The sequence below is a fragment of the Harpia harpyja genome, chromosome 7 (genome assembly GCF_026419915.1).
Source record: "Harpia harpyja isolate bHarHar1 chromosome 7, bHarHar1 primary haplotype, whole genome shotgun sequence".
In the NCBI taxonomy this organism is placed as follows: domain Eukaryota; kingdom Metazoa; phylum Chordata; class Aves; order Accipitriformes; family Accipitridae; genus Harpia; species Harpia harpyja.
Window position 1 is genome coordinate 9424319 of NC_068946.1, and position 69855 is coordinate 9494173.

A 69855-nucleotide genomic window follows, 5' to 3' on the forward strand; every position below is an offset into this window, starting at 1 on the left:
CCTCTGTCAGGTCCCTGTGCTGGCTGTGAGGTGCGAGAATCAGCTCTTCCCTTTGGGTGCAAGAAGAGGATCCACCCCAGGCTGGGGAGAGCAGGACTGGCCCTTCATTTGTCCCTATTGGTCACGGGAATGGGGAGTCTTCAGTCCAGCTTTGCTCCCAGCCCATGCCACAGCACTGCTGGAGCAGCAAACCCACTGTGTTGGGAAGGAAGGGTAGGCTGGCTTATACTTAGCTGGTTTGAGTTAAGTGGTGGGGATCTCTGGGACGCTTGTTGTCCTCAGAGCCTCCTGTGCCTGTCCCGGCACTTGCCTGCCCATGCTTCCTTGCAGTTTATTGGTCAAAATCCCCCCTAGATCCCACTAAGATGGAGAAGCTCTGTGCTGTTCATGGGGCCTGGCCAGGCTGGGAGCTCTCCTGGGAGGATGACCAAATGCTCACCATCCATCTGGTCCGTTGTCCCCATGCCTGCCCTCCCCTGTAGGATGTCAGTCTCAGGAAGAAATGTCCACAGCTGCCAGATCAGGACAAACAGCAAAAGATCCCTGAACATCTATAGAGAGGAAGACTCTTGGTTCACAGCTCCCTTCCCAAGAGATTGACAAGCATGGGTTTCGGTTGCTTCTGCTAACCCACTATGGTTACCTCTATCTTATCTGTACTATGTCCCAGCCAGGGCAGTCTTATCCACACAAACATTTAAGAAATTGTTGCTACAGAGATGTCCAGCACTGCCTCCTGAGGGATTACATGGCCCTTAGGGTACAGCACCCTGGCAGGACCATGGTAGGCTATGCCTCTAGCTTCAAATGAGAGCCCTCATCTTCAGGGATGGGGAGTTTGGATGGTGTCGTTAATTTTGAAACAACTTATCATGATTGAACAACTTTTTTTTTCTAGAGGTTCCTCATCCCAGGAGATCAGGCTAGATCAAGGTCTCTGGTTTCCACCCAGATGTGTCCACCCAGTGACCCTCCACATACAAGAGCAGTGTCCCAGCCCACCAGAACATGTGCCATTCTTCATCCTTTGCAGCTGCTGTAAAAGACCTCCCAAGGTCGATTCACAGACTTGATTAGAAATGCTATCTATCTCAGTCACATAACCTGCCAACAAACTTTCTGGAGCTTTGCAAGGCCCTGGAAACCTTTTGCCACCCTATTTCTGAGTCTCCCCTTCATTTTCCAGATGGTGCAGATGCCTGGGAGGCACAGATGAGGTGCCGGTGGTGTTTTTCACGGATGGTGACTGTTGCTGGGTACCATGCATTAGAGCAGAGCGTACCATACAGCCGGCACACTGCTGCCCTGAGCCAGCTATGGAGGAGTGGGTGGGTGACCGTGCACAACCTGTCCCTAGTGTGTAGGGAGAGGGCTAAAACACATCCCTTGCTAAGAGCTCTGTGACAGACAGACCTTTTTCCAGGTCTGCCCTGGCCAGAGAGACCCTAAAATAAATCTCCCCAAGGCACCAAGCCCCAGGGGAGAGAGGAGCAGGAGCAGGGAGTGGGACCAGGCTGGTGCACTCAGCCCCGCGCACAGGCCAACCACACAGATCCATGCTGTTGACAGAGCCAAAAATAACTCCAGCATCTCTATTCAATGCTATTTAGAAAAACCTCCCTCTCTGAAATGGTGAGCTTCCCCAAAGACAGGATCAATATTTATAAATGCCACGACTTCCATGACCCAGTGATTTATACGGGAACCGGGTCGGGCAGGGTTGCTGCCGCCCCAGCTGGGTCTGCGTGCATTAATAGTCAGTCATTTTTGCTGTTCCCCAGGGGAGCAGGATGGGCTGGGGCAGCCGGAGGAGGAGGTCTGGGCTGTGCAGGGAGGTTGCTGGGTAGGGGAAGCTCACATGGAGGCTGAATTTTCCTCCCACATGAAAACATAATGAATTTTTGAGGAAGTTCGGTGCCAGAGCTGACCCAGTTGGGTTGAAGTTGCCCAGTAATGTTGGCTGGTGGTAAGCTGCTTTCCCACATCAGAAAGGGCTGGGGTCTCCTCTGTGATAGCAGAGGGAATGGGGGGCATGCCCTGGACACAGAGGACTGTCTCCATCCTCCCATGCCCAGGATTTGGATAAGCTTTCCTCTTCCCAGGAGCCTGTCCTGCCCACATGGAGAAGAGTCTGGAGGTCAGTGCCTCAACTTTCATGGACATGACCAAAGTTTGAGCCAATAAAGAAAACTGCAAAGAAATAACCATTTTGGGTCAATGTGAAATGTGTTTTCTGGATTGCAATTTTCCAGGCCACAAATCAGCTAGCAAACACAGTACTTGCCCAGCCCTGATCAGGATGGCTGTCCTTTCCTACCAGACAGGCTGGCAGTCCCTGCGCCCCCTCTCACCACAGCCGGAGTAACACAGCATGTTTTCTTGGGTGACAAAGATGATTTTAATAATTTCTCCCCTTCCTCTCACGCCTTGCTATCCCCTCCACTGTTCCTATCCAGCTGACTGCGGACTGCTGTAGAAAGCAGATGGGGGTTATATTTAACCCCCAAGTCATCTCCACGACTTGATCTTTAGCACAAACAAATGTCAGCACATGGCAGGGACAACAAGCTGTGGCATGAGGATGGAGAGATGATTACCAGCAACTTCATAAACTGACTTTTCCTGATAAAAAAGCCTCCTCTGCCAACACTGCTTCCCAAAATGTCCTGCCTGGCATTTGGACTGGGATATCTGAGGGACAGCATATGGGCTGCAGGTTGCTCTGCCTGCATCAGCTAGGAATAGGTCCCACCTTGCCAGAAGCCAGCCATCAGGACTTCTTCTACCCGGCCTTCATTGATCCCACCACAGGACAGGTCCCGGTCGATAAGAAAGGACCCTTTTGAAGTTTTTAGGGCACTGCTCCTCTGTGATGGAGGTCTGGAAGCAGGATGCTTCCCAGGCAGGTGCACAGGGCACAGATCTACCTGCGTGGCCGAGTGGTGGAGAACATCGAGCCCTTCTTTGTTCTGCAGCTCAACCCTGCTGCCTGGAAAGGAGCTCGTGATCCAAACCATGGCACTGCCTTGGCACCATCAGGGGACTGCAGGAGTCTCCAACCCCTGCTCCTCCAGCAGAACAAGCAAAGCATGGTAGAGGGAAGGCCAAGCATGCTTTCTGCTCCCAGCCAGCAGCAGGCACTGGCTTGCAGCTGCCTGCGTGCACTGAGGGCCAAAAAGGGGACTGGCAGGAGTCTCTGCCCCAGCAGGAACATGGTCCATGCAGCAACTGGGTTGGGACGTGCAGAGGAACATGTGCCACAGGGGGCAGTTTGGAGGGAGAGCAGCTAAATCAGCAGGCGAGTGCATGGCTGGAGCCCCGCCAGCACCTGCCACCTCTGGAAATAGCTCTTACAGAGAACCAGGTTACAGGCATGGAGTCCCCTTCCCTTGTGTTATTACGCAGCACGTGATACATGAAACATGTTGGCAGCGGTCAGTCTAGGGAGAGTTGCAGCAAGGGAGGGAGTGAGATTAATAGGAAAACAAATCAGCACCTAGAAACGAAGCAAACAGACAACATGGAGGGACCCAGACCACCAGGGATGCTGGATCGCAGACAGACCCATGCACATGTATGGAAGGAAAAACAGGCTGTGAGCAGAGCTGGCCACCAGGAGTAAAGACAGAAAAATGAAAGGAAACCCCTTTATTATCTAAATGGGGATACGATTTCTGGAAGAACAGACTCTTCAGCCCAGGAGTGGTGTTTGAAGCCCTAGAACAGCTGAGAGAGGTGTTGATGGTGCTGTCACCAGAAAAAATGATAGTATGGAGATACTGTTTTTTACCTAAGGCCAAGACATAGGAGAAGAAATAGATACTTGATTCCGGAGCAGGGTACTCTGCATCAGCATGGGCCTGCGGAGGTAGTAAACTGGAACATCTAGGGGAGATGCTAAGAGAAGCAGATCTAACACAGAAGAAATGTCACAAGACTAACAGTTATGAGAAACAATTGATAATGAGTGGTAGCTGCTAGCATTTGAGACACACTGAGAGTGATGTACAGTGGACAGAAGGGAATAGAGTGGGCAGAAAATTGTGTGGGTCTGGGCAGCAGTGGAAGAACTGCTCTGTGCTTAGTGCTGTCTGCAGCTTGCAGATCTAGGAGCAGGGATCCTGCCAAGCCAGAAGCGTGCTGAGAGAGCATCTATGGACAGGAAGGAGATTGCAGACAGAAAAGGAGCTGCTGACTGCATCCTCTGCAAGGGGATGAACCCTCTAGCTCACTGCAGTGCATACACTGTGCTATCCCTGGTCACCATGAAGAAGCCCCTACTGAAGAGCTTTGGAGATCAGCTCTGAGAAAAAAGAGTTCAAGTAAGTTGAACTGCAGATCCATCTGCAGATGTGAGATGGACAGTGCAGTGCAAGGTGAGCAGTGCAGTGCAAGGTGAGCAGGGCTTACCTTGCACTGCACATGCAGATGGATCTGCAGTCTTTTAGCTTGTTGCAGCACTGGCATGGCTGGAAGGAAAGGCTCAAGGGATGTTACAAAGATCCCAACAGAAGTGGGTACTGAGACAGGACAATTATTTGTACAGCAAGGTTAGTGAGATCACAGAAAATCAATGTGACAGAGACCAGCAGCTCCTGCCAGCAGGTGAGAGGTGAATTCTGGGCCACATTTAGGGTGGGATTTTGCTTAGAAGAGGCCAGGCACTAATACCAGGGGACTGAAGAGCTGACATCATGGACAGATGCCTAGGCATGCTGAGTTGAGGATGAAGGCATGCCTGGAGTGGTGCCAGGACTGGATATTGATGCTCAGCTGAAGACAAGTGTTGTGCCCCATTCTGAAAGGAATCTCTGCAGCCTCCTGAAACTCCAACCTGTCTGTGAAAGGACTGGAAGAAACCTGATCACATTTAGTAATGGATCACAGATATGCGATTGCTGCAATAGCAACCACAGAGCCCAGGAACTGGACTTTCTAGAGGCCATTGAAGTCAGTATCTGATGGAGAAGGTGAAGATGCACTGAAGATGCACTTCAGAAAGCCTGATGTTCTCAACACGTTCTGCTCAGACACTGGCCCACCACACTCAGCAACAGAGTGGACACAGTCTGGCATCCTGTGGGAATCTGGACACAAAATATCTTTCCCCACATACCACACAGAAGGGAGCAGGAATGGCAAATGCCAAGGAGATGGTCCCCCTTGTGAATCATTGCAATAAAAAGCAATAAAGTCAAAAGCCAAGGAGGCTGGTGAACCAGAAACTACAAGAGGGCATTTGGAAGTCAGTCTGGGTGCCAGCAGTCCACCTCTTAAGTGAAAATTCAGTGTGGCTGGAGAAACACAGCAGTGAAATACTCCAAACCCATTTACAGTCTCTGCTTCTTAATGTGAATGTCCCCTTCCCCAAAAGACCTCATCAGACTCAGTTTTGAGGGCAATTTAGCTGGAACAACAGGGCAACTTACAGTCTCTGAGTGCAACCCTGGAATGTGCTGGCACAGGCAAGAGGATTGGGCAAAAGTGGGGACAGAGACTCCTCTGCCATGAAACAGCTGCTCCCCTGGGAGGAGGGGGAAGGACTGGGGTGGGAGGAAATCTGGACTTTAGTACATGGAGAGTGCACTTTGCTTGGTAACTCCCAGTGTCTCCTCTGGGACAGCTTGGAGGGGTTGTGCATGGTGTTCCGCTCCATTAGTAATTACTTTATGCCAGCACATGTAAATAATTATTCTGGCACAGCTTCTCAGCAGAGTGCTGTGTGCAGTCCTTCTAAGCCATTGCAGCATTGACCCCGGAGCACAGCCTGCTCTGCTGGCTCCCTTGGAGGCCAATACCAGGATCGAAGAGATTTGTGTTTGCACATGGACAGGCTGCAAGTCCTTGCATCAACAGCACTTTGGAAACTTAAAGTATCTGTGTAGGTGAAGTGTTTTTCCATGTGATCAAACTCACTGCTTCCCCTCAAGAACTGACCACGCATCCCACCCCTTTCCCTGAAATCAGACCCTGAAGAGAGAAGCTTTGGGATTAAAAAATGGGAGAAATGCTTTCAGAAAAAGGAAGATAAAAGAAGTCTCCTTCACTTGATATTTTCTGCGAAAGGTTTTGCCTAAGACAGGGCGTTCCTGCCAAAGTTATAAACCCCTGTGAACAGCTAGGTTTCCAGTGGAAGCCTGAGTCCGTGCAAACTGATGTGCCTCTGCATGGTATGACACGAAACAACTCTTTCACCGCAGAAATCTCCCTCTTTCCAAACTCCAACAGTGCCCTCAAGTGCTCAAAGGAGAAGCCGCAAGCCAGGGATGGAGCTTGCTACCACCCAGGCTGCGGTGCACAGGACAGACTATGAACTAGGAGGGGAAAGATGTGGTTGCATGGCCTTGAGCTTGGCTCACTGCTGTCCCTGCCTGTGCTAAGCCGAAACGGCTGCATCCCCCTGTCTTACTTCTTTTCCCCTGTGTGGGCAGATCTGCGCCATGTGAAAGCCCAGCTGCCACCAAGAGATGCTCCAAGAGCATCCAAAGCAGATCTGTGGTCTGTGTTGCCTGGAAAGGATGTCAAAAGCTTGTGAAAACAGTGTGGTTTGGATATGACCACTGGAGTGATCCCACCCAGCCAGACCTCCTGGACCCATCCCTCCAGAAGATGTGACCTCGTCTGGAGAGGAGAGGACTAAGTCTCAGTGTCCCCGCTTCGAAGGGGAGGTTGTGTTTCACCCCATCCGACTCCCTGCCAAGAGCTTTCCAAGCTGTGTGGAGACAGTTTTGGCACAGCAAGGCAGGGCAGTCCTTGCTCCTTCAGTGGGCTGCGTCTCAGCAAGAGGGATTCTTTCAGGGAACAAGAGATAAGGCCTGTTTGGATCTGTGGGACCTCTGCCTGCTCCCAGTGAGACAGCAGGAGCTGGAGACACTGTACATGCTCATCTGGGAACCTTTGTGTGACACAAGTGATCCCTAGCAGGATGGTGGACTCAAAAACAGCTCACCTTGCTCAGGTCTTCCCCTGTGGGTTCCCTGGAGGGTTACCTGGTGGAGCTTTATCCTACAGTCCTATACTTTAGGGAAACACTCAGATGGTACACCTCCACGCACCAGTACTTGCTGTATGAGAATTAAGATGTTTCCAAGGGACAACAGGGTGTTACTGTGATGGGAATTGACAAAGATATATTGGGACACTGTTCTTGTCCCCTGTTTCCTCACCCGTTTCCTTATTTGGGGAGGCTACTCTTAGCCTGGATCATGGCATTGGTTTGATTTACACTGTGTGGCCTCAAAACCTGTTGAGTTAAGCAGCAGAGGGGACAGAAACAGGCAGACGGGGAAGGGAACTTCTGAATCTGTTTTTCTCCCTGTAGCCAGAGTATCATGGGACTGTCCCCTCTGACTCACTTACTACTACCTACTCCTGACTTTGCAGGAAAGGTTTTGCTGCTCCAGAGAAGCCACCTACTGCAACACACAGCTCCTACTCTGCTGTGGTTCATCACTGCCTCAGACAGCATGAGATGACCCTGCCAGCAAGTGCAGATCTGACAGGGATGAGGATGGTCTTTCTAGTGTAGCAGGCAGCGCTTGCTGTCCTTTGTTACACCGATGCTCCTTGGCAAGTGCCAGCCTCTCCCCCTGGCAGATGGGGAGCAGGTTTTTCATCTGACACAGCCCGGTCATCATCTTCAGGTCAGCTGCTGTCAGCAGCTACAGAGCAACAGACACTAGTGAGTTCTCAGGGCTTCAGCATCAACTTGCTTTGATCATCACCAGCCTGCGGATAAAAATATCCAGATCTGGGTCCAGCACCGTTTCACGGGGAACTTTTCAGCACATAAATAGGAGCACTTATGAGAAAACTGGTGGAGCGGGAACCGACAGCTGTAACAGAGACAACTAGTTGCAGGAGACTGGCAAAGGACCATAGTCTGAGCACGTTCCCCAGCAACCTCTCTCCACACCTCCACAAGAAAATGGCCTGTCCTGCTTTTCTTGCATTCACCAAAAGTGACCTTGAAACCTGCTGCTGTGATGCCATTTCTATTCTAAGGGCCAGAATAGCTGGCTGTGCCACTCACGGCTGAGGATCCCAGCCAAAAGGCATTTCCCTGGCAGAGCGCAGAGGCCCCAGAGCAAAGCAGGTCTCATCATGACGTTGTGGGTTTCTAATTAATACCCATTTGTTTGCAAGCTGATCTGCCTGACCACGTGCCAGCCCCAGAATTTCATGTGCATCCCTGCGGAGAGGGGCTTGACAGTCGCCAGGACCCACAATCCCAGGCCCTGCCTGCCTGCCGCTCTCTGCCAGGTCACACACAGCCTCGTCTCAAAGCTACATAGCCGAGGATATTACTCTCCCCACCTCCATGCACTTGTCCTGAAATTAGCACTTGTCTATGCAAATGAGTCGGCTCATTAGGTCTCCCCCTCTATTCATCAATAGATGGCAGCAAATAGCCCCCTTCCAGGCCTGGGAATACAAATTGCAGTGCCTGAACCTGCTACTCCCTGCACAGTCTGGTGATCTTTAATTTTTCATGCAAAATACGGCCCAAATCTTTCTGCTTCCACAAGGACACGAGTCAGACAAAACTTCCCCAGAGCACTGTCAGAGCTGTGCACAGAGGGACCAGCAGCTTTCAGGTGTGCACGTTGGCCCTGTGCGACCATACAGAAAGCAGAAAACGCCCGCTCCACATTAACACACAGGAGAGGGATCACATCTTTGCCGGCCAGGGCATGATCCGTGCACAGCTGTGATTTAGCGAGGCCTGCAGGGATACTCGGTGGCCTCTGACTGTTCCCTGCACTGGCTGTTTGATGGCAGGGGGCAGTCCCACTTACTGGGGCCATCTGGAAGCTCTCAAAGCCTGCTGAAACGAAATGCACCCAGAGGCCCTCTCTGAGCTAGGGGCTGGGTCAGATTACTGACAGAGAGACAGGGAACATAAACACACCGAGGTCTTGGGGGGGAACAAAGAGCACCCCTGCTATGCCAGCATGTGTCTGTACAGAAATACAAATTGGGGTCTCATCACCTCTGCCTCGAGAGCAGGTTGCTCATGCACGGGCTCAGTGAGGACAGCCTGCTCCCACCCCACATCCTGCCGTACGCAGGCTAATGCGTAACATACGTACACAGGACCTTGAAAAGCACAGTGGCCTTCAGCATCTGGTGGCTCCTTTGCCCCCTGTATTTCCTGGGGCCAGCCATACACCCTGGGGGTCCCTGCTGGGATTGCCTGCAACCCCCCCACCCTGATTCACCTTCTAGGCCTGGTGACCCAAGTGGCCTCTCCAGTGTGTGGTGCAAGGTCACATGAGCTGGGCTGCAGGCTAGCTGGTGAGGCTACCCTCACAGTGGCTAGGGAAGGTGTAGGGGACCACTACAACATTGAGATGGCCGCCAGGAGGGAGCAGGCAGTTGTGCCAGCAGTGTGCTGTGAAGCCAAGGGCTAGCAACTGGGCAAGCTGCTGATGGAGCAGAAGGAAGATTGGGAGCCACTGCCAGGACTGTGTCCCTCTGCCCCACTCCCCTCCCGCGGCCAGCGCCCCCAAAGTATGCCCATAACCTCGGCTCTGAAAAGCCCAGCACAGCCCAAGTCTTCCTTTCCCCTCGCCCAGCCCAAGGGCGGGTGATCCAGAAGCAGTCTGCGCTCCTGCCCGGGGACGCCCCGCCTCAGCCCGGCAGGCCCCTCGCAGCCAGCCGCCCACCACCACCAGGCTGCTCACACACGGCCCGTGCCCTGCCACCACCACCGCTGCCCTCCTCAGGAAACGGGCCCCGGCTCTACCCCGGGAGGATGGTGTTTCATTAGCCGAGGGGGGCTCCGAGGGCGCCTGAGGCAACCGGGCGCGGCGGAGGCCCGGCGGCAGGAGCCGGCCTGGCGCCCATCGGCGCTCGCCCCCTCAGAGCGGCCCGCCAGGGGACGGGGTGTGTGTGTGTGGGGGGGGGGGTGAGGAAGCCGCGCGCGCGGGCAGGGCGCGCGAGAGAACTGCGCATGCCCAGCTGCCGGCGGCAGCTCGCGCGCTCTCTCTCTTTCCCCCATTGTCCCTCCGTCACGTGCCGCGGGAGCCGGCCCTTTGCCGCTTCATAGATGGCGGCGCGCGGGCCAGCGCCGCTGAGGGGGGCGGGGGGAGGGGCGGCTGTTGTTGAAGCTTTATTGTTCCCGCGGCGGCGGCCGCTGCCGCCGTGAGCCGTGTCCGCCGCGCCGCTCCCAATAAAGGTAACCATGGCGACGGTGGCGTCGGCCGGGTTGGGGGCCGCGCCGCGGGGGTGGCCCGGCCCAGCCCGGCCCGGCCCACCTCACCTCGCTCGCCCCCTCCGCTGCGGGCTGCCGCCGTGGGTGTCCTGGAGGGGCTCGGCGGGCAGTTCCCCCCCCCCCCCCCGCCGGGCTGTCCCCATCTCCGGCCTCCCCCGCCGGGACCAGGCCTCTCCTCCCCACCTCGGTGCCAAACCCGCGCGGGTAGGGGGGGAAGGGAGGGCAGCTGGGCCCGCGCTCTGCCGCGCCGGGGATGGGGCGGTTTGCCTCGTCCCGGGGGGGCAGGGGGACGGGAGAGTCTGTCCTCACCCGCAGGGAGGGACCGGCTCCTGGGAAGCCTTCGCAGGCGGCCCAAGGAGGCTGAGGGGAGCCTGGGGGCTGCCCTTGCCTGCAGCCTGGCCGGGAGGTGGATCCCCCACGGGAGTGCTGTGTTAAATCAAGGTGTGCTTGATAGGTGCTCCACGGGTGGCCAAAGAATTGAAGGACTGCAGTCCCTCACATTTAAAACACTACCCGTGTCCCTTCTGCCGAAGTGAGCTGGTTGATTGCATCACTGCCATGGAAAATATGGCCCGAGTCTTTCCTTTTGTAACCTACGCTTACAAGCAAAGATTCTTTCACCAGAATTTCAGCTCTATCTGTGAGCCAAAGCCTGTCAGCTGGATACTACTGACCCCCCTAAGATGGTTCTCATTAGATGCGCTTTAGGGGCTCTTTGAGCTGTGACCCCTGCTTGGGCAGAAGCTGTGAACCTCCCAGAAAGTATTTTAAAGGTAGGCAGGGAAAAGCATTACCTTGCTCTTCCATGCCTTTTGCTACAGATTCCTCTCCTTTGCTTTGGATGGCTAGTCATGCCTGTTCATTGAGATGATGGGTTAGAAGACTGACCCATCAAGAGATAAATAAATAGGTTTTTTGCACTAAGCCAAGAAATCAGCGGTCTGATCTAGTTTTCTTGTGTGGTCACCAGCTTGACAGAGCTGCTGCAGAGGAGCACGGAGAAGGGAGGAGCAAGGCTGCTCCTTTCTGTAGCAGCCTGTCCCCAGGTCAGGTTAGATGTGTTATGGAAATGCCCTGGGGTGGGTCCTGGTCAATAAAATCCATCTCCTTCCCAGAGAGAGACAGGCTCGTAGGTGACTCTCAGGGGTAATTTCTTCTGTGGTGGAAAGGAAAGCTGGCACATCTGATTTATGGGCCCAGATATGACATAAGGCAGCCTGATTCTGCAGGTTTTTGGTTAAGAGATACCAAGTGTCTTGTGTTTGAGGAGGAATTTGGGTTTCAAACCCTGGTGCAAGGACAGGGTGATGCAGGAATAGCCTGTTATAGTACAGACCAGAACGGAGGTCCTTTCCCAGCTGACCACCCCAGCCTCCATGCCCTGCTCATTTGCCCTTGTTTCATCTCTCTTTCCAGTATATTTTGAGTTAACGGCCTCAACATACTGCTTAAAGAAGGTGCTGAAAATGCACCTGTTGTCTCCCAGACCGCAGCTCAGCAGTTACAGAAGTCTTCCAGGAGACGGAGGAAGTGAGTTGGCTTACTGAGGTAAATGCTGTTAGGCTTTTACATTGCTGCATCCTCCTCTCTGTTTTAAAGCACCTGCACTCACGTTTGAAGAGTTGTTGTAGGTCCTTTTGCTTTAATGGAGTTTCAGGGTTGTGGAGGTGCCTCTCTGATGGCCTGAAGCAGGAGGTGACAGTGGTGGAAGTCCAGGTGCTTCCTGACTTGCTGTCTTGATAGATTCAGCTCAAAGTAATTCTGTGTACTTTACTAACAAGTCTGAGGGAATTGCTCCCATTTTGGGCTGACCATGCTCGAGAAGTGTCATTTTAAAGCTTTTTTCCCTGTGTGCTTGAAGAGACCTTTGGATCAAGGCACCATACGGGTACATTGTACCATGTCTGCTCTTGGGTGTAGGAAAAAATGTCTTCTGCACTTCTGCTGACAGCAAAATGGATCGCAAAAGCTGGTCAAAGTAGTGTTTTGTTTTTTTTTTTTTTAAAAAGCCACTAATAAATTGCAACATGCAGTCTTCTCTGATATAAACCTACCTGACAAACAGGAGTTCAGATGTCCAACTTTTGGTTTTTGAGGGAATGTTATGGGAACCTGCAAAATACAATTAGCACTTTCAGTATTCTTGGGCACAGTGAGACATGGTTGAGCAGCCACTGGAGCAAACTTTAGCTCTTGCTTTGTGTTTGTGCTGGTTTTCCACTGCGTGATTTCATTCTCTTGTTGGGGCAACCTTATTCCAGGAGGGATAGGCATCAGCCCTCGCTTTGAAGAGTAATGGAAAACTTGCTGTTAAGAGTTGGAGCATACCTATTCTTTTTTCAATCTATTATATTTCCATTCAGAGCATCAGCGCAGACAGATAGCCAAAGTGTTGCGTGTTTTTTGAGCAGTATATTCTGCTGCCTTTAGAGACTGTGAAGCACTGAATTTAGTCAAAGTGTTGCTTATTTTCCTCTGTTATCTGTCTGCACTGATGCTCTGAACTGAAATAAAATAGATTGAAAAACAAATTGGTGTGCCCTGGCTTCCTCGTACTGGATTTTACATTATCCTCTGGGAGAGCTGCTTGCTCTGGCCCTTTGGAGCACCCCAGAGAAAGGTAATGACCCCTTAGCCTCTTTCAACACTCCAAAGACTGAATTACTTTTGGTGGGAGAGGTAAGAAAATTGAATTGCAGTACATGATTTTCTGGCTTTCCAATAACCCTCTTTGTAAGGTCATCATCTCAGTAACAAGAAAACAGGAAACTGGTAAACACACCCAAAAAGCATTCAGATTCTGATTTAAGGCTTCACTGTCCTTAACTCCTCAGAGCTAAAACCAGAAAGTTGCCCATCGCCTGGAGGCTGCTGTTGTACGCAAGGGACTGCAGGGCCAGGTAACACAAGGGAATGAATCTCAGCTTTCCATCCTGCTGCATTTACTGATTTACATGAGTCTTTTGAAACGAGCCTTTGAGTAAGTGCAAAATGGGTAGTGATGGAGTGAGCTCCTCTCACAGGGGCAGGAAGCCTTCCTGGGCTGGGACCTGCACTTACTTCAATGACCACTTTGGATTTTAGCTCCCTTGAGCAGAAAGCTAAGAGTGCAGGAACAGGAGTGTTGTTGGGCTGCTCCTGTGAGGCCTTCTAATCAGCTCTAACAGAAGTGGCATTTACTTAAGAGAGAGAAGTTGGATTCTTCCATTTTGCTTATCTCTTTCTGTCCACTTTTATTTTTTTCTTTTCGCTTTGTTTTAGCTTTTTAGAGTTTGCATAGGATTTGCTTTCTTCTACTTTTGCACAGGGTGTGCGGATTGGTTTTAGTAAGCTTTATCATCCGTCTGTGCATTGCATTGCACCGCGCTGTCAGAAGAGGGAGCGCAAGGCTGTGGGTTTGTGCCTTTAAAAAGCAGTGTTATGGTATTGCTTAATTCCTTGGCAGTGCAGCAATAGTTTGTTGGGTTTTTAAAAATTTTTTTTGAAAGCTAAAAAAAGCCTGCTCCATGTGCATCCCAAGGAATAATTTCAGGCATGGAATGCATCTTCAAGCTGGCTACTGAGATGCTACTAATCAATGCAGGAAGTAGCTTTTGGCATTATTTTATTAATGCCAGCAGGTGTGTTGACAAGCACCTTGTAAAAGCCCTTAACTATGGCAGTGAGAGGTATATGTTTTACTAAGGCTGTGGTAGCATTAAAATTCTTTCTGTGCCTTGTGATGGACTTTCTGACGATGTGAGGTACTGCGGCAGCCTCATAACTGCAAGGGAGGGATGGTCTCATCTGTGCATCTTTGGAGCACCTGTCTCTGTAGCATGTAATTGCTAAAGTGCTCAGTCCTAAATTTCAATTATATTTTGATAAGCCTAGTGACGTGGATGGCTTTTGAATCTGGATTGAAGTAATTATATGAATGATGAAGAGAAGTAATTTAATTTGGAAACTCCTTTTTGGTTATGTAGACAGAATTGGGTGTTCCTGTTTCCTCGTCCTCTGTGAAGAAGTGTTGTTGCTATCAACATATCCTTTTCCTGTTCTAATGTAGCTTAAAGAAAAAGACATGATCCCCTTGAACTGTGGAGGTGTATGAGGACAGAAATACCTGGGAAAAGGGTGAAAGAGATGGAACTGGATGGTGGAGTATAATGTTTGGGGCAGACCCGTTGTGGACTTCCTGTACTTGGGAGGTTCAGAAGAAGGGGCTTCTTTGCTGAAGTGGGTGTCCTGAGAGCAGTCCCAGATGATAACTGCTGCTTAAGGATGAACAGGAGGAATTTATCAACATGTGGTTGAGTAGAGGCTTAGGAATATTGGGCACTTTTGAAAATGTGACTCAAATTGATTGACTTTGCAGTCTCACTGGAAGTCAGTGGAACTGACTCCTGAGCCACCTTGGTGTTCTCCCTGGGAAGCTGTCAGGACAAGGCTTAAGATGTCCCTTGATGTTCCTCAAAAGTTTCACCGTTCTTTTGCAAAGCCCACCTGGAGGGCAGCTGAGATGAGCAAATACCTCCGTCTTCTCTGTCCCCTCTTCTGACTCAAGTGAGCGGGTATTTTGGAATAGGGCAGTGCTCTGGTGGCTCAGGTGTCAGAGACCCCAGAAGCAGCCCACTTATCTTAAGTTTGAAATTCATAAAAAAACTCCAGTGAGCCTGGGTCCAAAGAGGATGCAGAGAAGCAGCTTTAAGCTGAAAAATTAACAAATGGCTTTTTCTTACCAGTGGTGCTGGCAGAGGTAGATGGCTCATGCTCTGTAAGCAGTCATTGCTGCTGAGGTATTAGTTACCTGCTCTCAGAGAGATTCCCAGTTCAGCCCAGTCCCAGACAAATCTCCCAAAAGCTGTCTAGAAGATGGCTGGGAAATGAAGCTGGACAAACTCAGGTAAGAAATGAGGCATGTAATTTAACAGCTAGAAGAACTATGGCAGTGGAGGGTCCTCCCCCTAAAAATCAGGTCTTATCATGACTGGACACCTTGCTGGAAGAGAAACTTTAGCCAAACCCAAGTTACTGAGTCCAGAAATCTAGGAGGCAATGACAGATGAAAAATGATGCTGGTGGTGGTCCCTTCTGGCTGTAAGCTTTGAATAAAAACACGAAGCGTGTTCTAAGAAGGGGGCAATTGCCTTGAGGATGGTCTTGGCCATCACCCCTTGTTAAAAAAATATCTGTTCTCTTTGGCAGTACTGGATCTTTGGGTCCCTGTAATTAAAGAAGTAAAATGTATTTAAACAAAGATGTCTGATCTAATTGCTCAGGACACATTTTCCAGTGCTCTGGATTGCTGTAATAAAGAAGGGGAGGTGCTGCTAGGCTGCTTAGAGCTTTACTGTTTTGAGCTGTCATGGGCAAATATGTCTTCTATATTTTTGCCAGGAATAGAGGGAGCAGACGGTGCTGCTGCTTCTTCCAGCTTGCCACGGTGGAAATGATAGGTTTTATGCAGAAGGCTATTCATGGCAAAGTGAACAGACACCTCTTCCAGGACATCAATGTTTCCTCCTTGTCCTTTTGTAGGAAGAGCCACAGCTATTACTAATTAACCAGCAGACCCAATTTCATCTCAGATACTGGAAGTCCTTCAGCTCCAGGGAAGGAGTGGGTGGACTAAAACTGCTATTACATTGAGCATGGCAAAAGAAATGGGTCTCCTTCTCCCACGACCAGCAGCAACTCTGCTCATGGCAGCTTGGTTACTCTAATCTACAACAGTGTGGGAGGATAGCAGAGCCCACATATTTAGTAGGCTAGAAGTGCAGGTGGCCAGCCCTGTGCATGGGTGAGGGGGTGGATCTGGTACTTGCAAAGCAGCAGAGATGAGCTGCAGACCAGACAGCCTTTCGCAGCGATGCGCCTGGAGAAGCTCTGGCTCCTGGGAAGTAGGAGGGTGGGGTAGCTACTTAGGTTTCCCTGCCTTCCAGAAAAGGACCCACCTACCCTGTGCTCTTGCTTCAAAGGTATTCAGATGGAGAGCATGACATCTCTGCTTTGAGGTGATGTCAAAACCATCTGTGATCTTATCCTGATGATTGAAAAGCAAGTTACATAGTACTTTCTCTTTAAAGCACGGGGGAGCTCTTGGCTGAGCAGGAGAGCTCTCTTGCATGGGTGGTATCCACCAACCAGTTGCTCAGCCGTCTGTAGCTTTGGTATGAAGTGATGTCTCTTGGCTCCTCCCGTCTTCCCACAGCTACCACAGGCAGTGCCATGCAGAAGGACAGCTGGAGACCTGCCCGCCTGTGGGCATGAGGTCCTGCTTCCCACAGAGTCTGAGCTCCAGAGGGGTTGGCGCCTTGTGGGAGCGAGACACCAGCTCAACCTGCGCCCAGCGTCTGCTTGCAACTTGCAATTTGGTGCAAGTTGGAAGTTGCTCCGAGCCTGCTTTTGTGAAGACAGTGCTTCAAGGTGGTGTATGAGCATTGGCTCATTAAAGCTTGTGCCCTGATGATAGGCAATATTACTCCTATTCTTTACAAGAGAGTGGGAAGCTGAGTGCAAAGATGTTAAGCAGTTGAAGGTCATGTAAATCATGTCTATCCAGGTGCTCTTCCTCTAGTGCTCATGCTGTTTTGTTTCAGCATCATTGCCAGCACCAGTGTTAGGCATGCTAGTGTGTAGACAAGGCAGTAACATCTTTATCTTGTCTAGCTTAGATAAAAACACCAGATAGCCCGCTGATAAAAATTCCATTGGCAGATGTCCTATCTGTTCTCCCTCCTGTAACAGGGGCAGGGGTGAGGAAGTAAAAGTGAGGCTCTGGTGTATGGGATTAGGGCTGTGGACTTCTGCAAGAAATTACAGCTTGGGGGAAAAGACTTGTAAATTGATGAGTTACGACTGTGGTGTGCTGAGAAGGGAGGTGCTGAAGGCCCTGGGCTGCAAGCAGACCTCTATCTCTAACGCTTGCATGCCCCTGCTGATCTTAGTAGTGACGTGGAGAGATTAACTGGTCCCAAACCACCTAGTGCTTTGCACGTCAAAACCAACACCTCAGATTCTCTTCTGTGTTTGGTAGATAGTCTGAACAGATCTTCCTGCCCTTTCAGAAACCAGCTGTTGAATTTGGCATCAGCTCCAGCTTCTGGATGCAGGCAAAGCCTGGCGCTGCAGTGCCTGATCTGAAGAGCATTCACACCTCCTTGAGTTGTATGGTAGGAGGCACATCAGGGAGTCTCTTCTCCCTTTTTTATAGCTCCTGGGACTCAGTACTCATTTCCAAGCTCTTTCTGATGTATTTATATTTGAACAGTATCTAGACTTTTCAGCTCTAGTAGGGTAAGTTGATGAATTTGGGGAGTGTGAGTTCAGAATGGGGCCTCTTGCTGGAACCACTGAACTGCAGCACAGTAAACTACTAGGAGGTGTAAACTGAAAAGTAATTTTTGTTTACTCTTTCTTTCTGTCTGGCTAGTATCTGAGCAAAGTGCTAACAGGATCCTTTTTTTTTTTTTAAACTAGCTGGGCTTTGTGAAAGCAGTGTGGAGTCCACAGCGAGAGGAGGCCAGTAGACCCTGGTGCCATGGAGCTTCCCAGTTACAGCAAGCAGCTGCTGCAGCAGCTGTACACTCTCTGCAAAGAGCAGCAGTTCTGCGATTGCACCATCTTCATTGGGAATGTTCATTTTAGAGCACACAAGGTGGTTTTGGCTGCTGCCAGCCTGCTTTTTAAATCCTTGTTGGACAGCACGGACACCATCTCCATCGATGCTTCTGTGATGACTCCTGAGGAGTTTGCACTCCTGCTGGAGATGATGTACAGTGGCAAACTCCCCCTGGGGAAACACAATTTCACCAAAGTTATCTCTGTGGCAGATAGTCTGCAGATGTTTGATGTGGCTGTTAGTTGCAAAAACCTCCTCAGGGACCTCATCAGCTGTTCTACTCAGGACCAGGTAGTGAGAGAAGTCTCCAGCCAGGCAGCAGACTCATCTGGAAACCATGCTGAAGCTAATAACCTGCCCCAGTCTGAAAAACGTGATGAAGGAAAAACAGATATCCTCCTTCCTCAGAGAGTTTCCCCTTTTCCTGGCCCTCTAGAAGCAGAAATGGAAGCAGATGTTTCTCCTGGCCAGGAGCTTGCCATGAATCACACCTGGGTTCAGCAGAACATGATGTTGAGTGACTCCAGATCCCTGCAGGAGGATTCAGGCTCTTGTCCTGATCAGCCTGCCTGTGCCAGGCAGGGTGGCTGTGTGGAAGAGGAGCTTGCTGAGCCTCTGGATGAGAAAGGAGGAGCAAGGGATTTAGGTGAGACTTTACAGGTCTGGGCTCAGTATTGCCTCTTATTTGCAACTGCGTTGACTCACGTTTTTCTTTTACAGGGCATCTTTTCCTCTCTGTTTGTTCTTTTTAGTTTGCCCTGGGTTGGGAGCAGCACCAACACGTACCCCTTTTCTGCAGGGACTTTCTTCCTTTAGCACTGTGCAATACCCTCCTTTGGCCTTTGCAGTTGCTTCTCGCTCACCACTTTGACAGAGCTGTAGTGAGCAAAACTTTTCTTACTCATGCATGTGATTGCATCTGACGTACAGTGGGATCTGCGTTAGTGCAGGACATGAGGTTGATAAGACAGTCTGTATAACAGTAAGCGAACAGAGTTGCCTGCTAATGCTACCTTATCCTTTAAACTCCTGTTCAGCATGGGAGGAAAACAGAGACTGTACTGGGTTTAAAATAAATGTTCCATTTATAACTGGTGTTAAATAAACTGTTGGTTTTCCCTCCAGGCAGCGTGATATCTTTGGAAGGGATTTGTGAGTCACAGTTTCGCTATTATAGCCAACGTGCTGGTTACAAACTGATGCCTTTCAATCACATCACACTTTCTGTGAATCCCTTCAATTAGCAAATAACTTGTCTTGTTTCTCTCACACAGCAGCAGAGAGCAAAAGCTGTAAACTGGATTTCTTTCTTCAGTATGAAAGTGTTTTCTCAGAGGCCCTTTCTGATAACCGAGCTGTGCTGAAAAGACTAGAAGAGTGCAGAGAAATTGATGCCTCTCAAAAGGAGGTAGGTGTGTTTACTTGGGTAAATGATACAAGTTTTTTTTTTTTTACCCTGCTGAGGGCTAGAATAGTTTGTGCCCTGTTTAGGAAATTGTTTCATGGGCAACTGGGGCTCTGGTGCCTGGTTGTTTGAAGGACAACACATGCTCACCTGAATAATGCCCTGGAGAGAAGCATCTGTAAGAGCAAGCTGCTCGTGCACATAGGTGAGGAAGTATATGTCCTGCCCTGAAGATAGCTTCATTGTGTTGTAGAAGAGCTCCAGCACTGATTTCTGTCCCCCTGTTTATGGCATTTGCTTTGGGAACTGTATTGACTTGTAAACGACTGACATATGAGATCCCAAAATAGACTTCCCGAGCCCTCAGTGAGGGCTTGCCGCGGAGCATCTGCTCCACTCTGCGTATGGCAGGCTGCTTGTGGGGAGCGTTATGGGGGGGGGCTATGGGTGCCACCCCGCTGAGCTTCTCCTGGCGATGTGCCGCTTTAAAAGCAGTCGTCGCTGATGAATGATGCTCGAGTTACTGTTGGAGGGGATATTTGAGTCTGGTGCTTGGTTAATCCTGAAGGATACTGATACTCTGGGCTGTGAACAATGGTAAACAGATACCAGCTGTCATACCGGCTCAAAGCCACTGCAGAAACAGCAGGTTGTGTCCGTATTGGTGTAGCAGTGGTGCAGGACACAGAGCTTGGAAATGTTTGTGGCGGGTCCAGGAGGGCACTCATGCTGGCTGCACACTGCTGCATGATCGCAGGGTCTACGGAAAAAGCTGTGGCCACTATGGAGTAAGGATAGGACTGTACTTGCTCTCCTCACCCCGGCTGTTTTGGATAGAGTGTTTCTCATACCAGGCTGCATGAACTGCCCTGCGTACCTTTTCTGTATGTGGAAAAACGAAAGTGCGACTGTTTTATTGCTGGCTCTTCAGTGGCTTTGTGGTTAGGTGACCTTTTGAAGCCAAGAAATGCTATTCCTTCAGTTGGGGGGCTGCAGTGCTGTCTAGGTTTCCATGCACTTGCTGGCCAGGAAGCTGTCTGGATTCAAGTCACTCGGTCCCCAGTATGACTATGGGACATGGGACATTTTGGCCATGGTGGTGTTCTGCTTTTAAAAACCCAAGGCAACATGCTTATTAGAAAAAAACCTGTATGACAGCAGGGAGGAGAATTCCCTTGAGTCAGGGAGTGCAGGTTTCTTCTCTGACGAGCCTTTAAATGTTCACGGAGGGAAGCCCGTGTTCCCTTAGCTGCTGACCTTCCTAATGGTGTTGAACTTAACATCTCTGGGGCTTTAGGAGGGAAATGTGGGTCCTAATTCGTGTTTGTAGCAGCAAGCCCAAGCCTGACTGGGCTGACAAGCACCTGTGAGTGCATTGCTGTCAGCATGCCTGTGCACCTTGAGAAAGATTAGGTTTTTGTACATTTGTTCATCACCCTGATCAGAAAAATATGTCAGTTTTAAGGTTTTACCTATTCTGCACCTTGGCAATTGGAGCAGAGCTGGGGGGGGTGCTGTCTGATGTGGATGGGTGCTGCCAGAAGGGATTTGGCAGCTCCATGCACCCATGCCAGCAGGCATCACCCGTACTGGCATGCCTTCCCTTGCCCGGTTGTGCTGCCTCCATGGTCACAGGGCAGAACCGCACCAGCAGAGTGCCCAGGCAGGCGTGCTGACTTGCTTTTGCTCTGCATAACAGCCCCATTTTCTATTGCTTTGCAGTAACTGTTGTTTTGTGTTTCTTCAGCACCTCCAAGACCCAGCAGGTGAGGTTTGCAGACCTGTGCCTGGCCCTTTATGCTCCCAAATGAGCTGTTGCAGCAGGAGCCAAGCGAGAGGTTGTGGAGCTCGGAGACAGTTTGGGTGTCTGACCACAAAACGGCAGCTGGACAACTTCTCTGCAGCTATAAATAAATGCTGAATAAATGAGAAATGGATTTTCTCTAAGCCTTCCTGAAAAATCACTTCTCAGCTGTGACAAGCATGAAAAGTGTCAGCCCCAGGGCAGTGGGGGGCACAGACTGCAGCCTGTTGTAAGCGAGGGCTCAGCCAGATCTGTCCGTCTCTGAGCTCCCATCTGGGACAAGCAGGACCTGTGGGCACCGGCACTGAGCCTGGGCTCTGTTTCCAGCAGACAGAGTAGCTTTTTCCCACAAGGGCCCAGTATTTTCTTCGGGGGAAATACAGCGGTGTGTTTTTAAAGTCATGCTTAAAGTGCAAGTTCAGCTCCAAAGAGCCCAGCTTGGGATGCGTAATTAAGGCTGAGATTGTGCCAGTGGTAGGCGTCAATGGATTATTTTTTTTCCTCTCTCCTTCTCCCCCTCCCCACCCTTTTTTTTGTATTATTTTGCCAGTCATTTGCTTGAAGTCTTTTAGGTGCCTCAGAGCAAGTAAAAGTTGGTCTGGCAGCTGGTGAGATGCTGTTTCTTTGTACTAAGCAGTCTTGCTGGGTGTGCTTGCCCTGCTGCACGGGAGATCTCCCATCCCTCCTGCACGTCCTTCTGCTCAGGAGCCTTTTGTGGGTGGCTTATCTCTATAGGCAAGCAGCGATGTGTTTTGGACAGCAAAGCCTGGGCAGCATGGGGGCTTGCAGGTGTTCATGAGGGTTTTGCAAGCCTGCCTGTTGACACTGAGGCTGTCCCAGTGTTCAGGCTCCTTTGGTTTCAGTGGGATCTTGCCTTGGATGTAGCCTCTGTATTTCTATTCCTTTGCTTGTGAGCTTGTCCCTGCATGGGTGCCTTGTTCCCCACAGTGCTCCTGTCTGCTACCCCTCTGGTGTTGCTGCCTTATTTCCTGCTACCTCCAGCGGAGATTTGTTAGGTCGTGAGGTTTTTCCCTAAGGAGGTTTGTGGTGCAGGGCTTGCTTTTGTGAGAATTGTTGCTTCTCTCCAAGTTTGATGTTACGTTCTGCTCCCTGGGCTGAAAAATGCAGATTAGTTGCTTTTCTATTTAGGGAGATATGATTTTTGAGGTTGTTTTTGTTTTAGAGTCTCTCTGTGTATCTCACATAAACTATTCCTATTTAATTTGGCTCTGGCCTGGATGAAACCTGCTTGGAAATGAGAACAAGACTGAAATTGCAGTAATTTGGGTAAGCGTAGAAGAGCTTTGCTGGTGTCAAGTCTTATCTTCCTGTGCTCTCTTAGAGAAACTCAATTCAAATTATTGCACAGCTCATTTGTTCCCTCTACTACTGGGTTCAGATGAAGTGGGGGAGTGTTGATTCTCCCACGTAGAATAAATGTCACTGTGCTTGTGGATCATTTCCATTGCCTATGGGCCTGTCCAATTATTGTCGTCCTTCATTTGCAGCTGCAGGGATTTCTGGATGCGGCAGAAGAAAGAAGTTTCCCGTTATCTTCTGCATCCTGATTAGGAGTGATAGGTTGTGAGGGTTTTATTTTGTAGTGGCAGAGCTGGAGAACTTTTTTTCCCCCTGTTCTGGTGTGGAAGTTTGGGCTGAGCTTTTGTTCCTGTTGCAGGGAGCAAGCAGGGGTCAGCATTCTCCATGGAGCTTTGCTGGTACTGGGGTGTCCCTCATCAGTGACGTACAAATGCAGGCTTGAAAAAAAAGCACTTCAGATTTCTGAACTAGAAGTGGGAACGTACTTTTTCTCTGATTATTGTACGCACAGTGATAATTGATTGACTTCATGGTGCAATCATAGCCTAGGAGCTTCTCTGTGGTCCATATGCATAGAGCCCCTCCCTGTGCTGTCCATGCCATCGATGCTGCAGGCAGCAGCTTTTTCCATGTGGTTTTCCAGTGGCTTTTTTATATTTGCTTCACCTTATGCACATGGAAAATTAACCAGTAAAAAAATCCAAAGCAGCTCGTGTTCATAGAGGACTGATGATTATATCTCTGGAAGTTTCCCCACGGTGCCCAGCCTCCTGCCGTCAGGGACTTTGCAGCTTGCTGAATGGCCAGTGCAGCTCTCCTCAGGGAACGGAGGTGGCATTGAGGTACTGGCACAGGATTTACCACATTCAGGGGTGAGTCTTGTAACTGAATGTGCCTCAGCTTGTGAAGGAGGGGTCTGAAGGGAGCTAGCTGCTTCTGTCACCCTAAACCCCATGGCTTTCCAGTCTGTCTCTTGCAGATCCTTCCCCACCACACTTTGAGCGCTTGCATTCACTCTAAAGGTGATGCTTGAGAGAGATCACTCAGTAATAGTCAGTGAAGTGGCTTTTTGCTGAGATGTGCTCTCATGGTGAGAGCAGGAGCATGGATAAGGCGTGAAAAGCCATAACACTGCTCATCCACCTGCAGAGAAGAGGCTAGTGGCCAGCTGGGCTAGTGGCTGCACTGAACAGCCCTCCTTCTCTTCCCACATCCCTCTTTAGTCTCAGTTATGGGCCATCACACTCTCAGGTGGGATGCGCATTACTTGCCCATCTGGTTGAGGTCCTCTCTGGGTCCCAGGACATCCCTCAGGTTGGTACATCAACTGAGTTCAGCCCAGCCCAGCCTCAGGGTCGCTCCCTACAGGGCCAGCCACCAGCTGCTCTTCGAGCATCCCTGTCCCCACCCAAAAAACTTAATCTCACGATCATGTTGGAGCGGGGGGTGGAGGTCTTGGAGGCACTGGCTTACTAGGAGTGTTGTAGATTGGTGTGAGGAGGGAAATGAGTGGCTGGGAGGACACAGTGCTAACTCAGCTCTTGCACATTTCAAAAGCAGGTTGTAGCTCTGCACAAGCAGCCTTGTGCGCCTTCCTACCCAAAGCAGCAAGGTACATTGGAAAGAGCAAGAAATAATAAGGAGCAATGGGGCAGAGCAGGAGGTCCTGCGATGGGGCAAAGGGACACGGCAGTGTAGGAATTGATTGTATTAGGAAAGAAATCTGGAGAAATGTGGAAGATGTGCAGATGATATGGAGATAGGAGACCTACCTCCTGGGGCATTACCTGCAGAGATTCCTGTTCAGAGCTTGCCTCGGGGCTGCTGTGGAAATGGGGAGGTTTGAGATGAGCTGGGAGGGCTGTTTCATGGTGTGTGACCGTTGTGGTACTGAGTTAGGAGTGTTGTGGCCACCAGAACTGACATCCTCAACTGGGACCAAACTTCTTGGTGGACATTGAACCTATTTGGTGGCACAGCTCAAGCTTAATCTAGGTCTCGGTGACTTGGTTTCCCTTCTCAAAGAGATGGTCTTTTGCTCCAGTCTGGAAGCTGGATATCTGCTAATTTGTGCCAGTTTGGCCATGAAGGGTTTTGCAAGTGTCCCAGGCAGCGAAAGCCTAATGGATCAGGCTGTAATGTGTGGGCACATTATGACTAAGTGGAAGCTGGGATTCCAGCTAATACCAGTATTTCTCCGTTTTTTTCCAGGATCTCTGGGAATTGTTAGTGCTTCGAAGTAAGTCTAAAATGTACTGTGTGCTCTTTCAAAACAATGCTAAAAGGCTGTTGTTCCCACTGAGCAATGTGTCCGAGGAAAGGTCTTCCGGAAAGAGACTATAAATAGCAGAGCCCTTCAGTTTCTGAAAACTCATTTCCATTAACCAGATCTATGCACTGAGGAAGAGATGTTATCTGGAGCTCTAGGTAGCAATGCTGTGCTGATTTTAATTAAAAAAAAATATTTAAAAGAAAAAAAACAGTGCAACAATGCAAGTTACTTTTCATCCATATTAGTAAAAGCATGTATTTGGCAGGGTGCTGAGCACCTTTAGGATGGTGAGAGTCAAGATTTTTTGTGTTTTACAGGATCATTTTGATCTGGAAGGGGCCATGCATGCAAACCTTGACAACAAACATGATCTGGTTATCAAGACTCATTACAAATTAATGTTTGCATTAAAAAAATACCTTTAAGCTTGTTCTTCAGCACATCAGTGGCATCTCCTTTCTTCCTTTATAACAGAGCCCTTCATGTCCATGTCTCTCTGTTCAGCAGGAAAAATGCCGTTAGCGGGTAAGAGCTGGGACCCCTGCAGCTTCCCCTCTGTGGATACTCTTTGCAATAGGTCATTGCACTGTCACGCTGCCCTAATATATGAGCATTTACACCTGCTAGGAAAAGCAAGTCCACCATCCCCCTGGTGAGGCCCCAAGCAGTTGCATTCAGTCTTTTTATCGTAGAAATAAAAATGACAATGACAGCAGAAAATGGCCGCTCTCTCTGGAGCTGGGCTAAGCTCTCCACTTCAAAGGTACTTTTATAGCATCCCTGGAGTCTCTAATAAAGGATGCCTGCTCTGAAAGGCTGGCATCTCTCCTGGAGAGCTGGGGAGCATGTGTCTTTAGGGGCAATATTTACAGCGTTAAAGGGCTCCGGGGAAATGGGAGCAAGAGTTACAGCTTATTTCTTTTCCTTTTATTTCCATAACTGTGCAGGCATGTTTGCTTCTGGTTGCTGTTTTGGGTCACTGGAGTTGATTTTGGAGCTCTGGGCATGATTGCTAGGCGTGCTGAGAGCCCACGACACTCAGAGTTTGCGTGCCTCCTCTCCAAAGCTTTCTCTAGGAGATGCAACTCCATTGTGACTTGAGGATGGAGATTCCTGAAAGTCCCACTTAAAATGCTCTCTGCTTTCTGTGCAAGTGATCATCTCTCTTTGTTCTGCAGTGCAATCTAGTATCCCTTGCCCTAGCCTTGGGCTTCCAAAGTGACAGTGTTTAAACCATGTTTTATTAGGTCTCAGACTTACTGGCGTTTGGCTGTTAGGGGGAGAAATGAAGAGATGTCTGTTACTGGAACCAGCTCCAGTTTGTGGGACTTGCTATAAAGATAAGGGTTGGCAGGCAGGGCTTGCTGCCCTCCTTCCCGGGGCTGGTGGCCGCAGACTGGAGCTTGAGTGTGTGTTGGTGTGGTTATTTTTTTGTTTTGTTTATTTTTTTGTCCCCTGAGCAAAAAAACCCCCCAGGATTCTGCTTTTTTTGTCAGTTTGTATAGGGCAGTTGAGTCTGTTATTAAAACCTTCCCTGCATTTGCCTGTTCCATTGTAGGCTCTGGTTGCCTGTCTGACAGAGGCAGGGGAACAGTCGGTGTTCAAGAAGCTGCTGAGCAAAGTGAAGGATGCTCAGACCCTCGTATCTTTACTGAAGCTGTTTCAAGATGCAAATCCCAACCTCAGAGCAGCTTTGCTGGAGTGGGAACAGGGCAGTGGAGAAGCCCTGCAGCAGACAGGTAGAGAATTGGGTGCAGCCTCTGGCAAAGTGAGCGGGCAACCTTACAGGCAAAGCAGGTCTCCAGAAACCCTGTATCCTTACTCGGATGCAGGAGGCTTATCCCGTGCTGGCCAACATCCTGGAGTGTTTCCGTCCCACAGCAGTGGGGTGTAGGCAGCGCAGGGGTCTTCCCATCGCTGCCTGGAGGGCTGGATCGATGGCTGCGCAGCCAGCATGGGTCAGAGCACAGCTGAGCCTCAGGATTGAAAGCTCCTTTCTTACTTGAGTCTGACACAAAGCAGTGGCCTTGCAAACCTGGTGTTAACCTCCAGCTTGCTTTATGGCTTTGTGCTCTGTTAGATAAATGAGACGTTTTCCTTTCATAGAGTTTAAAGAGAATAGTAAAGTGGTTTTCCTCTGCTGCTTGTGCTTGGGATGAGCTTTGCTATTCACTTAGATCTTTCACAGAGTCTCACTCTCTTCAGGAGCCTGTCAGTTCCTTCAGACTGACTTGTTTCTTCTCTTGTGTTTCTGAATCCTTTTCCCCCTAGAGACCACAGACGAGGCAAAGACGCTGACCGCTCGCTTGCTGGGACACAGGGAGGAGCTGATCCAGAGTGTGACACAGCTGAGCCCCATTGTAGAGTTCTTGGAGGCAGCAGAAGAGGGATTCCTGACCGCCTCGGAGAAGCGGGTAAAAAAGTCTGAAATAAGGAAAACTCTGTGAGGGTGTGTGTGGGGGTGTGTGTGTCTGCAAGGCAACATCTTACTGCATGGTTTGCCAAGTGATACGCTAGCCTCACCTGGCAATTTCACCTCCCTTTTGCACAGCACGGACTGCACATATGTGTTGTCTCAGGTCCTTCTGTGCTGAACTGTGGGAATAGTGAAACCTGAGCTGTGAAGGCCACCCCAAGACCAGGATGAACACTGCCTGGTACAGTGTCAGACTGCCCCTGCAAGCAGAGCCTGGGGCAGAGGAGGTGCCTGGTACTCCTCGTAGGCCCTGAAAATGCCTTTTGTAAGCCCGGAGAAGGCTCTGTAGTGGAGTTTGGTTTCAGCAGAACCACTGATACCTCTGTGCTGCCTGCTTGCTAGTTATGTCCTTCTGTGCATGGTCATCAGCTTACCTTTCAGCTGACTCCCCCAGCTTTAACTCTTATCATAAGTTGCTGCAAGAGTAGCACATCCACTGACTGATTTCTTTTTTTTTTTTTTTTTGTTTAGTGTGTTGAATGCAGCAGTTGGTGGGGAAGACTGTTGCTTTCCCGTAAGCAATTGCATTATGTATGCTGATTTGCAGACACCTTAAAGGACAAAATATTGTGTATAACCTGCTTTCCTTTGTGTTTTGGGTGGATCTGGCTATACCCCGCCTGTGCAGCTGAAACTTGCAGGGTGCCCTAGCATGCTGCGTTCAGTACACAGCTTGCACACCTCCTGTCCTAGTTTGTCACATCAGTTAGTTCCCCTGACGCAGGATTATAGCGAGTGGAAAGCACTGTTGTGCTCAGTGGCATGAATGATGTCTGCTTTCCGTCTGAGTGAGCCTGACCAGAGCCATGACAGGTGGGCTTAGAACCTCTGCCTGTCTCTTAAGTCCCTCAATTATTGTCTTGCTCACTTGCATGCAATCCCTGACCAAGCGTCCAGCCTGGAGCATCCCTGAGTATGGGCGCAGCTCGGTGCAAGGAGGGCCAAAGAAGGTGCTGCCAACAGAGGCATCCGCCTTGTCCTCGTGGGCTAGGGTGTGAGTGGTGGCTGATGAATTTTCCCCTCTGAAAGCAGCATGGCTGAGCCTGGAATGGGGATGTGAGAGGAGAGAGCAAGGCCTGAATGCAGCAAAGGACTTGGCATCTGCTGGGGATATTTTGGCTGTTGGCAGAGACCTGCATGGGGGTGCCTGGAGCTGAACTCCTAGCTGTGGAAGCTGCATCAGCAGTGGGGAGATTAGGATTTTTCATATATGCCTGTTCATGTTGCAGTGTGGTCTTTCTTTTAAAGGCTGCACCTTTTCCCTGCACTCTTCTTTTTGTCTTAATGAAATTAGGTAGTTAAAATGCAGCCATTTTTTATCTTCCTTCCCATTGAAAAAAAAAAACCAAAACACCCAACAATAAACCAAAACCATTCTGCCATCATAATTCTGTTCCTTGGGCACAGGATACAGCCTTTAATTGCATCATCATATACTAGGGGACTCCTGCCTCGTTTGGTGAAGGGGTAGTGTTATTCAGTATTTCTCTTTATCTTCTTCAGTCACTCTATGCTCTGTTTGCTGCAGAGCCTCCAAACCCTACTGTGAATACAAAATCCTTCTTCTCTCTATGGGATCCCTTCATGTTCTTGTTTTAGCCCACAGGTTCCCAGCAAATAACAAATGTATTTGAGGAGCACTCCAGTGAGGCTGGGTGCATAGCTTTTTCCCTGCTGTGGCACAGGAAAATAAGGCAGAAATTGCCAAGTGTAGACTGACCTTGGGGGGTTCCCTTTTTTTCAGGCTTGTTTTCTTTGTTTGTTTCCCCGCTCCCCTCAGACAAGTGGAAAAGTGCTTAATTATTTCAAAAGTTAAATTAAAATGGTGGGCCTGTGGCATATGTGCAGTTGAGATCTCTGGTGTCTCATGTGCAGTACTGGGAAAACGAACATGGAATTAGGAGCCACCTCTGAAGGTTTCGTCTTACCTGATTCATCCAGCACTGCACTAGAGCTCTGGGCTGGCAGAGTTAGGATCTAGTTCTCCAAGGATTCATAAAGACCAGGCTTTCCTTTTTCTTCTCACAGTCACTGCCTCATTAGCTACACATTTATTCAGCAAGACAAGTGTGAGTTTTACGTGTAACAGCCTTTTTTCTAGGCAACTGGGTTCTTTCTGTGCCCGGTCCAAGCTGTGCATGGAGCAAGTCTGATTGTCTTTGCTGGAAAACCAGTACATGATGTGTTGTGAAGCCACTTTGTAAATCCCTGGTTTTCTGGGGAACTTTTTACCTAGCATTTCTATTTTTTGAGTGCTTAACTTTGTGGCTTTATTAGTGTTTCTGTAATGTGGAGAGGTAGGGTGGAGGATTTGAGGGATGGCTTGGATGCAGATTATCACTTAAAAGAAATAAACTTGGATACAAAGGAAGACCATGTGCATGGTGTCCCATAGCTTAGGTTGTTGCAGAGTTCAGAGTGACCAGTCCACAGTACAGCCCTGAACCTGGAGCATCAGAGTAGCTGGTAAAAACACCCGTCCTTTCCTTCTGTCTGGGCTCTCTTCTAAAGGGGACTTGGGTATTTTGAGCTATGTGCTTTCCCTCCCCTTTGGCTCCATTGCCTACACAGCTTGATGCTCAAACCAAACTGCTTCAGAGCTAGGACAGGTACCAATGACAACACAAGCAAGGTTACTGGCCGTTGCAGGAGCGATCTTAACTGGACACACTGGGGGATGGAAAAGTCCTGCTGCAAGCAGAATGTGGAGATGTTTTCTGACCATCTCACCTGGTGGTGTCAAAATGAGTCTCAAAATATCAGCACTGCATCTGCCACTGCCAGGGACATCAATTCTGTGCCTGTTGACACGTGTCTGGGAGCAGTGGTAGGTTACAGCGTGAACTCCCCAAAAGGATGCTGCTCTTGTACCCCTTTTTGTGTTCTCTTAAAAGAGGACTTCAGTCTGAGAGATCCAGAGTCAGCTCAGTGTGAATTAGATGGGAGGATATGTCAACAGGTTCACTAACAGAGTTTTGGCTATAAAAGGACAGATCTTCAGAAATGAGAGAAACTAATTAATGAGATCAGCTGCTCGTAAGAGCGCAGGAGGAGCTGTTGGATTAGTTTCTTTTATGTTAAAGGTAGGAGAATTGTCTGAAGTTTGCATCCTGAACAAGAGAGGAGAATTTGTATGAGAGGTTACAGACCTGAGTGAATGAATAACTTGAGGAAGAGCATTAGGACCTGCAAGGAATGTCTGAAATGTCCGACAGGCAAAGAAGTGTACTTTAGAGGTATGGAGAGAGGCTTGTGGCATGTCAGGCTGCTGGGCATCACGGCACATACCGTGACAAGCAGCAAACATTCATTTGTCTGACCAAGTAAAGGAAAAGAATAATGAGAGGAGATGACCTGCAAACTCACGGCTGAGCCTAGGGCCAAATCCAGGAGAAACACAGAAAGAGAGATTTCCTGCAGCTGAAGTGAAATCACAACTCAAAGGGCATCCCCCAACAGAGTGGAGGAGCTAACACATGTGGCTATGAGAGCGACAGCAAGGTTTATTACTGTATTTTCCAAGTTGAGAGTGGTCCCTACAATTGATGACCAGGACAGATGTGTGGGAGAGGGAAGCACTGGTCTAGGCAGTCAGCTCTGTGGGCGCACAGGAATATGTGTTGGGACAGGCTGGAGGGCATATGTAGCTGAAGCACTGCATGTAAGCAAAAAACAATGGGATAAAATGCCGTAGAGGGTGTTCAAGTAAATTGTTTCTGCCTGACCTGGAATCTTTATTTGATGAGATAAAAATGTTTTTTTCTGCCTCAATCTAGACTTGAGCAAAGCATTTGAATTTCATGTGAGGAAATTGTTAAACTAGAAGAAGCGGTGATATTAAAAAAGGATGTGTCTTATTGGGAGATAACTACAGATTGTGCCGAAGGCAGGACTGACAGGTTGGAGCAAGGTTACCAGTGGGATTCTTGGCACTTACTTAATATTCACACTAATGTTATTGACAAAAAAATATCAAAGCATGCTTAGCAAAACTTGCTGATGAGCAAAACTGGGATCTTTTGTCCACACAGAGGACGATCTGCAAGAGGGAGAAGAATTACATGGCTGCAGAACTAAGTAGTGAGAACTGAATGATGTGGTAGTGTAAAGTGAAGGGCGTGCGTTTAGATGCAGTAACAAGAACTAAGAATTAAGACCTCATCTGAAATTTCTGTGTGCAGTTCCAGTCTTGTTCAAAAAAGATGAATTTGTATTGAAGCAGCGACAGATCTGCAGTCGTAAGATCAGGGGAGTGGAGAAGCTGTTTTATGAGAGGAGCTGCTTTATTTAGACAAGTGAAATGATGACTGAGAGGGAATATGATTGTGCTCTTATAAAGAGATTGGAGAGGAAGGGTAGGGTAAACACCTCAGAGAGTTTAGAAGGCTTTTTAAGCTAAAAGATGATGTTGGCACATGAACAAATGGGTATACACTGGCCATGAATAAATTTAAGCTGAAAATTAGAAGAATCAACAGGGGAATGAGACTCTGGAAGAGCTTTCCAACCAGGGGAAAGGGAGCAAAAATGTAACTAGTTTTAGGACAGATCTTAATAATTTTATTAATGGGACTGTGTAGTGTAGTGCTTATGACAGCAGGGAACTGGGCTGGTGACCTACAGAGTTTCTGCCAGTCCTACATTTCAAATGCTTAGGAACACAGCATTTGCAGAGAGGAGGTCAACCTGTATTTGTCAACTGGCTTTCCCTTGTAGGAGCCTTGTAGGTATTCTACTGGCATACTAGATCTTTCCCAAATGATTGCATCTCACATAAGAGATGTCTCATGTGGCCTTGTCATAGAAATAATCATTCAATTAATAGGATGCTTGTTTAAATAATGAGAGTCTTTTTTTTCTTTTTCTGTCCATCTCTGTCTTTTGATGACAAGCAGAAAAAATGGGGAGACAAGGGAAAAGAGACTGCCAATTTAAAAAGTATTTACTAAAATTATTAGATTAAATACTGTTTTGAACCCTATCATTAAGTCCATTTTTGTTTCCTTTGAAAAAATGGTTTTTTGCTTGTCAGCCACTTCCAAGAGCTAGACTTGGTGGAAGAACCCACCAGGGTAGTTTTCAAGGTGACACGTGTCAGATTAGCTGGGACATGTTAAGTTGTTCCTGTAACTAGCACTCCATAACACCTCCCAGTTAATCAAATGAGTGAAAGCAGTGGATATGGATTTATTGCAGTACTGTGATACTGTTCCTGTTTCTCTGATCTCTGTTCAGATCCAAGAATTTATAGGAAGCTCTCACAAACAGGTTCTTGGCTGTTTCTTTGTCGCAGGTAGTTTTGGATTGCTGTGAAGGCAGCTCTCAGAGGGAAGCCATGGACAATCTGCTCAGGAAGGTAGATGAAGAGAAAACCCTGAAAGTGGAAAGTTTGGTCAAACTTCTGGGGGCTGTGAAAGCATCATTCCCTGGTCTCCACCTTCTGCTAGACAACTTGGTGGCAACAGCAAATGTCTCTGATGGCAAAGGTATGGGTATACTAAACTTCAGAGCCTGGGGGCTCGCTTCAGGGAATTGCCAGGGAGTTTGGATGCTTGTCTGGACTTCAGCATGCTCTTATAATCTTACTTTCATGTAGGGGAATGGGATGGCCATTTTATTCAAACAAAAATGGTCTGGGAGCACTGGGGTAGGAGGGCTATGCCAGCAACAAGGCCCCTGCTTTGCAATGAAATGAGCAGTGTTGGGCAGAAGCCTGTTGGGCTCCTTCCTTGAGTTTCACACTGATAGGGTAGAAGCTAGGATGTCATCTCTGGAAAAGAGGAGAACTGTTCCCTCCAGTGTCAAATTACTTTTTGATTTTGAGTCACTTAAAAGCAGCAGCAGCATATGTCTCCGTAATAAATAGAACAATTTTCACATAATAAATGCTTCATAGGTGAAGGCATCTTTACCAAACTCTGGTCCATTGGTGACTTTAACATATGGTACTTGCTGGCTTTGAAAGCAAATACCTGAAACTTCCCAAAAGTCATAGATGTTTTGACATTAAATACAGGCAATGTCTTAGTTGGCTGCTGTCTTTGTGAATTCTTTGTGATTGAGGGAGATTGTGGGGGAAATTTAGTTGGGCTGTGCGCCTGTCCTTGATCCAGGTAGCATTTCTGCATATCGTGGTCACTGACTTGTGGTCTCCTGTGTGGAGCAGAGTGTGCTGATGGGAGTCCCACACTTAGTGTCTCTATTAGACATCATGACCTTGGATAGCTAGTCCCCTCCTTTTTGTTTTGGTGGGGTTTTATTGTTTGGTGCCTGCCTATGGTGGTTCAGGGACTCATGAGTCCTCATCTTTTGACTGGTGGGACAGCCTTCCAAGTTTGGGTGGGTTTAGGCACACACCTGAGCAATTCGGATGGAGAGGCAAATTTCACCAGCTCTGAAGTCACGTAAAAATTAAAAAGTAAATTAACATGCAGTGAAATGTAAATGAGTGTTTAATAGGAAGCAAAACTGTGCTCATAATGCTGATAATTTCCTCTGTAGCAAACATTCCCGACAGGCAGTTTGCTTTGTCATTTGTTAAGCACGATTGCTTTCTTGAAACACCAGACTCCCAACATGGTTAATTATCTAGTGGTAATACCCATTCCAAGGAGGAGCATTCCTTAATTACATAGAGTTGAATCTCCTCAAATTGCAGCTTGAACAAACAGAAGCACAAATATTCCTTATTGTGGAAATAAAGAAGGAGGGAATGATTTGAGCCACTGATGGCAGCCTTTGATGTCCTGTGCTGTCCTGCTAACAGAAAGGAGGATGTCTTGTACACTGGCGCAGGGCATGCAGGTTATGGAGCTCACCTTGTTGCTGCAGCTGAGCTGAGAGCGCATTCATAACAGCTCAAATTTATGTAATAAAATCAGAAACATTCCTATGGGAGAAGAGGGAAAATATTTTTATTTGTAAACCATCTCCTGATCCATGTGGGGCACATCCAAGTCATACCTAAACACTATGGAGCTCAAGCACTTAATGAGGTTCACTTACCTTTGCCAGGGAGTAGACTCATGTCTCCAAGAAGTCTTTGTCCAGGGAGTTTTTCATATTAGCTCAAAATCTTCCGTTGATTATTCCCACAGCCTGCCATTGCCTCCTTCACCATCCTGGAGAGCTTTCTCCTCTTACCTGGCACCGTAGGTTTTCTGGGTCCCAGAGACTGTATTTTTTTTTTTTCACCAAGCTGTGTGTATTTAGCTGCCTTTCTCCCAAGTGGTGCTGTGTGAATAATAGATTGTTCTGTTTGGTACTGAACCAAAATGATTAAAAGACCTGAGCACATAAACAAAAAACATGCACAGATGTCTTGGATGAACTACAGTTTTTTGTTTTGGTTTCTCCTACAAAAGTATAACTATGCATCTTCTCCAATTTAGTAACTCCAAGAGTGAAAAATATCCTTTTCAGATTCATCTATTTGGCAATTTCCAGTTTTATTTATCAACTAATCTGGCAATAAGTACAATCGTATATTACTTTTGGTACACAGTAAGTTTTGCCCAAGTCTCTTCATTATCCTGAATAAACACTGTTCTTCTTTCTTGAATTAGTCCATTGTGTCCTGATAGCGGAGTGTCTTTAAAGGGTTGTGGTGTTACTCTAGAGTTGTTTCTCAGATTCATTGGGGCAAACCTCAGCAGACCCAGCATGGAATTAGATATGGGGGGGGGAAGGAATGAGGCTGAAGTTGCATTTCTTTGGTGTCAGGGAGAGAAGAGGGTATTACTGCCGCTTTGCAATCACAAGTCTGGTTTGTGTTCCCTTAACGTTTTCAGCAAGGACAACTCAGCCTGCTAAGTTCTTGATTACCTTGGACCATCTGGGTGTTCGTAAAATGTTAGCATGTTTGATAGTCATACACCGCTGAGACGGAGCATGCTGCAGAGCTCCTTCTCGGTGGAGCAGCTCAAAGACTCTCACTTACAGACATCTTTCAATGAAACTACAATTAAGAGTCAGTAATGGGGTCTCCTTGATTCCAGGCCATCAGAAGAGGCTGATGAGCATCTCGAGGTGTTATCTTCACAGACAAGGCCACATGTTTACCTGCTGAACACAGCTGAAAACTGAGACTTTCTTCTTCTTCTGGGCTCAGACCAGGACTGAGACTTGGAAGGCATTTGGGTGCCAGAGATCTATTTCTGTTGGCGCATATGGGCAGAGGATATTCTGTGTTGTCTTTGATCTGGAGCAGTTTTGATTTGCCATGTGTTTTGATTTGTCATGTTCATCCTCTGCTTGAAGGTGAATCCAGGTGTCCTAAGCGTAAGGCCCTGAGCGTTAGTGACCCAGGGAGAACTGGTTGCTTTGGCTTTTTTGTTATCCCCTAGCTCTGAAGCCCTTTGGGAAGGTGCTGCAAGCTGAGCTGTTCTTATTTTCATTCACTTGCATTCAGCCAAATGGACCCCAGAGGATTTTGGAGCCAAACTGTTGAGACGATACCGACAAAACTTGGTGGAGCTCCTCACAGACACCCAGACACTGTTGCAGGGTATCTCTGCTGCACAGAGCCTGGCTCCTACTGAGAGAGAGGTAAGCAGTCTCCTGCATGTGTGCAAGCAGATACTGAGCTTTAATCCCCATCTGGGATCCCTATCAAGTCCTGAGGACTTGATTTACTACTTGTCATGGCTTGGTTTGGGGCAGTCCTCAAGCAGGACTCGGTTTAATGATTTCTCAGTATCCCATTGTGGGAGTGAAGCAGGTAACATATATGAAGCTGAAGGCTGGCAAGTAAGAGTGTCTGATTTGGGTACTGAGGAGAGATGCTCAGCTTTGGAGAGAGTTGAGGAAATAGCTGATGTGTTCATGTGAAGAGCTGGGCTTCCAAGTGGTCACCACTTGAGTTGCAGTGTGAGCCAGGTCTTCAGCAGGGTGGGAGCAAGGGAAGGCTGGGTCTGGGGTGAGCCGCAGTCTTGTTAGTGCCTCGCTGTGGGTCTTTCCAAGGCGATGGAGCAGGTTGTGAAGTGTGAGGCTGGTGGTTTCGCCTCCCTCGTGTCAGCAGCGCTGGAGGAGCAGTCTTTGTCCGTCTCTGCCATTTGGCAGCTGCTTCTAGCTGTGCGGGAACCTGCAGCACTGAACCTGCTCATGGACGAGATTCGGAAACAACCTGGCGCAGAGTTTTTCTTCCAAGCAGGTAATGGCCTTGGTGTCCCCTCCTGCTCTCCCTGAGCTTCTCCTGCTGCTGGCAGGAGCTGCTTTCTAACTCCTCACCTTCTCCCTGGCTGGGAACCTCTCTTCTTCCAGTGGGCCTCAACACCCGTGTCGTCGGTGAAACAATTGACTGTTTGGAAAAGCACTTTGGTCTGCAAACGCAGGTGCTTTGCTTGTGGCTCTGTGCTTTCAGGTTTTGTAATGAGGAAACCTTTTGAGAGCTGGCCCCCATCGTGCAATAATAACCAGCTGGAGGCCCATCAGACTGAATGCATGGGTTTCATTGGAGGTCTGTGTGCAGTCACCACCCTGTCCTCCCCAGAGTCTCAGCCTCTGGCTTTGAGTTTTCCTACTTTAAAACCTAAACTGTGCTTTTCCCCCAATATCGTTGTCAAAATCTCATGCAAGTCTGAGGAGCGCTGAGGTTGGTAGTCTTGTGGGGCAGGAGAGGGAGGCTGTGCAGAGCCCAGCTTTGTGTGCTGGCCCTGTGGGCCCAAAGCTGGGGTTCACCTGCCTGCAGTCAGATGCCTGTGGTGTAGCTGCCTCCATCTGAACTCCTCCATCACCTCTGTGCTCAGCCTGGAGAAACCAGCACTTCTGGCATGTGGTGCATCTGGCCACTTTTTACGTGGCTGTCCTTGGATGAGGCAAATTGTGCCTAGAAATGCCTGTTTCTCTGCAAAAGTCGGAATGAGATGTCTATAATTGGGGGAGAGAAGAAATCTGGAGTCTTGGGAGAACCATGCCTGCCTTTTGAGTTTGTCACTGTCTCTTTCAGCAACATGCTTTGGAAGACCTGATCTTCTCACCCGAAGTTGGACAAGCAGTGAGAAATGAGGTCTGCTAGGGTTTTATGCTGGATGTCAGTGCTCCAATTAGTATAACCAAAGCTTGCCTGTAGTTGTTTGCTGTTTCCTATGCCTTAAAGAAGTCACTCCTGTTAACGGCTCAGTTTCAGGAGCGGGCTGGATGAAGCTAAGCGAAGCTAAGGCCTTCAGGTTCTCCTTGGGTTTTGTGTTTTTTAAATACCTTTACTTTTTATTTTCATCTTTCTTTAGTGGCCACCAGCGAGAGCACAGCCATTGAGATCATCCTGCGGCACAGCAAGCTGATCTCAGAGGCCATCCAGCAGAGAGTGGACCCGGAGGGCTTGGCTCCAGGGGAGGCACAACTCACAGAAGCAGTAAAAGAGGTGCAAGGGGGTGCTCTTGGAGCTGGCATGGTTTGGGGCTCAAAGGGTGGACAAGCCATAGCATGCACTGAAATCAAGGGACATTACTTAGGTTGGGGAAGCCATCCAAAGTTGGAGGTGACCCTCTGCTGAAGTAAGAGTGTGTTGGGTGTTTTGTATTAAATTCTGCAGGAGTTTTTAGGTAAAAGAAATTGCCAGCAAGATTCTCAGCTGGTGAAAATGTGGGTATTCAAACACAGCAAAATTGTTCCAGCTCTGCAAGGGTGCTGAAGTCCTGGAGAAAGCAGAGCAGCCAGGGAGTGGGTTTCCATTTGAGTTGGTTGTTCCAGGACATATGAGAATGAAACACTCCTAGAAAGTGCACTGACGATGCCATGATTGTGTAGCATTCCAGAGTGCCTTGCCTTTTTTCTCTTGGACAAAGAAAATGGGTTGTGTTAGTTAGTAACAAGCTGGCCTTTTCCACCAAGCAGTCTATGGTTGCTCATTCTTGCTCTGGTTAGGTACTGTTGGAGATCTGGAAGGGTGAGGTACGTATGGGCATGCACAGATTCTCACCTTGGTTCTCCTTGCAGTGGCTGTCTGAAGCAGGTTTGGATTTGGAAGGGAGAGAAAAGCCCAGAGAGAGTTGTATATGAAAGACAGGTTTATGAGTTAGGTAAGCTTGTAATGGTGTAAGGCATTGAGGAACTGCTCTTTCTGTGGAAAGGTGGTTTTAAGTGAGCTAATACCAAACCAGAAAGTCTGAGAATTTAATTCGTTGTAACTTTTTTTTAATCCTGAAATTCTCTCAGTTCATGCACATCCGTCAGTGGAGGGACAAAGACCTGTATGGAAAGGGATTTCTTTTCTGGTTTCTCAAAGCAGGTTCCCAGCAGTAGAGATGAAATAAAGCGGACGTGCCCTCACTCCCAGACCATCCCGACCTTTCACAGCCCAAAATCTCTGTCATGTGATGTTTTCTTCTTCTTCTTACTTCTGCAGCTACTGAGTATTTCTGCTCAGAAGGGAAGTTCAGAGGCCTCCTTGAAAGCAGCTCTGAGCACAGCCCAGGAGAGGTCTGTCCCGGCCATCAAGATCTGTCAGCTGCTGTGCAATGTCCATGAGTCCTTCCCGGACCTGCAGCCAGTGATGCAGGAGCTGGGGCATGTGGGTAAGAAAAGCACAGGCTTTCATCCTTCTGTGATCTTTTACACACAGTTATGGGAGTCCTGCGCAGTTTGGTAGTGGATCTCAGTGTCCTGGTGACCTGAGGTCATTTCACAGAACTACCCCTGGCCAGGTATCGGGGTTGTACTTGCAGGAGGATTCACAGGGATGACCTCTGGATCCAAGCCCTGGAGTGTGCATTTCTCCTGCTGGTAAAATGCACCATATTAAAGTTTTGTACATCATGAGGGTTGTGGAGACCATAACTTAGCCCATACTGGTATTCCTTAACTGCATTTGCACTTTTCCACCCCAGTCCTTGCTCTGGAGGCGTTTAAGCAACTTAGTTACGTAAGTTGTATCTATATTGGCTTGTTTTTCAGAATTACTATCCTCAAGCTGTGGGGTTTCTTTGGCTCCTCCTGTATTGTTGGATCTGTATGAATTTGGACTTGTATTGCAGTCCCTTGACTTTGTGTATGTGTGGATACTTCACAGGCTGACTGTGGAAAGGTCACATCAGAGTGCACTTGTCTTGTGCAAAGATGACCGTGATGGTGCAGTTTGTAGTCCCAGACTGTTTTCTGAGTTAATTTTCTTAGAGTGCCTTAATTTGGTCTTGCTGTGTATAAACTTTATAGAGCAAATGATCCCCTGGGAGGGTCCCACAGCAGTAGGGGAATGTTACATACTGTACTAGTTTGGCAAAGGTATGAACAAAACATATGCAGATAGCAATTTGGTGAACTCCAGAAACAAATGCATAGCAATAACCATGTGTGAGACCCTGCCCTGAGCTGTGGGATGCTTTCCAGCTGAGCTGAATTGTATCTCTGCATCCGTCATTTGAAGGAACAATGCTTAACAGAATTTGGTGCTTTAATGAGAAAGATAGCAGAGGGCCAGGAAGCTAACTGCAGGTTTGCGTTCTCTTGAAAAGGATGCAAATATGACTTGCTTATTCTGTTTGCTCACATACATTTTCATGGCGTTGCGTTTCCCAGTGCATCCAGATTCTTTGGGCTGCAGAATCCACTGGGATGTACACAGTGTGATTTTTTTTTTTTTATTATTATTTTTATTTTTTTTTATCCAAGCACAAGCGCTGGTTCAGCTCAATCCATCCTTATTTACTCGTGATGCCAGAGCTGCTTAGCTTACGGTGCAGTGTGGAAATACTAGCAGATTGTTAGGTAGTTAGGGTAGGCAGCTTGTTATTAATGTCTTGTCATTTTTTAGGAGTAGGTTTAATTGCTTTGTCTGAAAATTTTGGTCAGGGCCACGATCAGTCTTTATGAATGAACACGAGCCTCCTGGCTTTGAGACTCACCATTGTTTTGTGTTTGACAGTGACAGGCAAAGCCAATGTTCCCCATGTGCTGGGAAGGGACAGAGAGTGACCTGCCCCTAGGTCACTCTCTGCACCCTAGGTTAGTTAGCTTGCCTGCGTTCTTGAGCAATGAGGCAATGTTGTTGGGGTGGTAAATGGGACTGGGTGACAGAGAGCAGGGCATGTGTAGAAGAAACTGAGGATCTGGATTACTGCTCTAGCCATAGGGCTTGGAGGGTGATAGCACATGCTCTGCTCTGCTTTCTTGACTCAGTGGCCTTAGTGGTCTCCCTGAGAGATGTCCTACACTGTAGATCCCGTATTCATGCCCAGTTCAGATCTAGGTCCTCTCTTGTAACTCCACCAAGAGCTGCTACCAATCCAGTTGGCTTTTTAACCTGGTCATGGCTCTGATGAGGATTTCCGGAGAAAAGGCAATTCCTTCTTATCTGCCATTCCTCCTCTGTCTCCCTCCAAAGCTGCAGGCACTTGTCCCACTCCCCTTGACCCTGTCTGACCTTGGGATGTGCCAGGGCTGATGCCCTGGTGACTCTAGAGGAGGTAAGCCAACAGCAATTGCACGTGCCTGTGAATGTGCAGCCCACCTAAGCTCTTGAACACCTTGCAGTGCTTACCAGTGAGGGACCTGGGGAGTCAGCTAGATTGCCCTGGCAGATGCTTGCTTCTCTGGCACCAATATCAAAGAGAGCAGACTGCTGTTACTAAGTGTCTTTGCAGGGCTTCAAGCCAAGGTTGAGACGAAATCAAGCAAGAAGCAGCATCAAAAACAAGAGCCCTGGAAAAATGGTATTTACTTGGCAAAAATGTATATTCTATACGAAGTGTTCAGAGGAGGATTGCCAGTTACCAGCCCCTTTTTGGCATCCTACAGATCTTTACACTGAACTTCCATATCTTAATTTCTAGGCCAGTCTCCTCAGCTCTGATATCACTGCTTACCAGCCCTAGATGTTGCAGGTGGCTTTATGGATCAATAGCCATGTGGGTCTTGGCATGAGATATGAGTGATAACTGCAGGCCTCATGTTTGAGGGATGTGAGCTTCCACTTGAAACAGAGGTGATCTTACATGTCTGAAGAACGTATGTGCTGTGCAGAGATGTGTACAGTTTGCGTTTCCATTTGAAAGCAACGGTTTTTACATCTCTACTGAAGAAAAAAAATAATTCTGATATTTAATTTAGGTGAGCTGAAGCAGTTGGAAAGCACTAGGCATCCCTGTGGAGGAAACTGTCTGTGTCCATCCCCAACCACACTCAGCATCACCAAAGTAATGGGTTGGTTTCTTTGGTGGAGGTACAATATGAAATCTGTTGGTTTCTCCTTGGGTGCCTTCTGTAGTCAGAGCACTTTCCCTCTTGGCAGCTGGTGCATGCAAGGATGAGGTTTGGCTCTTCCAGCCAACTCCACAACCTTCTCCTTAGCCAGCTGCTTTCCAGGTCTCCGTGCAATCACTTCTTGGGAGATCATGTTTGTCAAAATATGTTTCACTTTCAAATCTCAGAAATGCATCAAGAAGTCCAGCAAAAAGGCTTTTCCTCTGCATAGTCTTGTGTTTAAAAATGACAGTTAGCATCTAACTTAGGCCTGGGTCAGCCCCTGGAATTGTGAAATTGGAGGGTCTGCAAGCAAATGCCATTCTCCCCTGTAGAAGTTCTGCATTAGAAGCCACTATGCGTGTCAGCAAACATTGGAATGACCTTCAAGATGCAAAGGGGTATGTGGAATTTTCTTCCAGCTTAAGCTGAAGAAGTGAGAGATGGCATGGTCACACCCTAAGAGATCTGCTTCTGGAGTTCTGCAGGGAGGATAGAGCAGCCACCAGGATTATAGACTCAGCAGACCACTTAAAAAAGAGAAAGAGAACTTGGTGTGAAATACGCCATAATTAACAGCAGGGTTTTTCTTCCAGTGCTGAATGTCTTTGCCACCAGAGAATGGAAAGTGCTGCGGAGTCCAGAGTCCCAGACGACCCCATAGTTGGGAATTCCTGTCTGGGACCTTTTCTGGTGTATGTTTACCCCAGGAGACTCAGCCAGGGGCATGGCCAAGGCATGCTAAGTTACTGCCCCTCAAACTTGATGTGCAATCACTTCTTCACTCTGGTCTTATTTCTCAGGAGGGCACTCAAGTTCACCTCTAAGCTTCCTACATCTCCAAGGACAGAAGTTGGCTGGGTAATGTCTGTTGCTCAGTGCTGCTCTCATGAGGTGTGAAATGTTGTCTTCACCCATAGGAGGGGTTCTGGGAGACAACCTGGCTGCCAAGTGGAAAGGAATTGCTGCCGTGATGTAGCAGTGCCATGTGTCCTCTCTTCTGTTCAGGCAGCAGCCAGCCTGTGGTACTTGATGCTGTTAAAGAAACCTGCAAGCTCAGCAACCTGGCGCCTGACCTTACTGCCACATCAGCTTTGCATCATGCAGTTTAGCATGTCTCCCATTCTCCTGTCTCATGGTAGCCAGATGTTCAAAGGCTTTTGAGGATGTATTCCATCATGGCAAGGTTCCTCCTGCCATCCAGGATGTATATATTACACTGGCACGGGACTACAGGGTGCAGGTACCTAGCCATCGATTTCATGTGATCTGCTTCAGCTTTCTTTCAAAACTGTTCTCTGGGAGTAGTAGCATCCCCCTGAAGATGGAGAGCTGTTCCTGGAGCCCCTTTATGTATTTCCCCATGAAGGTGGACTGAAGTTGAGAGCCTCACCTGCCTTTATACCTTTACAGTCTTGTGCTGTTGGCTAGGCTAAAGGTTTGTAATCCTGAACACCATTTTCACAGGCGTAAGAGCAGGAGGACCATGAGCCAGCTTTTGGCCTGCTAGGGTCTGTGGCAAAACTCCACTTCATCTGACTCAGGTTTACAACCCTGCTGCCATGGTGGTACTTCTAGACATTTCCAGTCCTGGTGTCCTTAATGCTCACATCTTCCTCCACGTTCATCCTCATCCACATTCATCATCATCATCAGGTTTAAAGATTCTTCTTCACTTGGGTCAGAAAAACTGACAGTGTTGGTTGTAGGGATGTGGGAAGAGATCTTAGAGGTAAAAGGTGCGTATTGCTATCTTTATAGAGCAGGTCAAACTGGAAACCAGTCTTCCAGTCTTTTTCTCCCTTGATGTGTTCACTGGTTGGTGGGTCACCACTTGATATCTTAAGGTTTCCAAGTGTGTTGGAATGTCATCTGGTTTCTAGTTGTGTTGGAAATCCAGGACAGTAGCGCTGTGCGGGGAGGACACTTTGCTGAGCTCTTCCCATAGTGAGGAAGGTAGAAATGAAGTTTTGCAAGCACAGGGTGAATTTCCTGTGCATTGGCAAAAGGAGAAGTCTGCACTGGTTTCCATGGCCACACAGTTGCATGGTTCTCATTAAAGCAAAGAAGCCAAATATATGTTTGTATTTTGATTTCTTCCATATATGCATTCCCCGTGGGTCTTTTTTGTAGATTGAGATCCTAGGTGAATTTCCCAGCTTGTGCTTTTTGAGATGATGGTGTTACAGGAACTCAGAAAAGCATTATACTTTGTAAGAAGTGAATGTAATGAGCGATTTAGAATACCTCAGGGCCCTAACCAAAAGATTCAAAAGGGTCGTAGCAAGATTATCTGTTCCCTTTCAAAGAGTTTGTGTTTGGGAAGTGTTCCTGAGATTTCTTGTAATTAATGGCTGGATATCCACTCTCAATGGCAGACTTAGACAGTATCATACCTGAGGCTCAGATCTTCAAACATTTAAGCACAGCTGTAACTTCATGTGTCTGAGCAAGAGGCAGATGCTTGGAAGCAAAAGTTGTTCCTGTTTGAGGAGCAAGCTCTTTAGAAAATCTGGCCCTGGCTCTTGCCATCTCATCCAACCCCTGCTATTCGTGGGTGGAGAAATTCAAGGTCCACTCTTTCATGCATCGTACCATGCATGGCCATGGCCACTTTTGGGCAGCCATGTGCCACCATTGTGATGGGACAGCGTGTCTGATATGTGTCTGTTATTGCTGTCCAGGGACAACTGTCTGTGTAGGAGCATTCAGGAGATGGGAGACTGAGGGGCTGGTGCCTAGTCCTAGTGGTCACCACTGAAACAGGAACTGCTTTTTCTGTAGGTCTCTTGACTGAGGGAAGTGGGGAGAAACCTGGGATCAGGAAGTGGAAGGTGAACAGTGAATCCCAAGTTGAAGCTCTGGACAAAGATGAGGACAAGGTGGGAGATGCCACTGCCAAGGAACTGAGGGAACCCCAAGAAAAACCTTCTTCCAAGAAGACTTTTGTCTGCAAAGCCTGCGATAAGACCTTCCATTTCTACTGCCGCCTGAAGGTGCACATGAAACGTTGTCGGGTGGCCAGAGGAAAGCAGATCCAGTGTAAGGAGTGCAGCGAGGTCAAATCGACGAAGAAGGAGCTGGAGAAGCATCAGCTGGAGGTCCACGGGGCCAAGAAGAAGAAAAAGCGGCTCCCTGTGGCGTGTGACATCTGTGGCCGAGAGTTTGCTCATGCCTCAGGTAAGATTGGTGGGAGCAGGGGTGTTTGGAAAGTCTGGACAATATAATAAAGTGTTAGTCTGAAATCTCCTCCTCCTCCTCCTCCCTGCAGCTCTGTGAGCACCGTGTGTGAGAAACACAGCTCAGCTCATTTCTCCTGCCCCACTGAGCACAACCACTTTCTGATTAGTTTTTCCCTAATTGGTTTTCCACATGGCTCATCAAAGAAAAGCGGGGCTACTGGCAAATTTAAAAGCCTCCAAAAATAATCAAGCTGTTCCAGTTCTGCGGCTGGTTTAGCAGGACGAGTAAGAGGACTCGAGTCTCTTTGCCCTCCCTGTGGCAGCTCATGATATCATGGTGGACCTCCGGGCCAGAGGACACCGGTCGACCCCTGGTGTCATGGGTGGGCTGGTGGACTGGTGCGTCTGCAGCAGGGTCAGGCAGGGCTGGCAGTGGGTCCCACCGGTGCCACCTGGGTGTCCTGCCTGCCTCCCCAGGGATGCAGTACCACAAGCTGACGGAGCACTTCGATGAGAAGCCCTTCTCCTGCGAGGAGTGCGGGGCCAAGTTTGCGGCCAACTCCACACTGAAGAACCACCTGCGGCTGCACACAGGGGACCGGCCCTTCATGTGCAAGCACTGCCTGATGACCTTCATGCAGGCCTCAGCCCTTGCGTACCACACCAAGAAGAAACACGCTGAAGGTGAGCCTTCCCTGTGGAAGCCTGGCCATGGGCTTCGCTTGCTCCATCCACTACTTCATGCCCTGTTCCTCCATCTGCCTCCTGGCTGCTTCCCCATCCTTTGGGGGAGTCCTGGGCAGCAGGCTGCTCCCAGATCTCCTTCACCTGCATGGTTTTGCCTGCAGTTCCCCACTCTGCTTTTCTCCCATGCCCTTACTCCTACAAGGACTCCATGGTCCTCTGATTAGCCACCCAGTTAGCAGTTTGCTCTCCATTAAGGGGATCTTCCTCTGCCTTCCTTGTTTTTTTCCTGAGTAGCTCCTCTCAGTCCCCTCACATCTAGACTCCTGCAATGTGTCCTTCTCCCTCTGGTTAACCAGCTTTCTCCCATCCCTCCCTCTAGCTGAATTTCATGTAGTTTTTCACGCCAGTGCTTCTTCTGCCCCTGCACTCAGCCCCATGTGCTACTGGGGTTTAAGTATGCCTCTTCCAGCTGATCGGCACAGAGGATGCATCGCTGTGTTTGTAAGAAATACGCTTGGGTGTATTTCCCACTGTTGCACCAGTGTGATGCGGTTGGGCAATTAATTTTGAACATGAGGCACGCCAGCGTGTAGTACCTCTAGAAGTGTGTAGTACCTCCGGATACTTGAGGTCTGTAGTAATTTAATATTTCCTGTGCAGTTGTGGTTTTCTCCAGCACCTCTAGGACTTTTTGACCCTGCGCTGATATGCTTTGGCTACCACAGGAAAGCCTGTCCACTTTACAGTCTCTTCCCCCTCCCTTTGAAATTAGGCATAGTCCAGACAGAGCTACTGTCCTGCTAGGTGCAGGCTCTCACCCTGGGTGTCGCTGCAGGGAAGATGTACGCCTGCCAGTACTGCGATGCTGTGTTTGCCCAGTCCATCGAGCTGTCACGCCATGTCCGGACTCACACGGGGGACAAGCCGTATGTCTGCCGGGAGTGTGGGAAAGGCTTTCGCCAGGCCAACGGGCTCTCCATCCACCTCCGGACCTTCCACAGTGAGTGTGGCCAGCTGCCTCCCTGGCTTGAGCAGTCCAGCCTGCGAGGCACAGCTTCTGTGGGGTCATGGCAGACCCATCTGTGCTTGGGGAGGCTTGTGTGGGTGTTACTTGTGCCTGGAGGCTGTCTGGGAGTCTTGTGGTGGGATTTTTCCCTCTCAAGAAAAGCAAGACTCTTTAGTGGTTTGATGCTATGAGTAGGGTTATCCCAAAGAAAATGGTAGGGGTGACTTCCAGCAAATCGCAAGCTGCTGGGAACCCACCACGGGAAGCTGTAGGTGAGCAGGAGCAGCAACATCTCTATGCAAAGCCAAAACTCCAGTGCTAGTTTTCATCTGGGAAGTAACAAGTTTTTCTTTCCCTTTTCTTTCCTCCCCCTGTGAATTCCCCTCCTAATTAATTAATTTTTTTCCTTGATTTCTTTGTCCCCTGTGGTTTTTGTTGCATTTCTGGGCGGCAGACATTGAAGATCCCTATGACTGCAAGAAGTGCCGGATGAGCTTTGCCACCCTGCAGGAGCACCGCAAGCACGTCCATGAGGCCCACTCTCGGGAGTACCACCCCTGCCCCACCTGCACTAAAGTCTTCAGCGCCCCGTCCCTCCTGGAGCGCCACATGGTGACTCATGTTGGAGGAAAGCCCTTTAGCTGTGAGATCTGTGACAAAGCTTACCAGGTGAGCTGGTGCAGCAACGATTTGGTCTCGTGTGCTGGAGGTTGCCATTGCCCGCTCCTGCACTGGGATGTCTCTCCTGGCCATGTGCACTGAGTGGAGCAGTTTGTGGTCAGCAGAAGGAAAAATTGCACAGAGGAGGCAGAGTTTGTAGGAAAAAGGCAAGTCCATGGCGAGAGATGGGCCGTGACTGCAAAGGGCTACATACCTGCCCATCTAGACCCTCACAAATCCCTTTCACTTAAGTTTCTAGCTGCCAAGAAGAGTAGAAATAAAAATACTTGTGTTGCAAATGGCATGCCTCAGTGGGAGTGTGTGTGGGAGCACATTCCTACAAGGGAGCAGAAATTCAACGCCAAAAGGGGACCTGCAGTGAGTGAGATGAGGATGAGGGAGTCAACAGTGTTCAGCTTTTTGGGGGCAATGGAGAAACAGAAGTGAGGTGTTAGCTCTTGTCCTGTGGGAGGATGAGCAGGTCTTGTATCTGCTGAGCACAACCCCACTGTTCCTGTTGCTTTCCACACAGTTTCTTGCTGTCATGATGGCCCTGGAAAGGCTTTGAATTGTAACCATGATTTGATCCTTATCATTGCAGCAGTTGTCAGGGTTATGGTATCACAACCGGACCCACCACCCTGATGTCTTTGCAGCTCAGAATCACCGCTCCTCCAAGTTCTCCTCCCTGCAGTGCAGCTCCTGTGACAAAACCTTCTCCAGCACTGCTGCTCACCGAAAGCATGTCAAGACAGAGCACACAGGTAATGGCCCATTCTTTAGTGAACAAAACCATGTGGTGACTGCTGGGAGAGATGTAGTAATAACTCTGATAGGACAAGGCTGCACATCCTGTTTACCTGCAAATCACAGTATATTCTTTGTATCCTGTAGCAATCTCTTCTGGCAAGTCTCATCTCAGTGTCTTGCAGCTCACTTGCTCTTGGCCTCTCCTTTTCCTGCCTTATCTTCAAAGATGCTCCTCATGTCTGTATGCATGTGTGGTGTTGCTGAAGTATTAACAGAGCTCTGGTCTGGAAGGTCTCTTGTAGAAGACCTTGGGTGCATGCTTTTCTGTTCTTGCCCTTGTTTGCAGATGTGAAGTTCTACGAGTGTGAGACGTGCAAGGAGCTCTTCCCCACGCTGGCCCTCCTGCAGGTCCACGTGAAGTGCAGGCACTCAGGTCTGTTACATTTGCTGTTGTTCATGTTACCTTGTGAGCAATGACTGCTCCTATCAGTGTGTGACATCTAAGCTGTAAGCGGGAGAGTGAAGATGGACATGGTAAGGAAGCAGAGTGTGAGGAAACAGAAAATATGGATGAAGTGGAAAAGCACTGGTTTTGGTGAGGCTGGGACATGTTTGTTAAGCTTCTGGAGCCACTGGAGTCAAGGAGGGATCTGGACTTGCTTGTTACAGCAGAGAAGAGAGCTAAGTGCAGGTGAGGAGATATCAGCATAGAGAAACGAGGAACTGAACCCCGAGCATTGGGGTTTGTGGAGGGTAGAGCTAGTGGGAGACTGGAGAAAGAAAGGAGTTTAGCACCAGAAAGATTAGAGAGGGACTTGGGCTTGGGGAGACCACATCAAGGGCCCTTTGGCAAGCGGGCAAGCTGAAGCAATGTTGTGAGGACAGAGTGCACTGACAGACCAGACTACTACAAAAGCTGGGTCCCCAGGGCTGTGCATGGGATAGCAGGAGAGGAGGTGGATCAGGAGACATTAGAGGGGGCGGCCAACCACAGCCTGGAGAGTGAGGAAGGAGAAGACCTAGACATAGCTCTCTCTGAGATGAGAGAGCCTCTGGGGTGGATAATGGGTTTGCAGTAGCTGAATCGGGAAGTGCAAGCCAGGCCAACAAGGAGCAGTGCTGGATGGTGCGAGGGAACAGGGAGAAGAGATGTCTGCGAGAAGGGACAGCTGTGGCTGCGATCAGATACACCAACCTGGTTTCAGAATGCCAGTGCTGCAGGGAGCTAGAGCTGAATCAGATCTGAACGGCCACAAACTGTTTGACAGACAGTGGTGTAGCCAAGAGAAGGGACACTGGCACGCGCTGTGCCCTGGGTCCCTGGTGGGTTTCAGCGCTGTGTGTCCTGGCTATTTGCAGCTCCCTGTGCCCTTGGGCTGACCCTGGCCATCGCAGCCCAGGCTCAGGGCAGTGCTTCTCCCTGCAGACTCCCAGCTGTTTTGCTGCTTGTACTGCTCAGCATCCTTCCACTTCCCAGGGGCCCTGCAGAACCACGTCACCAGCGAGCACTTCAAGCAGACGGAGAGCACCTTCACCTGCAAGCTCTGTGGGGAGCTCTTCCCCTCCCAGGGCGAGCTGGAGGGGCACTACAGTGCTGAGCATCCCAAGGTGGTCTTCTCCCAAGCCACCACGGCCCAGATTGTGCAGGTATAGACTGCTCTGTGCTGCAGCCCTCGTGGTTGTTCATCCAACCTCCCCCTCCAACCCTCTTACTCTTCCCAAATCCACCCTGTGGCTCCTGTCACCCCTTCTGCTCCCCAATTCCCCCTTCTTAGAGGGGTCCAGGATGCAAGCCCTTCAGCCCACAGTGCTCTAGGATTTCTATGCTAGTGTGAGGCGGGCTTGCTGGAGGGGAAGCAGCTCAGTCCCGGTTTTCAGGAGCCGAGGAGGAGGGACTGACAGTGTGTGCAGAGGTGCCTGGTTACTCAGAGGCTATTAGAACCCAGGTGACATACCGTGTGAGATTATAGCTGTTTTGTTGGAGGACAAATGCTAGGCTTGAACCCAGACTCTTGCTCTTCAATACCTCAGCCATCAGTGGAGAACAGCTCCTCGGATGAGGGAGCCCAGTGTGCAAGATTCCCTGGGCTGGCATTCCTCCAGTGGATAATCACAGAGTGTTTATTGTCTACGACTGCTTGTGGAGCTAAATTATAGCAATTTTGTGGAGAGAAATATTTAAATTACTCTCCGTTCTTCTCTTTTGCATCATTGGTGTGTGTGGTTTGGTGTTTCCCATTAGTCTCACGCCTATTGTAATTGCAGACCTCTGGTGTGAAGCTAAATGTTATTACTAGAGCTGGGGCTGGGAAAGATGTGGGTAGCAAAGTGATTGTGGGGAAAGCAGTGCTGTAAGTGTCTGATTCTCAGGTCATCTTCCATGCAGGTGATTCAGACATCGGAGCAAGGAGCAGCAGAGCACATCATCTCTTTCGACGACGCCCAACTCGCTGGCTCCCAAGTCTTTGTGACGTTGCCCGAATCCCAAGCGAGCCAAACTGGCTCCGAGCTGGTGGCAGTGACTATGGAGGACTTGTTTGATGACAAAGTCACTCTGATTTGTGAAGAAGCCAAGTGAGAGTGTGTGGCAGGTGCCCGTGCATGGCGCCTGGTATCCTCTAGACTCATTCAGGAGCTGTACCTCAATGTGCTGCTCCGGCAGGGAGATTCAGGGTTTCTTTGGGAAAGCATCCCTGTCTATGCGTCACTGCGAAAGAAATGGCATGCAGCAAGCACAGCATGGCCATGGACAGGAGAGATTTGTAGACATTCACAAGGGCCTGGGAAGTCTCCCTGCAGTCAGCAGCTGCCAGCTCAGGTGAGCTGGACCACCCATCTCTTCCGGCTCAAGAGAAATAAAGAAGCAGAGGAAAAGATGGGAATATGGTGTGTTCATGTGTGTTCCTCCACTGCTGTGACCAGAGTGGAGGAGAGGAGACTAGTGCAGGACAAAGTTGGGGTGGTATGGGTATGTGAAACCAAAGAAAAAGCTGTCCTGAGAATTCGAGGTGGAGATTTTTATGGCTGAATCAGTGACGTGCTCACAGGTATCTGCTGCTTTGCAGGGTGAGTAAGGGCTGCTTTGTTTCTTCTGTTGCTCTCCCATGTACCGTTGTGCTGCCTGTTGTGCCAGCTAGAAAACTCCTCCAGCGCAGAGCTGACATTTGGGCCTCTCTGCTCAAGCAGAGACTTCTTGGGAGTTGTGCTAAATGGCTTTGGAGCTGTTTAGGTAATATGTTGTGTAGCACAGGTCTGATCCCATCCATGTTTTTGCTGCAACTGTCCATTACAAAGAGGGGTCACAGGCAGGTCTGGGCATCCTCATCCTCTTTGCAAGCAAACAGCCCTGAGATCTCCCACCCCTCCTCCAATTCACTGAGCACATGCTGAAGCTGCCACATCTGAGAAAGGAGAAGGAGTTGTGCCTGCATGCCAGGGGCCCTCGTTACTGGTATCAGTGGATTGGAACTAATGAAGGCATTTCTGTCTGAGTGTGCAATAGCTGCTGTGACTGCACATAGATGTTCCCTGTGGCACACAGGGCATTGCTTTGTAAAATGCATTCAGGTACCTACTGTAAAGTTTGCTCCTCTGGTGCCAGCACGATGCAACAGCTTCATTGCAGCATACTGGCCCCTTTAAGGCTAAATTTCATAAAGCTTTTTTATCTGCAGTTTCCTAAAATATAATCTGATAATTAATGGTTTGCTGAATCCATTATGAAGTGCAATTAGATAGATGCAGGGTTCCTGTGGCTCTAAGGGGACTGGTAGCATTTATCTTCCTTTCCCTCATGCCAAAAGGTTGAACTCTGCCACTGCAATATTTACATACTGAGCGGTGATCCCCGCCGCATCTTGCAGCCTGAGACCCTGCAGTGAGCAACACCCGTTTTATCACGCTGCCCAGAGCTGCGAGAGCACAAGAGATGAACAGATTGGAGTTTTCCAGCAGCATCTTGTGCTGGCTGCTCACAGCCACCAGTCAGAGATGGTCACACAGGAGCATGCCAAGGTGGTTGTGCCAGTGAGATAGTTTGTTGTTCCTATTACAACTCAGAGAGAAGTGAACAGCAAGGGGTGCTCCCAGGAGAGGGGCTTGGTGGAGCTAATGTTCTGGATGGCGTTTTTTGTGTGCGTGTGGCAGCAAGCATATGACCCCGTTGAAGTGTTGCACATGTCTTGAAGGGCTCCCACCTTTCTCTTCCTTGGTTGCATGCACGGTTTGTCCCCCAGGCTTTGAGGTGATGGTGAAGTGGGGGATGCATGAGGTTAAGTTGCCACTGAGTCCAGGAATGACCAGGAGATGGTGCTCAAGGTCTTGAGGATTAGTGCTAATGGCCAGGTACCTCTGCACCTTTGCTGAAGCTCCTCTTAGCCTTCCCAGGCCTTCCTCAGCTCCTGGGCTGGCAGGTGTGGAGAGCCCTTGAGCCACTGCAAAGCTGAAGGACAACTCGAAGCCCTGGACAGGACACCTCCAAACCCTGGATATCATTGCTTAAAAAGAACCTGAAACTGGGCTGTGGCCACGTGTGGAGAGGGTAAAATACATCTGTTACTGAGGTGAAGCAGTGAAAAAGTCTGAGATCCCCCTTGGCCAGGAGAAGAGCAGAGGGGGAACTGCTGGAGACCATCTCATGCCTGCCTGGACACAGAAGAGCTGTGTGTGGTGCTTAGGATGAGCGTGGGGATAATGACAGAACAAGCAAGTATGTCTTGATGGTCTCAGAGCAGATATGTTGGGAGGTAAGTGGTGGATTTTGTGCTGCAGGCTGGTGGAGATGGAAGCTGTTCACTCTTTTCTGGCTCTGTGGGGGCTGGGAGCTGTGGAAATCCTGCACAGGCTCCATGAGTGCTCTGGAGCAGGGGTTGTATTGTCCAGGTGATGCTTAGCCTTCATTTGGGAGTCACTATCTTCAGGGAGCACTAGGTGAAGCTGATCTCCCTTTGTTCCTGAAAAACTCTGGAGGAAGAGTAAAGATTTAGCAGGGTTTGGGGAGAAGTTGCCTTATTCTATAGCCCTCTCGTAAGGCAGAGGGAGCTTAGCTAGGGAAGAGCATATAAGTGATGCATTTTGGTTTTGATCCGTTTGATCCTCGGCTGTTGACTGAGTGTTGTCACAGTTGAAGGAGGACAGTGTAGATCACACATCAGGCACAGTTCAGGCTCACCTCTCCTGTTTAGGGCCATCTCTTCTGCCTTTGTGCCCTGCAAAAGTCTGTGTGGATGTATCCTCGGCAGTCCTGCCAGCAGTATACACCCAGTGAGAGCTCTGCAGCTGTACAGAGACCATCAAGCATCTCCTGTATCATTATGAGGAGATAATAACTCGGATCCCCACGTTCCAGTTCCTTCTTGATGGATGAAATATGCATGTCAGAGCAAATTGCAGTGTTAGCAACACCTATGTACTACCCAGAAGGAAGATGCGTTTCCCAGGGCACATCCTGGTCTGGTGCACAACGCTGAAGATGCTGATCACTAGCGATTTCTTGTTATGCTGCATATTCTTTTTTCCTCTGTAAAAATAAAACATGGAGAATGAAAGATGTAGCTACACAGTGTCATGTGAAGCAATTGATTGGAAGGAAAATGTGATTTTTGCAGGTCTTATTCCAGGTGCTGGGTGACCCATTGGGTTTTATGGTGGGGTCCTGTGCCCCTCTTGACCTTGGTGCCATCCTCTGTAAGAAGTGGAGAAGCTGTTGTCGGGTCAGGCTGGAACACGGGACCGTTCTGCCCTTCGCTGTGTCCTCCTGTTGCAGGTGCCAGATGCTTTTGGAAAAAGGGCAGAGTGCCTATAACAGAAGCCTGGGGAGTAACATCCCATGGAGGATGTTAGATCAGTTAATGGTTTATATATCTCCATGCATTAATTGGTGCCATTTAGGGTGCAGGATTAAGCTTATGACTGTTAGGAAATGTCTGTTTTCTGCACAACTTTCATTCTGACCTGGTGTCTGTCCTGTTCACTGAAGGATCCTTTGGAAAAAGGCAGGGTGCCGCTGGGTGTGGCAACAGCTGTGAGCAGCCCTTACTTGGCATTTCCCAAGCCAAAGTGTAATTTTGCAGCTCCAAGGTATTATTTTAACACAGTATATGTAAATTCTGTGCTCTGGGCTTTTTTTTTTTTAAATCCAATCCATCTGTGATTAGGTGCAAAGATAATGCTGCCTTGCCCAGGAGTGAGGAATGGAGGTGGTGGGAGCATGGGGGAGTCGGACATTGCTTGAAGCCTCTCCTGGGGGAAAGGAAGAGAAGAGCAGGTACCAGCAGTCTAAAACCCTCTGTGTGAGTCGGGCAAGCCCTGGCAGCCCCTGCGCCCTGGCTGATGCTGATGTCTTGGCAGATTTCATTATTGGTCTGGCAGGCTGCCAGCATGTCCCCAGCAAATTCAAGCACTGGAAAAGGGAAGCGATGTTTTCAACGGCCTCCAGCTCAGCAAACGCTGAGCGGTGTTTTGTAGGGCAGAGATGAGATGCTTCAGCAGCCAGAGGGAATTCCCTCTCCCGAATATCGGTGGTTTGCTGCAGACAGTGAGAGCTGAGGTGCTTCCCTGGGAGATGGGCTCAGTAACCTTTTGTAATGGGGAGGAGCAGGCTGGCTAATGGAGGGGGCTTGGCTGCCTCTCCAGCATTGGTTAATACATCTAATCCCCCAGCACAGTCAGCTGTATGGTGCCTCCTTGCAGTAAGTCGCCACGATTCCTAATTTCCTGAGTTAAAACAGTAATTCCTTTTATTGGGTCTCCAGCCAGCCTTTTGCACATGATGAGAGCGCAAGCAGAAGTTCTCACTTTGCCTTCCCTGCACCATTTATGATCACTCAAAGCAGGAAATCTGCCCAGGTTTATAATCATATTTAAGCAAACCTGATAAAGTGTAGCTCTTAGTCCATTTAATATGACACACATGGATGCTGCATAGCACCTGCTGTTAAGTTGCTATATATAGCTCTCATCTACAAACAGGAGTAGGGCTGGGAAGCACCCATGGGTTGGACCATGGCACCTGTTTCTGTGACTTGCAAGGAAACGAAGTCCTTGCCGGCAAAGCGTGTGGGCAAGACAGAGGCTGGAGGAGCAATAAGGAGCAGTGGGGATCCAAATTGCCTGGCACGCAGGCGCAGTCAAGCTGTGTGCATCTTAGCATTGCTAAATGTCAGGCTGCATATCTGGGAAGAGGTGATGCTGGCCGTGCGGAGAGAGGGGGGGACTGTCATCAGGATGTCTGAAAGCATCCTGAGGTCTGCTGGTCGTAACCGGAGGCGTGTGGAGCTGTGAGCGACGTTTGGGGGCTTTAGTGGCTGCTTTTGGCAGAAGTTGGGAGGTGTTTACTGCTGCCCCCTGCTCTGAGCATTGCTGCAACTAGATGTCATTCCCATACAGCTGCTCACCCACAGCAGTGTATGACAAGTAAATGACAAATTGAAGGCTCTGCAGGAAACAACTATCAGTACAAGTCAAGAGCTGGAAAATCTGCCTTATTGCACGAGACCGAAGAAGCTCTAATTGCTCGGTGTGGCTAAGGGATGACCTGGTGGCAGCCTTCACCCCACTATGCTGGGGGACTGTGTTCACTCCTGTCTCTGTACTCTAGCAAAGGCAAAGTGCTGAAGGGCATCAACACTAGTAAGGGTCCATCTGTACAGAGCACAAATGCTTAGATTTGCCTTATTTCCCTTCCCTGCTTGGACACCCTTGAGATGCCCAGCATTAAGGGCAGTCCAGACAGTGACCTTTTCACTTCTAACAGGAACAGTCAGTCCCTGTCTTGTTCCCGGGGAGCTCAGGGTCAAGTTTGTTGGCCGATATTTCCTTCATCCCCTGGATCAGGGATACTTAGAGCCCTGCAGCATATGGGAAGCCTGGTCTGGGCAGGCTGTCTGCTGTGTTCTTCTCTGTACTTCCCAGACCTTCTCCCACTGGCCCTGGAGCCTCTTGCAGATGGGGAGGGCTGGCCAGGATGGGTCTGTTGTACACATCCTTGCTTGGGGCACAAAGTAGCTGCCAACAAATGGGTCTGTCCAGATAGATTAGATCTAGCTTGGTGCTGTGCAAAATTGTCTCAGTCCCTAGGTCTTCCAGCCACTGGAGGCTTCCTGCCGGAGGTGGAGTTTGCTCTCCTCCTCTTGGCTGTAATAAGGTGAGCAGAGCCCTGCCTCAGGTTTCAAACTGCCTGTGGAGATAATCTGTGCCCCTCCAGCTGTGCTGAACCTGCTAACAGGCATGATGATGGCTTTCCCTGACATGTGAATCTGGCTTTCTCTGCCCACGGAGGCCAAGGCCATATGCCACCTACTCCATGGTGTTGGCCTTCTTGGCCAGCTCTTTGAGGGAAGAGTTGAACTCCAGTCCTTGCCAGACACCCTCATCCCTCCACTCTGCTGTGCTTCACCTGGACAAGGTCTCCCTGCAGGTTCACCCCAGCATTCCACTCACCTTCACCCAGTCTGTCATCACCCAGAGCATCTTCCCCAAAGCTCATCCCATGGAGATGGTACATCTCGACATATGCTTGCCATGAGCTGAGCCCCATGCAGGGCTTTGCTGTCTGTAGAGACTACATGTGGATGCACATCTGGAAAGTCTCTAGCTGCTGGTAAATAACTCCCATTCTGGCCTTCTGCAGGAGTTGAAAGGAGGGCTCTGCGCTGGGTGGAAGATGGGTGGGAAGGCTGGAAGGACCCCTTGGCAATTACAAACATCCATGGATGTGGGTCATCCAACTTTATCTAACTTGTGTTGTTTTTATTTCTTCCAGCTTAGAGGCTACAGTAGAGACAGTATTTAGAGCAGGGCCGCCCTGTCAGTTGATACTTAATGCCATAATAATATTACATTTGTTTAGCCCATTGCACTTCAAACCTTAAGTTTCTTTTGTCTCTGAGCATTTAATAGCTGTTATTGAGCTGTCCAGTGACACACAGGGCTTTTTCCAGGATGGTTATAGATGATAGTGAATTTGGCGATACGCAGGAGTAGGTCACATGATCCCTATGGCATGCATGAACTTCCATTTATCAACACTACGTTTCCCTTGCAGCGAGACTGGTCTCTGTTAGCAGTGAATTCCCTCTGCAGCTTCTTACAGCCTCTCTCATCGACTAACCCAGATAATCCTCTGCTATCTGCCACATCTCTGTAGATCTATTAAACACACAAAAGTTCTGGTGTCCTTGTGTGTAACCGGGGTAGGTTGTGAGATTTTAAATCCCCCAGTGCAGGATACTGTCAAAGTTTTATTGAAAGTCTAAATAAATAAACCACTTATTCATTTCTCAGTGGTTCAAGAGGGCTTTTCCTTTTTAGAAGTGAGGCATTGCTGTTTGCTTGATGGGCTAGTTCAGATTATCGGTGATACAGCTGACCAGGAGTTGATGCAGCTGATGGGACCCTGTGGTAGGTGATTGGATGTGGGATCCCAAAAGCTTTGCACAGTTGGGGTTGGGTCTGCCTGCAGCTCTAGTGGAGGATGAGGACAGGTAGGACTTGCTTTGGGGGTTCACAGTGACTTAACTTTCATGCTGAAGAAACCAAACCATCAGCCCTGCTGTGTGTCCAAACTCTGCCTGTGTCCCTCTGGGATACACACAGGTGACTGCCAAGCTTTGGCAGGCTCTGTCCCCTCCTCCACTTAGTCTTAGGAGGGCCAGCAGAGCAGGTAGCACAGAGGGAGTGTTACTGCTGATACTTCTCATTGCTTGTGTGTCGGTACCTGTCCCCCGCTTCCCCTTTCTCACTGCAAAAGTCTCTACCGCTCCTGCATGCCTAATGCAAACATTGCAGAAGGATGATTCAGCACTTGGTAGAGAATTGCAAATGCCTGAGAGATTATTTTGAGCATCTTGGAGGAGCTCTGGGAAGCAATGGGGTGAGCAGGGTCCCTGTGCTCCTCCGTGTGTCAGCCATGTCCCCACGCGGCCGCGTGCCCGAGCAGACATGGGACGGAGCCCCGGGACAGCCTGGCATGCTGCCGACTGCTGTGTTCCTGCCTCTACAGCCTGCCCGGCTGCTTTCCCCCTGCCAAAGCTCTGCAGCCCCGGCAGGGACCATGAGCTCCCCTTTCCCTTCCAGGGAGCAGGCGGCTCACCTTGCCAAAGTGATCGAACACAATTTCCTTTTTCCGTGTCACAAGCCCATTCCTGGGGTTGTGCTCATGCCAGGTGCTTGCAGAGAGAGGTCTCCTGTTGGGAACAATCCCCTCCCCTGGGCTGGCGGGGGGGAAGATTACTAAGACCTGTAATTCGAGGGGGAACTAATTGGTGTTGGTTTCAATGTGAAAGCAGCCGGGCTGTCGCCCGCGGTAGGAAGCAGAAAGAATCTGAAAGCAGCTGGGATCAATGCCTGCAGGTCAGGGGCATGAATGCAGCCCCTAGCTGGTGATGGGCTTCAGCAGGGGCTGTAGGACCTGCCTGATCCTTGGGGACGCTGGCTGGACCCTTAGGGCTTGGACATTGGCATCTCCAGCACTCCCTGATCCCCCAGAGCACATCTGCTGGCTTGGCCCTTTGCCCTCCCTGAGCCCACTGCACCGTGCTGCAGGGCTGATGGGTAGTGTCTTGGGGGGAAAAACACACTGCTGGTGCTCTGGAGGCCCCAAACGAGCCTTTGGGGGCTGGAGCCTGGCAGTTTAACCTGCAGAAGCTGTTTGGCTCGGGGTCCCTGTGATGAGGGCTGGGGGAGGTCTCCCTCCCTGCGCTGCGGGGAGCCGTCCCCATCCTCTGGTCTCATTTGTTTGGGGCAAGTCTCTGCTCACCAGTGGGTTGCTCCATTTTCTTCTGGCTCTGCCCACCGTGCCGTGTCCCTCCTTGCCTTCAGTGAGCTCTCTTTGCAGGTCTTCCTCCATGCTCTCTACGTGGGGCTGTGTGGGCTGGGCAGACCTGGACCAGGTTTCCCCTCCCAACCCTGTGCAAGTGTGGCCAGAATAATTGTCTGCTGAGACCGAGTGCCTCCTGCCTTGTCCTGGCATCTCCAGCTGGCCCCATTGGCGCTGAGCACAGGGGTACAAGCCTGGAAACTCTCCCCTGGAGTCAACGGGGGGGGGGGGGGGGCAGGATCTTCCAGCTGCCTGCCCAAGGGATGGTCTTGAAGGGCATCTCATGGGCATGCGTGGGTGCCCTCGTCCACCCACCTGCTCTGCTCTAGATGGCTCCAGAGGGAAAGGGGGAGTGCAGGGGGGTGCTCACATGAGGCTGCATCGGCGCCTGGTCTCATAGGAGGAGCAGTGGCAGAGCGGAGTGGCTGTTGCTGGGCAGGATGATGGAAGAAGAGGATTATGACAAACGGTATTACCAGGGAGTGCTTTCCCCCCTGCTTTTTTTTTTTTTTTCCCAAGCTCCGATAATGCAGAACACATCCACGGAGATTTCCTCTCAGTTTTCCCCCCAAACCCCTTTCGTCTGTGATGAAGCCTGAGACATCTCCACCACAAAGAATTCTTTCTTTTTTTTTAAGTTGTTAACGCCTGAAAAGAGGGGTTTAGGAGAGAACGACCTTCAGTATTGGTTATAATCTCACTGCACGAGTCTCTAATATCCCTTGCTCACACGAATACGTTCACCCAGCTTCCTCCACAGCATCCTTCAAGAAAATCGATGAGGAAACGGGATTTGCCATGCTGGTCCAGCTCACTCAGGGTCCTCTTCAGAAGCAACCAGTCTCATGCTCCAAAGGTGAAAATCCTCGGCCACTCACACAAACGCTTCTGCAGCAGCCTGATGGGGAAAGAAATGCCTTTGGAGGACTGCAGCCCCCTCAGCTTTTAAGTAAATGTTTTGGTCATCCCTGTTGGAGTGCCAAATCCTGTTCCACTCTTGCAAAGCCTATCAGTGTTGTCCAGGTTGAAATTAATTTAGGGGTCAGTTGGCAGGACTTGCTCCAGGCCCCTTGTGTCCAGGGGACCAGCACTGGACATATATTCTCCAGGATGCTCCACCTGTGAAGTCATGGCCTCAAACATGGTAAAGCAGAAGTCATATCTGCTGGACATTGTTGATGGTCACCCATAGAACGATGCTGTCTGAATGTCCTGCTGTGCCTCTGTGTGCTGTTAAACCCTGCAGTGTGAACCATCTACACCAGCGTGGCATCTCCAAGTGCTTTGTGATGTTGGGAGAAAAAAGGTACAGTAAGGATTTTAGCAGGGGGGCTGAACTAGGTGATCTCCAGAGGTCCTGTCCAACCTCAACTACTCTGCCATTCTGTGATGGCAATTTTTTTGCAGATCTCTGGTTTTTCACCTGAGGAATGAGTCCATGGCTTTGGCTGGGCTTCCCTACTGCAGCACAGAGCAGTATCAAGCAAACCCTAAACTCAAGAGGGCTGCATCCATTTTTCTGCTAGAGAAAAAATGGACCAAACCCAAGACACCTTTGGTGTCGGCTTCAGTGCAATCCTAGTGCCAAGATGGGATGGAGCAGGGCAACTCAGGGTGGAAAATTTGTCTCACCTGGCTCCTGGGGGAAGAATATCTGACTCCCAGTTATGCCATGGACCCAGAAAGACTGGGGCATGGCACTTTGACCTGCTCTTTCCAGAACCAGGGAGGTTTCCTGTGGTTCAGGTGGCTGTCTGGCAGCTCTGTGCCCGCTGCAATAGCCCCATGGCAGCACTGTTACAACTGCTCCTACCTTTGTGAAGAAATGAAGGGGCAATTTCTGACCTCTTCCACTTCCTACAGGTCTTATCAGTTGTATCTTACTGTGAATGTGATTTTGACCCAGCTCTGGAGGTACCAAAATGATGGGTCCCTCCATCCTGGACCACACTGCTCTCTTGTCCTTGTGATGTTAATCTGACCTTGCAGTTTCCACAAGTACCCAGACATCTGGCTGGATGGCAGCCCCATCCTGCCAGTGTTGCAGTTGTGGAGCCTCAGGCTTGTTGTCACAGTGCAAGACACCACAAGGTAGGTCCTGTAAACAGTGGGACCATACACCTGAGTAGTGCATCACAGTGAACACCCTAACTGGGGGCAGGCAGAGGTATCAGCACCTCTCTCTTTGTGTCCGGCCTCCGTGCTGGCTGTGGCTGTTTGCCAGCCTGATGCTGTCCTTCCAGGCGTTTCCTTTTTTCGAGGAAGCTGGTCTTACTCGGTAATGCTTGACGCCTGTCTCCCTTTCCCCTGGCAGGGCCAACCATCCTCCCCCTCGGTGCTGTTGCTGCAGCTCCAAGCCACATGCTCCATCTGTGCCAGGGACACGGCGTCTCTTGCTGCCTGCAGGCATGTCCCAGCATTTGCAGAGTTGTTTTAACTTTGCCCTTCTGCCTTCTGTTCACCATCTCCCGGATCTGCCCTTTCTGATTTTCTCCACACTGCTGTCTCCAGGGCCTCTCCAGCTCCAGGATGGTATCTGACCTAGTAGACAGGACATTTCCGTGCTGGGCTAGCTCCAGCCTGTCCTCAGCGGGGCTGGAGAAAACTCTCGTGGTACCAAGGCAAGCAGCCTGCTAGTGTTCACTTTGAAAACCCCTCGCTCGTCCAAGCTGTAATGTGCTCAGTTCACCGTTATTCCTACCAAGGAACAATACGGTGGGTTAGCTTGACTTTTATTTCTTTCAGCAATCATACTGCTTAAAGAGCAGGTACCATAGAGAATGCTGACTCACTGTCCATCACAAAACAGGGCTGCAAAAACCAGCCCCTCGTGTCCCACCGCCACTGTGGTACTCCTGGCTGTACCTCCAGTGGGCAAATCTAGTCCACTTGCAAGATTTCCTCTCCTGCTGAGCACACAGAGGCATGCAGATCTTTTAATGGCAGCTGAGATTTGTGAGTATTGACTTCATTATTCAGTGATTAAAATATTCCAGCTTCATTGCGACACAGGGGTGCATTAATGATTTATGGTATTGCATTTTGATTCGACACCTTAGCAAACTTTAAAAGCAGCTCGTGCCATGGATTCTGCTGAAATCTGGAAATTAAATCTGAAGATTTAGTAGTTCCTTGGCTTGAAAGATAGGAAAATGGGCTAGATGCACCATGGAGAAAAAAATCTTAAAGAGTCTTTGAAAAGTGACCGTAACCCAGACTGGCACATGGATGCACCCGCTGCCCGAGGAGGTGGTGCTGGCCCTGGGGGGGACGGCATCCATCTCCACACATGACAGGAGGCTGGCACGTGGCTTGGCTGCTCTGACCCTCTGTCATTCTTCTCGAGGCAGCTTTTGCAGAGTTTTAAGTCTCTTACAATGTGATGGTTCCCGGGAGCAGTGGGGCTTCCAGGAGCATTTCTGGGCCATGGGGGCTCCTAGCCCAGCACCCCTCTCCACGCCACCATCCCACCTCCCCATGGGACACTGCCCTGTGACCATCCGTCCCAGCAGACCATCCCAACCCTTTCTCTTGCTCCTCTGGTGTAGGAGGCTGGGAGCAAGACACAGTCATGTCTTTGCTGTCCCCGCAGGGAATCCAGAATCACTTGAGTGTCTTTCTCCATCCTCTGCCTCACCTGCTATTATCAGCAAATGCTTTGAGACCTGTGTGTCTGAATCTCTTGTACACGGTGGGGTTCCCCATTGATCGCTTTATTTCTTACCTCTGCTCTTAGGAGACCCCTGGGGTCTTTTCCTCTTGCCTGTGTCCTGAGACAAGCAGGAGGGACAGCAAGGGGGGGAGTGTGACCTGCTCTGGATGCAGGGTGTTTCAGAGGTACAAAGGAGAGGAAAGATGTTTCACTCCAGACATTCCCATTGCAGGATCTGCCCCTTGAACTGATGGCTGTGGCAGCCTCAGCCCCTGCGGACCCCCAGGTCCCCTTTGGGTGTGTTGCCCCCATCCCCTTTTGTCCCCACTCCCTTCACAGCCCAATTAGCTGTTTGCTTAAGGTACTGCAAACCTCACTTGATAAGTTTACCTAATTGCTTCACTTAAGTTAATTACTTCTTGGCTGAACAAGAAAGCAACATAATTGATGTCAAGGCGTATTTGTCACTTCAATTAATGTCCCAGGAGCGGGGAACTCCCCCCGTCCTCGCACCCTTCCTTCCCAGCTGCAGCCATGGAGGCAGCCGGCAGCGCTCTGCTCCCTGTGGCTCCCGACTCTTGCCGGAGAGTGGAGGTGGGTGCTGCGCCTCAGGCAGCCCTGCCATGCACGTCTGCCCTCCTGGAGCAGGCTACAGTATGCTGGTGATGCTGCCTCCTGCCCCCACCTGTTTGCCAGACCCTGGGAGCAGGCAGCAGCTTCCAGGCACTGGTGATAAATCCTGTTCTACGGCAGTGCCTGCCTGATGCACGGGCAGGGGAGGTGAAGGCAGGAAGGCTGCCCAGTGCGTCAATAATGAGAACAATTACCTGTCGTGTGGGCAACGAGCACCTTTTGCATGAACCTATCGATGGGGAAAGAGATGGCCCTCGTGGCTTTGGCCTGCCCTGCATGGGGAACAGCTTCATGGGCACAGCCAGCAGCCAGACCCAGACCATACCCCACGCAACACTAAATTCAGCCCATGCTCTGGCTGCATGCAGGCTGGGGTTTGGGTCAGGACACAGCCTCAGGTGACTTCTTTGAGTCCTGGCTGTTTGCTGGAAGTTAGGATAGCCGGCAGGATGCTGGGCTGAGGTCTCTCCTGCTAAATGAGGCTGGCAGCGATTGTCAGGGAGTTTGCACCCGCTTCTTTCTTTCGGAGGTTTGTTTTTGTTTTTTTTTTTCCTCTTTCCTTTGCATCTGAAAGGATTTCAGGCAGTAGGTTAGCTCATAAAAAGCTTTCCCTAGGAGTGGCTGCCTGCCGGACTTGGGGTGAATGCCCTGGAGAAAACGCCTCCCACTCCAGTGAAATCTTCCTCCCGTGACCTGCACCAGGAGGTGAACTTTTGTGCTAGAGAAAGATAATCCCCTTTGCTCACCGGGAATGAAGGTTCTGTGATAAAAGCTTTATTCAAGATCAAAGACATATGCTGCCTTTTTTTTTTTTTTTTAACTACTACCTTAAACAAAAAGTTTGGTTTATGCCGGATTGAAGCTCCAAGTGGTGACAGCTCCAGAGCTCATCTTCCCGGCCAGTGCTGGTGGGAAGCGGGACAGCGCAGGGGTGTAAGGCACTGTGACCATTATCCCGGCACAAAGAGGGTTTGGGGGCTCAGCTCCATTTCCCGTTGCACTAAACCACTCAGGGTTCAGGTTCTCTTTCAGTCTGAGGGATTATCCAGGCAGCTGGAGGAGGCGGGGGGGAGCCTGGGGAATGGTTTGCGTTTGATCTTGCTCAGCAGTTTCATCTGCACGAGTGTCCGTCTGGGGCTTTGCTCAGGGGTCCGGGAAACCTCCTGCGATGGAGGTGACACAAAAGGCTGTGGGTTTTTCTCGGCAGTGAGCTGGTCAATGGGGGGGTGTTGTGCCAGTTTGCACTTCAAAAGCCATGAGATGGGCTTCCAAAACTGTGAGCTCAGCTACAAATTGCAGGGTGGTTTATTCATTATCGGAGCCCCAGCACTGGGACCCTTTTTGCTGCTTTCTTCCCAGCTGCAGACTTTTCCCTGCAGCCAGCCAGGCTGTTACCTAGTAAAAATCAAGCCAAAGTGCCTCTTTTCACGGTGCTGGGTGTCCTCTATCAACACCCACATCCTCAGGACATCCCATACTGTCGGGTACCCTGTACCTTGTGTTGTTGGGTGTATCACAGGGCACCCAACTGCAGGACTCCCCACATCATGGGACACTCCCAACACATCTACCTTGTGTCTCCAGACAGCCTTTAGCGTAAGACACCCCATACCCCATCCTGCAGTATAGAAGGGCAGCTGTAATGTGAGAAGCTCAATTGCCAGGACCACGCATTTCAGACAGTGAAACAAGTCCCACGTAACCCTGCTTTCACCCCCAGTACTGATTTTCATATCACAGCCAAGTCCTCCCGTGTGTAAAATGGCAGAGGGTCTCTCACTTATTTCCACTGCTACATCCTCTCTGTGTTTAGCCCTTTGTAAAATGAGGGATCACAGGTCGAACTGTGTGCTCAGGATAACTCCTCTGAAGCTAATGGACTTATTATGGTCTCTCATTTCAGAGCTAAGCTCAGCAAACCTCTCAGTGGGGGAAAAAAAAAAAAAATATCTCTCCAGGAATGAAATTCACTCTGTCGAGTGCAACACATTTTGCACCGAGATAAACTTCTCTCCTCTGTGTGGCTTCTGCATGGACCAGTCCCTCAGCTGTCCTCCCCGGCTCTCCAGGCACTGCTGGGCAGGTAGCCCACAAACCCGGTCCCAGCTCTGCTGCACCCAGACCTGGAACAAAGTGGTGGGTCCTACTTGTGCTGAGCGAGGGATGTCAGGTGATGTTTGCCAGCTTGTTTTAGTGAAAATCTGTTGGTCCACAGGCCAGGGCATTGGGAAAGACCAACTTCCCTTATGCTGTTAGAGAAATAAAACCATTTAGAGAATCGGGGTTAACCCTGATGTATCTGCTTTCTAGCATCCCTCCAGCTGGCTCAGGTGCAACTGTCTCACCAGATCAGCATTAGGTTGGGAGAAGATCATCCCCGCCAGGACCAAGGAGCCAGGAAGGGTGGACAAGCAGCTGTATGGCTGATAGGATGTCACTGCAGTCTGAAGCCTCCTTTACCTTCTGCTCCTGCTACACAACCTTCCTCTGCACCCACAAGCAGATGCCAACTTGGATGTGTCACTAAGATGGCTACTGAGGTTGAAATGAGGGAACAGGAGACTGGCTGAGTTTGGGATCTCATGGTCCAAGCAGAGGGAAGGGGTTAGCCCACACAGATTTAGGAAAGGGGGACAACTTTCCCTGTGCAGCCCATGAAGACCATGGCCGTGTTGTAGGCTGCTACCAACAAATGGGTTTAGAGAGGCTGAGGTAGGGATTTCTCCTGATCCTTCGTGGGCACAGGTCAGCAAACTCTTCACTGATACTCACTACAGAGCGGAGTGGAAAATCAGCACAATGTCCTTATACATCTCTCCAGAGCTGGCGTGATACGGACACTTGGTCCCACTGAAGTGTTGCAGGGCTCTCCCTTGCAGCTTGAGGTCTGTCTTTAATTAAAGGAGGGCAACTGAGTTGGGATCGTTCCCAGAGCTTGGGGAGGGTTTTCCTTCCCTGGAAAGAAGATGCAGGAGGTTTGTAATGTGGGGAAGAACTTCCCCTGAGGGCTGGGCCAATACCGACCTCTTCTGCTCTGTCTTCTGTGGTGGAGCAATGTCCCCCTCTATGCTGTGCAGCAGCTTGTACCAGCATGGCTGCCAAGCATGTGGCCACGAGCTGTGCAGAACTGTCTGAGAGCAGTCAGGGAAGAGGTGGGCAGAGGAGAGGGGCACAACCCAGACCTCTTCCAAGGGAAATAGTCCTTTTCTTTAGAGTCAAAGCTCTACCATCGAAGGGGTCGTTCTGGACACAGGGGAACCAGCAGCACAGCAGCTGATGGAAGTGCACTCTCACTGGGTAATCCAAGAGCTCTAATGATCTGCCTTTGATCTCCTATTCAATGGGGAGATTTATTACAGCTTTCATTTCAAGTCAGAACTGATGAATTTCAGTGGACCTGTCAAGTGGCTACAATCTGGAGGCATTTATCTTTCAGGAGGAAGAGACAGTCTCCTCTCTTTGTCTCTTTGAAATGATGGGGGGGAGACATGGTACCCAGCGAGTGAGGGTCAGATGATAACCTGCTGCATGGCAGCAAGGTCCGCCTTGCTCAGGGCAGGCTCCCTGCTCCAGCTGTGGCACAGCAGCTGCTTCAGTGGCCTTTCTACTCTGGCACAAAGTTAATCTGCTTAACACATGTTGCTCTCCCTCTTCCCTGCTTTCGCAGACAGCCCAGAGGGGCTGAGATCCAGCATCATGGGACGGGGCTCCCAGGGCTCTTTCCCTGGAGCCAAGTGCTGCTCTGGATCTGGAAGATGCCTATTCTTCTCTAGCAGAAGGTGGCCTGGAAACCTTGTGTCCAAAACCATCTCTGCTGGCTTGGGTTGTGCAAGCGACCTCTGTTGCATTTAAACTATTTTCTGCAATTTCACCAGAATCAATGCATTTTGCTTCTGACTGCTCAAGGATGCTGGGGGGAGCCTGTTTCAGACTTTCCCATGTAGGTGCAGTTTAGCTGTCCCATCTAACAGTATTTTCACTTGATACCTCTCCACTGAAGCAGATCCCTTATACAAACACTGGGATGGCCTGTGCCATCCTGTGGCACATGGAAAAGCTGGGGATCTTTGCTAAATAATAACAATTTTATGTTTGCTAAGAGCCACAGAAGAGCTCTTGGGCATTATTTGCAGCTCTTATCAGTTTGAAGGCTGCTCCTTGGCAGGGCCTGCTCTGAGCACCTCTTTGTGCTGTCGCTGCTGCTGCTCCCTGCCTGCACCCAGCCACAGCAATGGCAGGAGTGTAATTTCTGTTACATATTGGCACTGGTTTGGGGGTTGGCTTGGACTGAGAGAGGCTTTCCAACATTTAGCATATGCAGCTATTTCTCCCAGTCTCCAGAGCTGGTCCCATTGCTTTGGTTCACCCTCTACCCCATCTCGTCCCCATCTGCCCCACTGAGGAAGAGGCTTTCGCTTGGTCAGAGACTGCACCTTCCCAATGCTCTGTCTCAGTGCTGCAACGTTTGTCATGGGAGCCCGGCACGTGTGAAAACAGCATCCTTGCAAGCTCCCACCACTGTCCTGACTATACCAGTCATCTTGGCCCTGCACCACTGTGCCAACGTGGTCCCACTGTGCAGCTCTGCATTGTGTCCCGGCAAGCTCTGCACTGGCAGTGGCACCTCCATGGGGCCGTCACGCTCCCTCCCATCAGCAGACAACAAAGAGGCTCCGATGTGCTTCTGCTCTTGAGCAGGGCTGGGCTCTCCTGGGACAGGCTTGGCTGCCTTCCCTGGCTCATCTCTGCTTCACGAGCGGTTGTCTGAGTATGCTGCCAGCCTTGCAGACTCCATGTCAAGCCCTTGGTCCTTTGCTCCAGCGGGACCTGTGGTGGCAGCAGGAGATCTTTCCTCTCCCTTCTTCCCTGGTCCCTCTGAGGATCTTGCCCATGGAAGCCCCAGGGGCAGGGCAGCAGCAGGATTGCTGGGCTGCTTGGGCTCCCCCTTGGCCATGCGTGATCCCTCAGGACCCTGTTGCTGGCCCCAGTCACATGCCCCAGGTAAGAGCCATGTCCCTGGACCAGCACAGCTCAGCGGCATGCAGGGGTTTTGGGTGCAGAAGAGATGGGTACCAAGCACTGGTGCAGCCAGGGGCAGGAGAGATGCATGTGGTCCATGCAGACAAAAAGCAAGTCCTGTGGAGAGGTGGCACCATCGCACAGGGCCTTTTGAGGAACGAGGGTGCAGCCAGAGTGCTGGAGTTACCCGGGTCCATTGCGCAATGGGATGGACATGGGACCTTTGGGGAACAGTGCCTGGCCCAGCCGGCTGCATCTCCGTAGCTTTGGTTTGTTATAAGGGGTTCATTGGTTTGGGCTCTGCAGCAAGACAGGTTAAGCCAGTTTAAACCCAGGGTGCTGAGCTAAAACCTTTTCTTGCTCCTGACGATGCCTTCTTCCTGGTGTTCATCTGCCTCCTGCTGACAGTGGGATTGCACACAACTTGCATGGATGGATGCTGGTGGCATCATGCCATGAGCCCTCTGCCGTGTGCTCAGGGCTGCTCTGCTGGCCCAGCACAGCTGCAGCTGTGGGTTGTCCCACTCTGCCATGCAGTGTCCAGGGAGCACGTGGGGCCCCATGGGGCCTCGGGATCAGGGGGCCCCTGTGAAAGCCAACACTGTCCTCCAGCATATCCCCGAGCCACACATATGTGGGTGTAAAGCTGCATGCATGGGATGTGTGACCTGGTCCCTGTGCCTCATCACCATCTATTTCCAGGCTGCCCTGCTGCAGCTGTGCAGCACAGCTGCAATCTGTATGTGTGGGTGGCAGTGGTGGGGGAAGAGCCACCTGTTATCAGTCTGTCCCCTAATCCATCCTGCAGATGAGTGGCTGCCTGCCTGCCTGGCAGATAGCACTGGGAGGGCTGTCGCTCCCTGCCAGGGATTGCTAAAGAGCAGCCACCATATTGATTGGCCCTGTCACTGCTTGAGGGATGTATTCTTGTGAACAGCCTCTGGCATTAGCAGTCTGCTCGCATGTTGGCTGCATCAAGGGCCACCAAGGTCTCCATCCCCGGCAGGTGCAGCAGGGACAGGGCTGGGGCTCATGGCTGCACTCGGCAACTCCTGCCCCAGAGAGCCAGACCACGAGGATGGCTGAGGTAACCCTCAGCAGTGCAGGAGGGGGAAGGAGAAGACCAAGATGGTGGTGTGTCCCAGGATTCAGGAGATGAGGAGATGCTTGGTGAGCACACGGTAGAGGTGCAGATCCTTCCAGCTCGTGCTTGCTGTCTGCTGGATTTGGTAGGCTTCAGTGGGATCAAGGATGCAGGAGGATGACTGGGGCTGGACAGTGATCCCCCCCCCCCCCCCGAAAATGCTGATTTGTTAATCTCAAAGCCGTAAGTATGAAATGGCTGGCTTGGGCAAAAATACCTCTTTGGAAAAAATAGGATTCAGGAGTCTCCAAATTTCTGAAGTGACTCCTTTGGATGCCATCAGATTGGAGAAGCTCGGGATCTCTTCGTTCAGAGCTGGTCTGTGCTTTGACAGGTAAATGGTGATTCCTCTTCTCCTGGTTGGAGATGCAAAACTCATTCACAGTCTTTCATGTGCTTGTGGGGACTGGGGCGTGTTTGCTGGGCCCGTGCTGTTTGCAGACATTATTTCTGCTTCTGGAAGGAAAACAGTGACCCAGTACATGCGAGAAGAGTTGTGATGTGCTGCACCAGCTTATCTATATGACATCAGGTTCTGCACCAGCCTTTCCAAACTGCTTGCTCGTGTTAGTAGCTTGTTTATTTATCTCCTGAATGGGCAAATAAGATATATGTAGTTTTCTTTTTCATCTGCCCCCTCATTAACATAATGCTGAGCAGGAGAGCAGATCTGAGTGGTGCTGTCAGACTTCATTACAGGGATCCAGCCCAAAGAGACACGTAGCTCTGGGAGCTCGCTGCAAGGCCATCCGTCAAGACAGACCCAACTGTCCCTATGCAGACAAAATGTCAGACCCCCAGCAGACAGAGGTGAGCACGTGATTCCCTCTGCCCAGCACAGGCTGACCTACTCTTGCCATTAATCCTTCCAGAGAATGTGGCTCCTTTCTTGGGTAGCATTAAAGAGAGCTTTGTTTTCTAGTTACATATCTGCATTCATGGTGCAGTCACCCAATTTCTGCCTCTCAAGCTGCCCCAGTGGTCCCTGAGTTATTCACCACCAGACACTAAGGCTGATGCTAAACCCAAATAGAT

The 69855-nt window shown here is 49.7% G+C and overlaps 1 protein-coding gene across 13 annotated transcripts; it reads left to right on the forward strand.

Annotated features, from left to right (window-relative positions):
* Positions 1 to 10033: 10033 nt before the first annotated feature.
* On the forward strand, positions 10034 to 53108 carry ZBTB40 (zinc finger and BTB domain containing 40). Of its 13 annotated transcripts, none has more exons than XM_052791464.1 (20): positions 10034 to 10180; positions 11633 to 11764; positions 17678 to 18465; positions 19094 to 19227; positions 26179 to 26359; positions 26892 to 27034; positions 32390 to 32582; positions 35507 to 35643; positions 36058 to 36247; positions 36458 to 36553; positions 37323 to 37456; positions 38441 to 38609; positions 44056 to 44451; positions 44931 to 45137; positions 45976 to 46140; positions 46601 to 46815; positions 47411 to 47570; positions 47903 to 47989; positions 48983 to 49203; positions 49943 to 53108. In XM_052791464.1, the coding sequence occupies exons 3-20, from the start codon at positions 17739 to 17741 to the stop codon at positions 50132 to 50134; spliced, it is 3747 nt and encodes a 1248-aa protein (XP_052647424.1). In that variant the 5' UTR covers positions 10034 to 10180; positions 11633 to 11764; positions 17678 to 17738; the 3' UTR covers positions 50135 to 53108. The 13 variants fall into 13 exon arrangements, 12 of the variants coding, with proteins under 12 accessions (XP_052647424.1, XP_052647428.1, XP_052647417.1 ...); XM_052791457.1 differs by having other exon boundaries at positions 10035 to 10180; positions 47408 to 47570; XM_052791465.1 differs by having other exon boundaries at positions 10035 to 10180; positions 37323 to 37447; positions 47408 to 47570.
* The last annotated feature ends 16747 nt before the right edge of the window (positions 53109 to 69855 follow it).

Bases quoted from the DNA above. Each gene is read 5' to 3' on its own strand.
- ZBTB40 (XM_052791457.1), top strand. From the start codon at position 17,739: ATGGAGCTTCCCAGTTACAGCAAGCAGCTGCTGCAGCAGCTGTACACT. The intron at 18,466-19,093 runs GTGAGACTTTAC...TCTCTCACACAG, and splicing joins AGGAGGAGCAAGGGATTTAG to CAGCAGAGAGCAAAAGCTGT. The intron at 19,228-26,178 runs GTAGGTGTGTTT...GTTCCATTGTAG, and splicing joins TTGATGCCTCTCAAAAGGAG to GCTCTGGTTGCCTGTCTGAC.